The sequence below is a fragment of the Astatotilapia calliptera genome, chromosome 4, assembly GCF_900246225.1.
Source record: "Astatotilapia calliptera chromosome 4, fAstCal1.2, whole genome shotgun sequence".
Classification (NCBI taxonomy): domain Eukaryota; kingdom Metazoa; phylum Chordata; class Actinopteri; order Cichliformes; family Cichlidae; genus Astatotilapia; species Astatotilapia calliptera.
The window spans coordinates 9,234,633-9,305,736 of record NC_039305.1 but is presented as its reverse complement, the minus strand read 5'-3'; the positions used below and the strand labels follow the sequence as shown (position 1 = coordinate 9,305,736).

General features: G+C 38.8%; 4 protein-coding genes across 10 annotated transcripts; 1 reads left to right on the top strand and 3 right to left on the bottom strand.

The window, feature by feature from the left end:
* Nucleotides 1-4,174: 4,174 nt before the first annotated feature.
* On the bottom strand, nt 4,175-23,437 carry ints1 (integrator complex subunit 1). Of its 4 annotated transcripts, none has more exons than XM_026164460.1 (48): nt 23,296-23,437; nt 22,819-22,936; nt 22,426-22,716; nt 22,114-22,310; nt 21,835-21,972; nt 21,592-21,751; nt 21,402-21,507; nt 21,034-21,220; nt 20,708-20,853; nt 20,476-20,617; nt 20,211-20,387; nt 20,019-20,127; nt 19,815-19,935; nt 19,651-19,728; nt 19,393-19,550; nt 19,033-19,132; nt 18,852-18,943; nt 18,696-18,756; nt 18,413-18,610; nt 18,076-18,205; nt 17,036-17,215; nt 16,722-16,871; nt 16,453-16,632; nt 16,260-16,364; nt 15,983-16,150; nt 15,307-15,418; nt 15,067-15,225; nt 14,829-14,975; nt 14,613-14,711; nt 12,347-12,471; nt 11,889-12,143; nt 11,624-11,783; nt 11,409-11,540; nt 11,027-11,195; nt 10,338-10,464; nt 10,117-10,232; nt 9,925-10,012; nt 9,581-9,831; nt 7,985-8,114; nt 7,354-7,487; nt 7,032-7,224; nt 6,783-6,907; nt 6,573-6,682; nt 6,246-6,359; nt 6,070-6,140; nt 5,889-5,980; nt 5,576-5,685; nt 4,175-5,098 (listed from the first exon to the last, which is right to left on the bottom strand). In XM_026164460.1, the coding sequence occupies exons 2-48, from the start codon at nt 22,871-22,873 to the stop codon at nt 4,983-4,985; spliced, it is 6,564 nt and encodes a 2,187-aa protein (XP_026020245.1). In that variant the 5' UTR covers nt 22,874-22,936; nt 23,296-23,437; the 3' UTR covers nt 4,175-4,982. The 4 variants fall into 4 exon arrangements, with proteins under 4 accessions (XP_026020245.1, XP_026020247.1, XP_026020248.1 ...); XM_026164462.1 differs by having other exon boundaries at nt 19,033-19,129; XM_026164463.1 differs by having other exon boundaries at nt 22,426-22,701.
* A 5,748-nt stretch (nt 23,438-29,185) lies between these two features.
* Nucleotides 29,186-38,009, top strand: mafk (v-maf avian musculoaponeurotic fibrosarcoma oncogene homolog K). Of its 2 annotated transcripts, XM_026164459.1 has the most exons (4): nt 29,186-29,380; nt 29,746-29,747; nt 35,244-35,320; nt 35,400-38,009. In XM_026164459.1, the coding sequence occupies exons 1-4, from the start codon at nt 29,211-29,213 to the stop codon at nt 35,835-35,837; spliced, it is 687 nt and encodes a 228-aa protein (XP_026020244.1). In that variant the 5' UTR covers nt 29,186-29,210; the 3' UTR covers nt 35,838-38,009. The 2 variants fall into 2 exon arrangements, with proteins under 2 accessions (XP_026020244.1, XP_026020243.1); XM_026164458.1 differs by lacking the exon at nt 29,746-29,747 and having other exon boundaries at nt 29,320-29,380.
* Nucleotides 38,010-39,922: 1,913 nt separating this feature from the next.
* Nucleotides 39,923-60,758, bottom strand: tmem184a (transmembrane protein 184a). Of its 3 annotated transcripts, XM_026164455.1 has the most exons (10): nt 60,449-60,758; nt 60,285-60,357; nt 59,875-60,081; nt 51,890-52,055; nt 49,267-49,357; nt 47,568-47,643; nt 44,529-44,620; nt 43,136-43,305; nt 42,848-43,045; nt 39,923-41,376 (listed from the first exon to the last, which is right to left on the bottom strand). In XM_026164455.1, exons 3-10 carry the CDS (start codon nt 60,079-60,081, stop codon nt 41,147-41,149), a joined length of 1,230 nt encoding a protein of 409 aa, XP_026020240.1. In that variant the 5' UTR covers nt 60,285-60,357; nt 60,449-60,758; the 3' UTR covers nt 39,923-41,146. The 3 variants fall into 3 exon arrangements, with proteins under 3 accessions (XP_026020240.1, XP_026020239.1, XP_026020241.1); XM_026164454.1 differs by having other exon boundaries at nt 60,285-60,758; XM_026164456.1 differs by lacking the exons at nt 60,285-60,357; nt 60,449-60,758 and having other exon boundaries at nt 60,009-60,077.
* A 1,835-nt stretch (nt 60,759-62,593) lies between these two features.
* On the bottom strand, nt 62,594-66,543 carry psmg3 (proteasome (prosome, macropain) assembly chaperone 3). Its single transcript, XM_026163664.1, has 3 exons — nt 66,349-66,543; nt 65,263-65,485; nt 62,594-64,641 (listed from the first exon to the last, which is right to left on the bottom strand). Exons 2-3 carry the CDS (start codon nt 65,473-65,475, stop codon nt 64,489-64,491), a joined length of 366 nt encoding a protein of 121 aa, XP_026019449.1. The 5' UTR covers nt 65,476-65,485; nt 66,349-66,543; the 3' UTR covers nt 62,594-64,488.
* Between the last annotated feature and the right edge of the window lie 4,561 nt (nt 66,544-71,104).

The window sequence follows — 71,104 nt, the reverse complement described above, 5'->3', positions numbered from 1 at the left end:
AAGCAGTGTGTGAAAACTACAGTACAACTCATGAGTCAACAGTTTACAAAAGCACTTCTGGCAGCAACAACGTTAAGTAATTATTTCGTGTATGACCGAATCGGTCTCTTGCATCATTGTCAACTCTCATTTACAGCGATGCTTGAGTTCATAAAGATACGTGGGCACTCACAGCTCTTTTAAGTTCCCACCAAAGCAGTTCAATCCACCCAATTTGGTACAAAAGTCATCTATTGGACAGACAGCCTCAAATTTCACTCTAGAATACTTTAGTATACAGAGGAGTTGTGTTCATGACCCCTCCACCACCGTGCTTGACAGCTGGATTGAGGTGTTTGTGCTGATTTGCTTAAAGTGCTTCTTTAAGATCATTGCTAATATACCACCCCCTTAGCATTGTGTTAACATACACCTAAATGTTCCATATCTGCAAAATCCTGCTTTTATAGAAGTGCTCACACTTGCTAATGGTCAATTAATCTCTTGCAATTGATTATCAGCACCTGGCTGCTACTTACCTTCCAATGGAACCAGTTTTCAGATACGTCTTCTGCAGTTTGACCTAATGTTTGCCAAATACATAATGACACATTGTAATAAGACTTGTTTTGTTGTTCACCTGGAGTTGTACTTATCTAATTTTAAGACCTGTTAAGAACTAGATAACCTTTCATTATGTCCTGATATGTAAACCCTTAGAACTGGCAGAAGGTGCATCTCCTTTTTACCATGACTTTATCACTTTCGGGTTGAGATGGCAAACATTTTATCAAACAGCTGCTTTTCAGTAGATCCAGTTAAAAATAAGCATAAGGGAAGTCTGAATTGAATATCCAGATTCCTGATAAATCTTTGTCTATAATTAATGCTCTTGAATTAGTCAGTTTTGGTCACCTACAACTCCTCCAAGAAAATACTTAAAGTGTCTATAGCAAGCACATCAGGAAGTTGCAGAGTGAGTCTGTCTGCAATTTGTTTTTTCTTTAACTTTGTAACCTAAAACAGCTTCTGGCCGCAGCCAAAAACAACATTACAAGAGCTGCGTGACACAGGAGCTGATAATTATCTGTAGGTTCAGTTTTCAAGTATATAAATATTAGTGGGGGAAAATAATAATCTCAATACCTCCAAACAAACCTATGTATAAAATAACCTACTGAAGACATGATAACTCTATTTAAAGCTATTAACAAGACTTTTTTACTGATGAAACTTTTTATATCTTTAAATTTGTTGCACAAAAAAAACACTTTCACTAAGCTGAAATTTAAATTAAATCACTCAGGCTATTTACCCACTTTTTTCCTTGACAGACATGGCTGAAGTGGATTAACTGTCACGCTCTGCCCTCGTTGTCATAAGATACCATCTGCTCTAATAGAGATCGTGAACACTGTGCATTATTATTTTTTCTGATCCACTCCAGTGGCACTTTAGCTCATAAAACAAGAGTTCTGCCAAATGTCATGCGAAGATGGATGATTATCGTCAGCTCCACTGTCATGGGAATTTATCTATCTGGTGTAATTTGCAGGCTGGAACAGCAATGAGCACAGATTCAATATTTAATGAAAGTATAAGTGAAGCTTAAGGGTTGTCACTTATGCCTCTGCTGTTAATGACGTGTCACATTATCATACTTATCTGATTGGGTCAATTTTAACTGCAATTACTAGCCTCATTTCTTTTTAATTCATTAAAAATGTTGGATCATTTCAGTTGTCCACCTCTGCAAACACATTGGGAATGTATTGTAATGTATTCTCTAGCTTCTATATATTTTAGTGTCAACTGTCAGCACAAACTTAAGTCTAAAATCTATTAATGGGAGCTTGGATTTGTATAATTCAATCAACACACCTAAAACATTTTAGTTTAGAGGGGAGAAAAAGTATGATGACTGAGGAAGCCCCCATGGTTGGTGCCTCACTCTCGCTGGTAACAGTATCCCACAGCGAACTGGTTGATTGTTTTAGTCCTGGATCACTGGCCATGGGATAAACCTGAGAGCCCAGCCTGCTTTTCATGTCAAAACCTTCAAGGGAAAGCGGCCACAATCCAAAAGCAATCACACTTGAGACATCAAAGTGCCAGGGAGAAGAGAGGCGAGAGACGGTCCACATTTTTTCCATGCAAGCCAAGTGCAACTCAAGCGTGGAGTAAAAGGAGATGATCTAAGACGAGGGTGCCATTGAGAGGAAGACGGAGAGCAGACAGATGTGCATGGGCAGGTAGTGGCACATCAGGGCCCCTCCTGCAGCTGAGAGAAAGACCAAAAGGCCTCCAGTGGTCGGCATTCCTGCTTGCCGCTCATTTACTGTCCACTTTGACATGGACGGGGAAAATCGGTGATTTTTCCAACACTTGCATGGTTGGTGCTGGAAGAAATATTAAGACTGTGTATTCAAATTAAAGTGATCTTACATTGAGCAAACCAATTATAGCATTCAAATTGTATAGTACCAAACAATTACAGCAAAATGTTCTGTAAAAATGAAAACTCCAAGCACTCGTTATGCACAAGTGACTGCTGTTAAAAAAAGAAAAGTGTACCGCAGGTTGAGATGGAGCTGAAATGTTTTAACCACAACTTAAACCGTTTGGTAGATTAGTCCACCCCCACCCCCACCAAGGTCACGGCCTTAACACAAGAGTGTGTGTTTTGGGGGCTGGAGACCATATGAGAAGCCTCGGTGTTGGAGCTGCAAATAACCAGGGAGAAATCTGAAATGTGATAAGGAGCACCAACAAGTTGACGTTCACGGCATTAAATAAGAATAACATTTACTTTTATTCTGAACTCTTTACCCTTAAATCAGCAGTTAAAGCCGGTGCCAAAATACATTTAGTGCATAATTACTTTCTGCAGTAGATTTGGTTTTTTGAAAGGATTCTTTATTTTACCATGAAGCAAAATGTTAACTGTGATCACGCAAACATTTAGCTCTCTGCAGCTGCCTTTGAGTGGATCTGGATTGGTATGATGAATAAAGACAGAGGTTGTTAACTTGTCAGTGGTCCATCAGGCTATTCAGCAATAGGCTTGGCCCCCCGCTCTCCCTCCCACCACTTCCTCGTTCGCTGTCACTCATCTCTGTTCCGCCTCACTGCTGTCCAGCCAATGGGATGCTGGCGCCGGACCAAGAGCCCAAGCTGCTTGGACTTGTGTAGTCTGTTGACTGATAACCATAAACAGAATTTTTGGCGAGTTACAGGACACCTTACAGGTGCAATTAACATATCACACAGCAAGTATGGTGCACGATATATATTTTCAAAACGTTTAAAATTTGAATTATGAACATCATTGTTGTCACAAGTCACCCTGTGACAGTCCCCCAATACGTTTTTATAGCACTTTGTCCAACAGTTTTGTTATTGTTGTTTTTTTTTTATAAGAAAAAACACATTATTTTGATCTGAAGAAAACCTGCTTCCAGCTGCCAGGCCCATATATCTCAATGGGTGACTGAACATTTCTGAATGACAGATTCCACTGACCCACCAGTGTGGGCATGTCTTACCATCACTGATGATCCTCAACCGTGCTGCGACTGCATCTCCACGTCCTCCTATGTAACAAAACACCAGGAGCACTCTACGTTGTAAAACGGCCTACCCACATCACATCTTCAAAGAAGCCTTTGGTCTGTGTGATTGAACAATTACCACCATGGTTAATTTACCATAAATGTGGACGTCCACTTTGCTAGTTTACCGGCATGCCTGCACATTGTTTAACTTATCCCTTTGACTCCATCAAGAGGTTTCCAGATGAAGTCACTGGCACTGGGCAAAACAACTCACACTTTCATGGCAAAATGGTTTCCATCACAGCATGTGCATCACGCCTTTAATTTGTCTGTTACACCCCAGTGAAGAGCAAGCGTACATGTGACAGCTGTTTCCAGTTTTATCAGGATCCAAGAAATATTGGAATGAAATGAATCCTTACAGCATGAATTTTTCCTCAGTTCAATCTTTTTTTTGAGGTGCTAAAATATTATTTTGAAAGCTAATAATGGGTTCTTGTGAAATTTCTGTTGCTACATTTTGAACTTTAAACTGCTTTCCATATTAAGTTCCATCAAAGTGTCTCCACTGAGCTTCCAAACTACTGAAATATTACACTCCTCACATCCTGTCAGGTTGAGTTGAATGAAAAATAAAAAAGTGGCATTTTCCAAAAGTTATTTTATTAAGTTCACAATAAGGTTGCTTCCAAATGGTGCGCAGGTTTGAAAGGAATTCACAGCACTGTTTAAACAGTTACACTTTTTCGTTTCTTAGTTTTAATGATTCACAAGCTCTTCGAACATTTTAATAACTAGTTAATAAATGAAAGCTCTTCTTGAAACCAACTAATACAGTCAAGAAAATAAGTTAAACTCTTAATTTCAAATTCTGGAAATTCAAAAATTCAAAGAAGGACTTCATTTTCAAAACTATTAAAAGTGTGAAGCCAAAAAACCCTTTTTTTTTTTTCATGAAGCGTTGAAATAGTGCATCTGTAAATAATTTAATAACTTCAGAAATGCAAAAGTTTCTCTCCAAATTACACCCCAAATTATGAAATATGAATTCCTATATTATATTTATTTTTCATTATCTTCTGTTGAGAATTTCTTCAACGTTATCCGCTCTGCTGTCTCCAACTAATATTCCTATATAATAATATGACCTTTTGATGTTCCATTTAACTTTATTGTTGAAGTAATCGAACCAAGTTAAATAATCCATATCTATTCAAATGTAGCACAGTAATACCTGTTCCATTATTACAATTACGCTGATTTTACCATTTTAATTATATTATTTTCATTTTATTCAATGGGATTTTTTATGCATTTCTTGAAGTTAATAAATTATCCTGAAATTACTGAAATGAACTTAAGGGATTGAAAAAACATAATATCAAGGTGTGGAACGCAAAGAATGACTGACAGCATTTTTAGTCAGACGTGGAGTCAAACACTTTATCGTTAGGTTGTTGCTTCCATGTGAAGGACTTTCATGGACTCTGAGATCATTGAACTGGTGTCGATTTGTCCGTAGATACCCACCAAAAACGCCTTGTAGAGCAAGATGTCTGCATGTTCTGGAGAGGGAGGGGGGAAAAGAGAACACGGCATCATTCAGCTACAAATGTGCGACAAAGACCTTTGTTAACCTAAGACCCAAACTCTTCCACGGCATGCATTTTTAATTTCTCTTTGATATTTGGGCATATTGGGGCCCGATGAATGTAAAAACAAAGAATTACCTTTTTTTTTTTTTTTTTTTACCTTATTTTTGTTTTTATAAAAAATGAGAGCCACATATGAGGATATTCGTTTAAAATTTTGATAGAACAGTAGCAGTATGATGTCCTCGTAAATGGTTATCAGGCCCTTGTGGAGTAAAATTGAGTATTTTGGTCTAAATAACTCAAAATGCGATGTCCACATATGTGGACGCCAAGTCCTAGGAGGTTAAATCACTTAAAATATTTAAAAATACACAATTTACAAAATGTTTAATATGTGGTTCGTTTGACCAGAATACCAGCGCAGGACTCACAGAAGTGTCTTCTTACCTTGACAGAGAAGCACATATTCCGGAAGATTCCTTAAAGCAGTCTGCACCACGTCAAAGTTGCCACTACCCATGCAATACATGAAAGTTGGCAGGAAGTCTGTTGCCAGGCTACAACACAAGAAACACACACTCTTATGTAAGCAATCAGAAATTATATAAATATATGAACTAAAGAACAATGACAGATAGAGATCAACATATTTTTTCATGACTATTGGCCTTTTTCCTCCTCTCAGTTATTGCCACACATTTTCTTTTGCTATCAGCATGTTTTCCTTTGAGTGGTTTGTCCTGAAATGCTTTGAACCTACCATGGATTATTCTGAATGCAGCGTAGGGCGAGACTGAAGGCCATGTTCCGACACAACTCCTCAGGCGAAGTCATGAGCCTCTGCAGATCATTCTACCAACAGAAACACAAGGTGGTGATTGACGTGTTTCACACTGAGACACTGCACTTGACCTTTTTTGTGTCCATTTTCTGTGACTCACAATGAAGTACTGTATGATCTCTGGGCTCCTCCTTGACTTCTCATCCACCTCTGTCAACACCTCCAACACATCTATAGCAGTTAAGGGGGAGAGAAAAAAATGAGTGTATTACTCACTATAGGTATTAAAACACTACATTACTCAGTATGTTGTAGGACATAGAGGAGAGAAGTTACCCTCGACTGCCTCTCCCTTTGACATCTTTTTCAAGTACATTGTCATGTCTGCAGCGCTCAGTAAAAATGAGGCCGATATGTTGACTAAGGGCAGAGAACCTGCAGCCAAGTCGTCTGGTAAAGAGAAAAAAAATGAGATTAAAGAATTCACGCTTTTGTGGAAACCACAGTTTGCATAGAGAAATTACAAAAGATGCTCTCAAAGTGTATCACTGAAAACGTAGCAATGTATTCAGATAAACAGTATGCCAGCAGGCACAAGGTGATCACTTGTAGCTTTAGTGTAATTACACATGAGGATCAAATGTGGACAACAGCAACTCTTACCATCTCTCTCTTCTGTAGATACCTCTGCAGAAGAGCTTTTTACAGGCAAAGTGAGTCCAGCTAGGAGAGATTTCAGCTGGACCAAATCTGGATTTTCTGCACACAAACTCCTGAAACGAGAACAGAAAAATTTGCCAAGTCTTTCTGCAGACTTTTTTTTAAGGTGTTTACCCATCAGGAATGCTTTCTAAAGTTACTGCTGCCACTTACTGTAAGATGTCAGAGTGCTTCTGTAGATAAGGAATGGCTGCTGCTCCGTCGTGTGTAATGTACTTCTGTGTAAACTGAAGAAACTTGTTAATGAAGACCAACGGCGAACGTGTCCTCTGGAAATTCTACAAGGCAAGAGAGAGGCACAAACATAAAAAAGACACTATTAAAATCTTATTTGTAGCTCCTTTTGGTAGGATCCCGATACTAAATCCCCTAAAGAAGATTTGGAAACGTGGAGCTACCCACCTGAAGGACCTTCATAAAAGACAGAAGGCAGTCTTGAAGCGCCCTCTGGTGATCACTGTGGAAAACAAGTGGCTGCAGAAGCTCCAGAATAGCGAGTACATTGCTGAAGAATGTCATGTGGTTTTGCTGGCGAAACTCCTGCATGTTTAGGTGCATGCGACCGTGTAGGAGGCCTGCAATCATGGGCAGGTGTCTGGAAGGTCAAAAGAAACAAAAGCGCATCAGTAATCAGCTTAAACACAACACACACATCTATAGTGGTGGATAATTTACAAGCTCATGCAACAAAAAACGGCATCATAGTTTAGTCTTTCTTTTTCACCTGAGTAACAGTACAGGGTGCGATACAGCCAACTTCCTGCAAGCGAGGTTGGCATCAGACACGCGGCTCTCGGCAGACTTTGAGTCTCCTATATCAGCAAGCAGTGTGACCAGGCGATGCACCAGGACATCAAGCTGAGAAACATAACATTTGGCAGTAAGTGGTATGTAGTAGTGAAATTGTGATTTTAAGAATTCAGAAAACATTATTTATTAGGTAGACAGAGACAAAATATTTTACAAAAACACAATTCAGCATTATGAGAACTTTTAGTGGGGACATCAGAGATGGTTTAACCATTAAGCAAAGCTGCAAGTTACGATGTGTGACCCGTTTCTAATACACAACATCATGATATTGCTATAACTAATTGTAGCACTGAATAAAGGGAAATAAGAATAATTACATTTAAAGACACAATCAAATCACTCAATTACTTGTATTTAGTAAGAACTATACCATTCAGTCTACAGTAACATCTTGTTGCAAAGCTGGATCATTATTGGATCCTGGCATGTTGATGTTGTTTATACTTATAGTCCACCTTTACGTCGTTGGATACAAAAAAATACACGAGGAGCCTACACAAGATTAGGCAAGAAGTTCTATAACAGAGGGAAGACATCTTTACCTTGCAGCTGCTGCCATCTGCTGCCCCGCCGCTGCTGAACGTGCTTTCAGGCAGGGCAACGTGCTGGATGACCTCAGGGAAGTGCAGATAGATCTGTAGCAGCAGGTTCTGGCACCTCTTACTCATTGCACTGAAAGCCAAAATAAACAAAACACTAAGTATGCTATATGTTATGGTTCCACCATGAAAAGTTTCTTTGGGAGGCGGGGGGAAGACACCATTAATGCATTATTGGCTTAGAACAGTTCAGTTGTCCATCCTAAAGCTCCAAACTTAGCGAGAAAATAATCAAGAGTTTAATCCCTCATGTTATGGAGTTGTGTCACTTGGACCTTTTTATTTGACAGTAAATGGACGCTTACTTTTTGTGCAGTCACAGAACACTTGTCACAGCTTTTCTGCTCAAGCGAGCAAGAGTCCCACTGACTTTATAATGTAACTTTTATCAAATTCACCCAAACTAATCTTTTTGCAAGTGATTATACACCGAGCTGACGTGACACCAGTTTAAGGAACACGATATAGTAGTTCCCTATTATTTATGTCTGTAGGCAACAACAATTAACATATATTAACACAAGCTATTGACATGAATAGCTTGATGCAATTCAGAGGTATTCACCTTCGAGTCAATGCAGTTTTATAAAATCCTCTTACTTGCTAAGGCTCTTGTCAGGCTCAAATGATGCACTTCTACTAAATGAGCAGTTTATTACAGCTATGCATTAAGCAAATCAGAGCGACCTTGACCAAGAGTAAAACATCGGCTCACTGTTCAATAGTTTCTGTGTAATTGGAATAAACACCAGCTTATCTGTCAGCAAGCTCTCGCAAGAAGAATGCTTAACATACAATCAAGTATTTACTCGACACAAGGCCGAAACCCTCTACTTTCAACATGTTTTTATCCCGCCATATTTTCACTAGCAACCATTTCACCAAACAGCTTAACTGCACTTAAATTACTGTAATTCTGAAGCTAATTTTCCTTGACCTTGGCCAAAGTTTCCTCATTAAAGTGGTTTAATAACCAGAGACATATTCATGAAAGGAGGGTTTGCCTCCACAAAGAGTTGCACCCTGATCTCTGACAGCTAAGTCAGTGCAGGAATTCACAACACAGGCAAGTTTAGAGCTTCAGCCTTAATCCTCTTGCCTTCATTATAATACACTGAGCTTTTAAAGAGATCACAGTACAGACGACTTCTGCTGGTTTTAATTTCACACCAATAGACCTAATTATCAAGTTTTCCCTGGTCCACAGCATTGTGGCTGACAGAGGAAGTCTGAAAAGTTTATCTGCACTGAGAAGGAAAATCTGGTGCGATTTACCCCAAGTTTATCAGCACAGCATAAGAAGGAAAAAATGACTTTCAGTATTGGGGCCAATTAGTGTGATCAATACAATGTGTCACAATAAGATTAATTGACTACTATGGTAAAATATCCACAACTAAATGCAATAAACATATGTGTTACCAACTAAGAATGGATAAAGAAAAAATCAATCTGAAAAAAAAAAAACCCAAAAAGATGAAGAAACAGAGGAGGCGTTGCCGATAAATACAGCAAATTTTTAAATAATATAAACCTTACCTGTCCTCCCATTTTTTTGAGCAGTTGATGAGGTACTCTGATACTTTCTTGATGTCTTCTAAATTTCCATTACAGTACGAGTGAAGGAGGGGCAGTCTGGATTGGATGAGGGAGCAGGGGGCCTGGTCCACACTGTTTTTGTCATCCTGGAGTGTGTCGTGGCTGTTAAGCTCTGATTCTGACAATATCAGGTCCATCAGGCTAATGAGCTCCTCTGAACTGAGCCGGAGAACAAACTTTTCGGTTTTCTTCTAAAAAGACCAAAAGGAGAGCACCAGTCACCAACATCAGCAGAAAAGAAATAAGAAAAAAAAGGTGGTAACTATGAAAGCTTTTGATCCTACTTGAGGGATCTTCTGGTCACGTCCTTGCCAGATACGAGGAATGTGGCTGCACGCCCACAAGAAATCCAGAGCAGAGGATGGGTCCAGTCTAATAAAAGCAGCAAAGTGAAATTTTGAATTCTCTACACATAGGATAATCCTCAATAAAACCTCAAGACTGTGGCAGACAAAGGTTGTGATAAAACTACATACTTGTAGTCTCTGCGCTTGCTGAGAAGAGCACTGATACACTGCAGCAGAGTGGACCAGTTTGACTGATGTGTAAGCAAGGCCAAAAGATAAGGTCTGTAAGCTGGGGTCCCTCGTGCCTGAAACAGATAAACAGTAAGAAAGGATGCATCGCTAATGCCAAGCAAACACCTTCTCTGGTGTGATAAGCCAAGAACACTATCTGCACACAAGCCTTATCTTACCTTGTTGAGGGCAAACAGCAGCTTCTGTTGAAGGTCTGGACACACTGAAGTAACCTCAGGGTCAAGACGCTCCAGCCAATCAACCAGAAGCCCAGAGCTAAGTCCTGACTTTGTCACCTCTGAGCCACTGCCAAAGATCAAACCAAAGGATTAGTTTATACAAATGTAACTCAGCATCTGTTAACTACTAACAGGAGAGCTAAGGCACATCAATAATAATATTTAGTGTTAACAAAGTTGTACTGGTCAATTAGAAACAACAAACCAATTTTGAAGTTGTTACATGGAACCTGTCTTTGTCACCTTTAATTATCATTTTAGCCTCAATAATGACAACAAAGCTTTTAGAGCTACATCCCTTTTCTGACAATTTACAGAGAGCATCCAATAGTGCTATTACTCCCTCTACTTGTACTCCTATCAGAAAATATATAACACAGTAAGCAACTTCTCAGTGGCAGAACTGATTACAGATGTCTTTGATGTCCATAGCACGTGCATCTGAAAAGCCACCACAAAGCTGAAAAGCTAATTCAATGTTAAAATCCAAATGGAGTTTAAAGTATAAGGCCACAGGCAGCAGGCGCTGTTCTGCTATTTGTCCCAGGCAGGCATGTTTGCCATCTAGTCCTGTCAAATATAAATGTTTCTTGCATGACTTGTGAGGGAAATAGAATTGTAGCGCTCACTTATTAGAATCCACTTCCTTTTTCACAGCTCGCTCCTCGCTTTCCTGAAGGAGCAAAGAAATCACCATAGCAACAGAGCCCGCTGTCCCATTCTGTGTACCAACAGTCATCAGCAGAGACAGTAGCTCCTCCAAATATGGCGACTTCACCTCCATCAGCCCTTGTAGCACTGAAAAATATTAATAAGTAGTGTATTTATCATAAACTTTGGACCACCTTTATATTGTTTAAACACAATAAATGGGAGTATGGGAGTGATAGTTCCTAATTCAAGCTGCTGTTTCTATCTATCTATCTATCTATCTATCTATCTATCTATCTATCTATCTATCTATCTATCTATCTATCTATCTCCTAAACAATCCAGTGACTTCATTATTACCTTTGCCAACAAGTTCAGGTTCTGCATTACATTTCTCTCCAGTTTTCAGCATTGCTATGATGGCTCTCAGTGGAACTTCAGTATCTCTGCGATATGCCAACGCCTCAGCCAGGTGAAGGAAACCTGTACGTACTACAAAGCAGAGAAACACATTACTCGCAGTTTATAGAAAATGAATAAAGCAGCATCTGCAAAGAAATTACTGGCATACTCACCATCACTGAGCCTGTGCTTGTGAGAGTTCTGTCCAGCAAAAGATCTGAGCAGAGTCTTTAGTGGTCCTGCCTCTACAGTTGGGTTGTCTAACCAGATTAACATCTCAACAATGACTTTGAGAAACAGTGATGAGAAAGCAATGTCCTGGGAAACGAGACGCTGCAAAGAACATGCAGAAAGCAAAAGATGGGAATACTGTATTTAGAAGCTTTATAAAAATACATAGAAATATGAACTGACTCTGCTTGTGTATGTGTGTTCCACCTGATAGAGATGAAGCTGGCGCATAAGAGGGCAGGACAGAGAGTGACTCCGATGCATTGATATTACTATTGGCCCTGCATGAGCAGAAGCGAGCAAGGCTGCAATGGCCTGCAGGAGTCGAAATGCCAAACCACCCTGCTGAATCTGGCCCTGCTTAGCTCGCATTAACTCTTTAGCTAAGGCCTGTTGGAGGGCCAGGGAGACCTGACTGGGAGGAGGGCCATGCCAGCGGGGGTCCACTTTCAAGGGGAAAATCTATAAAGATTAAGAGAAAAAAAAAAGTAGGAGAAGTTACCCAACATCAGTCTCAAAAGAAACAAACTACTTTTTATTTGGATTTAAAACTCAAATAAATAATAAAATTCAGCCCAAAGGAAATTGTAACTTGCCTACTAAGTGAGCTAATAGTTTAAATAATGCCAGAAAGAGTGGAGAAATAAATGGCCAGTACATCCTACCTGAAGCAACATGCCAGTGAGATCATCGTCAGGCCCGACTACAGGAAGCTGAGTGGCTGCTCTCATCTTCACAGAGCTGTGAGGAGTTTCCACTGTAACTTTGGCCTTACTTGTTTCAGATGAATCTGCCGGGAACAGTGCAATAAGAACATTAAATAATGTTGAAAATGCAATAAATTCTGAGGTGTAACTTTGCAATCTACTTCAAATTAAAGCCCAGGGCCGTGTACTGTTAGAAATCAAAGCATAATATGTGGATAAACATTTAATCTATCCAGTGATTTTAATGTTTACTTAAATGTTTTCAGTGTTGGGGAGTAACGGAATACATGTACCGCCGTTACGTATTTAGAATACAAAATATGAGTAACTGTATTCCGTTACAGTTACCGTTTAAAAAGGTGGTATTCAGAATACAGTTACTTTGTTGAAATAAATGGATTACACTGCGGTACTTTCCTGTTTCATTTTGTCGCGGGTCAGGACTGTTTGGGTTTTGTTTGACAGCTACGATCTGTTGTTCCAGGCGGCAGCGTTACGGTTGCCATGGTTACAGGGCGACGCTCTCTCTCTCTGCGACTGTGTGTTTCCTGGGTGAGAGAGCGCCTTTTCGTTGTTGTTGTTGTTGTGCTAAGCTAACAGGCAGAATGCTACAAGCATAGCTCTAAAGAATGTAGCATCATGTTCAGTGTAGTCCGTGCTGCAGGGAGAATGGACTGCCATATACGTTATGTGTCTGTGAGCGCTAGGAGGGAGAAAAAGGGGAGTGGAAAGGTACGAGCAGTCATCGAGCAAAAACGGGAGCTGGAAGCATGTAAATATAATAATAACCACTGCAGCCAAGAAGAGTGCCTGACGAGCCCAGTTGTAAGTAAGCTATTAAGACTCGACTGTACACTGTGTTCGTGTTTTCCTCCGAAAACAACAAGTTCCGTTGGAGCAGCCTTTCAACGCCTCTCTCTGTCTGTCGCAAGAAAAGTTGACCCACACAACAAAGTAGAGCTATTTTTCGGCTACCAGCCGACAGGGACCCCGCCGTATTATGCTGGGCTTACACTGTGCGATTTTTTCAGTCGCGCGATTCAGCTCCTGCTCAAACTGTACGATTGACTCGCAGGGGTTAGAAGTTCATAGGTCACGATGCAGGGTCTCACACTATACGGCCCGATGCTCTGATGCGACCTGAGTGCTCACACTGTGCGTCCATAAAAATGAAGGTTATAACAGAAATTCTGTCGCTCGCTCTCCCTCTCCATCTTTCACTCACACAGACACACCACCACCATCAACTTTGCTAAATTGCTAATGAAAAACATTGGTCAGGCAGCTGTGATTGAGCAGCAATGTCGATCCAACTATTTTCACGGTTGTTGTGGTCGTGATAATTTTGTGAGGCCACATCGAAAGGGCTCGGATGGTTCTACAGGTTGTGCCTCCATCGCTTGTGTCCAGATCACACGCTGCACTGCCGTGCTACGCCGTCTTTTTCGCTGACATTTGTGTTTGCGCGTGCGCAGTGTGGCAAACTGCGGTGACACCCTCACGACCAAGCGATTGATGATCGGGAGCTGGTCGTGAGGTGTCAATCGCTTCTCGTTACCCCACGTATACTACACGATGCACGACGCACGATGAAGGCCAAAATTGGGCCGATCGCCAAAACGATCGCACGACTCAAAAATCGGCTCAAAATGGGCCAAAAATCGCACAGTGTGAGCCCAGCATTAGTCAGAGGTCCCTTTACTACAGTTCGGAGTCGCGGACCTTCAGTAATAGCAATAAATCACACAGCAATAGTACATTCACGTTGTTGTAAAAAGCATGATAATATTGTAGCGGGTCAGGGCTGTTCGGGGTTCTGCTTGTACAGTTATGTTTTGTGTATGTTGCCATGGTGACGGGTGACGCCCTCTCGCTGCGACGGTGTGTCCTTTCGGGGTCAGAGGGCGCCCTATGTGTGTTGTGGTTGCCGCGCTGAGCAGTTAGCTAGTGGCAGTGTGTTCTTCTGCAAATGTAATAAACGGCTGTGCTCCCTGGCTAGCTCACGGGAAGCAAGACCAAACGATACCTCCGTCTCCTCCTTGTCTGAACTCGCCACAATATATTAAGTAATCCAAAGTATTCAGAATACGTTACTGTCATTGAGTAACGTAACGGAATAGGTTACAGAATACATTTTGGGGCATGTATTCTGTATTCTGTAATGGAATACATTTTAAAAGTAACCTTCCCAACACTGAATGTTTTACAGGATAAAGACACTGACCTCTGTGTGGAGGAAGAGAGGAACTGAGTAAAGAATGGAAAGTATGCCCCCCAGTGGCCCCTCGCTCATGCTGCACTTCAACCAAATGGGCCATGTAGTCTGTGACAGAGGATATACACAGTAAGATCAATGTTAAACAATTTTAAAAAATCCCCCAAAAAGTAAAAAAACAAAAACAAAAAAACAGGTAGAACACAGAAGAAAAGAAAATCTTACGCTTGTCCATGATGTTTTGCTCTAAAGCCTGTGGATCATGGGACACAGCCTGATCCAAGTACTGCAAAAGTTTACTCATACTGGAGACTGGAATCCCAAAAGATTGAACAAAAAGCAGCAGCTGCTGAGCCTCGAGGTCTTGTAAAGCTGATAAAAGGGTACACACACATTCATTAAAAAGTAAAAAATGAATTATTTGATGAAAAACAAAGATTTTTATCCACATGACAAGTTGTACCTGCATCGACCAGTCGTGAGACCTCAGAACGAATCATCCTCAATTTCAACCAATCGGGAAGCAGCAGGGCTTCCTCTGAGGTGTCAACCAGGAAGGCAGTGGGTAGAGGTTTCTTGTCAGGAAACCAAATGTCCAAAAGCATGTGGAAATCACTCTCTCCTGTAATGATACACAGTGCTAAACTTGTTCTTACAGCCCTTTAGCAGTGCTGACAATGTACTTTAAAGCAAACAGGGCTACCTTTGGGTGGTCCCAGAGTTAGCAAGATAACAATAGCATGGACTACAAGAATGTGCATTGTAGCAGTCTCCCCTGTAGTCCAGCGTAGAAACACCTGGTCTTGAGATTCTGACTGTAAAACACAAAATAAAGCATGAAGTTACAAAATAAATGCATCTTTCCCTGGTGTATGTCCCCAGTTTAAGAACAGAAATTACTCTTCGATTTAGAATGACTCTCAGGTGGAAGTTCAATATTTTCTGTACTTGGCTATTCAGTACTAGAATTTTTTTTTTCTTTAACTCAAAACTGTTCAATGAAAACAGAAAAATTATTAGTTTACAAGGCCTAAAATCTTAACATTTATTTAAAAGAGGAGCTATTTTAAAAATTTCTGTTAACTTTCTTATCACTTAACTAGACTAGCTTTGCTAGGTTTAAAATAACCCTTATTTATCTTAAATGCAGCATTGGGCAGTTTTATCTCCCTTTAAGACCACCCTCCCTTAAAGAAGGAGGGTGGAGTCTAAAGCCTGAGCTTTTGGATCACAGGGATTACTTTTAGACAATTATTTGAAATCTTTAATAGAGAATCCAACATTGTAACAGTAGTTATATGACTAAAAATGAGGAAAAGTTTAAATTGCTGTGGGCTAGTGAGAAGATCAAGAGAGCAGCATTCATCGCCAGTGCTCACCCAGCTGTAAAGATCCTCGCCCTCCTTGGTCTTCCTCATCCTCTTAATATACGTAGAGAAGATGGAGAGGAAAGCATAGAGCACAGCATCAGACTCAGGTCTGCTGGAGTGTTTGGAAAAGAGGTTGTTCATGATGGTTGAACGCTCGACGATGAGCCGGGCAATGTCCTGCAGAGAGCAAAAGGGAGACCAGACCCATGTCAGCGCTGCTCATTGACAAAAAGAACAGTTTAAAATAAAGTGACATGTGGAAACTCAAGCAACTCGCTGTGATTACCAAAGCCAGGTCATTATGAGAAGCCTGCTCCTCCACTGGTGCATGCTGGGATAGATAGATGAGATAGGCACTGATCGTCTGTGGATCTGTCTCCATGTGAATGGCCTTTAGAAAGTTAACAGACATCAAAACTCTTATTAATCTTCATTAAAGTTTTACACTTATTTCCAGTCCACTGTTGAGAAAAACTGACCTGCTGCAGGGCAGTGGATGTCATGCCCCTGACACTGTCAAACAAAGGGAGCTTGGGGAGGTCCTGTAGCAGCCACTGGTAACCTGGCAAGAGCTCAGCATCTGCAGAGTCTTCTTCCATGGGCTGGTCTCGCTCCTCCCCATCTTTCAGGCCTCCTTCAGTCAGCACCAAAGACAAACCCTGCACACAAATATGCAATGTATATTTTAAATAATGATTTACGTACAACACAACACCATGAAACATTTTTCATCCTTTCAGGACGGTACCTTCATGGCTAAGACTCTTGATGCCACTTGAGAAGAGCTGAGACGGCGCAGGAAGTAATCCAGTACTTCACATGTTGTCTGCTCATCAGCCTTGGGACCTAACAAAAGATCCTGGAGGCGCCCAAGTAATTGCCTCTGCTTTTGTTGTCTCTGACAGGAATAAAGATTAGAAATCATAGGATTAGTCATTAAGTCTTATTTTGTACCCAGATGCAAATTTCTATTATCAAGCACATGTATACATTTTGTATGGAGGGTATGAATTTGGGATGAAGCCGTGTAATTAAGAAATAATGTTAAACTAATTAAAATACTTGTCTCTTCTTGGCTTTCTGCTCTTTGCTTTCTCCTTCTTCATCATCGTCTATGAGCAAGCTGTCATCTGCAGCATCGTGAAGAAGGAATTCACACAGGCATTGCACTGGGAGCACATCCAAGGATCCCTCACTGGACTGGACCAAATCAGCCAACCATGGCATGGACTGAGAAGAAGCCTGTAAGGGATTGAAAATATACATTTTAACACTGACATTACAACAGCAACACAATTTATATTTTCTTCCAAGTCAGTCCCATTCAACCAATCAGTCTGGATGTGAGAGGTAGGGTACACCCAGAACAGTTTGCAGGGGTTACACAAAGAGAGAGACAACCACTCACACTAACAACTTAGAAACACCAAGTAAAGTACAAGTACATGCACTTCTGGGGAGAATCCACACAGGTACAGGGATAAATATGTAAACTCTACTCAGAAAGGCCAAAGACAGCAAGAGGATTTGAACCCAGAAGCAATGGTACTAACAACAACTCAACCATGCTAAAGCTTACAGCACTCATGTGGTTTCCCATTCAAATACAAACCAGGTCAAACCCTGCTTAGCTCTTGAGATCAGATGAGAATCGGGCACACTCAGGGTGGTACAGCCTAAGCCCCAAGCCAAGCTAATATAGCTAATATGCACATCATATGTTTGTTGAGGCATAATCTAATCTTTTATATCTAATATAATTATAATCTAATATTACATGTTCTTGGAAACATTAGATAAGTACTGAAGTCAATATAATACAACAATGACCAGGTCATTTTGGACATTTTAAAACGATATGTTCCATGTAATGCCTTGAATTTGGTCATTGTTTGGCAATTACTGAAGATGAGTTTGAAAAAAATTTCAGTCGCAACAGACAAAACTCACTGATTAATAACATAAACTACTGCTCTTTTTCAGTACTGTGGCTGAACTGTCGGGACTACAACAAAAAAAACTGAAAAGGGGGAAAAAAACGGGTTATTTTATGGAGATGGGGGGGGTGCAGAGTTTGGGAGAGTTATTGAAATGGTCATTACCTGTCTCTGGATGATGTTGAGAAGAAAGTCGGGGTTGCGACTGCGGCAAAGGAGGTGACCGAGACGCAGAGACTGGTTGAGACTTTTAACCTGCTCCTGGACCTGAGGGGGAGGTCTACGAGGAGGTCCCCTAAACACAAACACCAGCTATGATTCTGACCAGCAAATAAAAGCTAAGATTATTTGTTATGACTTCATTCACATTGTGATGCAAAGATATTAAGCTTATATAATTTTTTTCAGTAAAATAGGGGATTTCAAATGTCCTAATATATGAGCAAAAATGTTTCATTCTAGTATGGGTGTCCACTCTCAAATAACTGTCTTGGTATCTTACTGTGGGTCCAGACTGGTAAGCTGAGACAAGAGCAAGCTGTTGCTCTCCGTGATGGTCTGTTTGGTTGAAGCTGCAGCCAAGTGGCTCTCAAAGGCTAAAATCTCTTGTTTCTCTCTCTGGGAGATCTGTAACTCTCTGTTGATCATCTCTGTTTTTGTGTCCTCATCCGCAATGGTACAAGGAGGGTATGTATAGTTACTATAAAACCACAGAGACAAAAGTGTTAGCCAATCAGAATTATTACATTTAAATAATTTAACTGTTACTGATAACCTTTACTTACTTTGTCATAACCATCTCCATAAGCATTTTTAGGGTGGGATATCCATCCCAGGCAGCCAAACCTAAAAGAAAAAAAGATATCAGACACCATATCTGTCAACAGATACCTATAACAATTTATCTTATATGAAGATGTATGTAAATATGACTGCTGTACCTATCTTCTGAGGGTTAAATGCAGCCACAACAAGCAACAATAGCCATGCCTTCCAATAGAGTGTGGATATTGCCAAATTTGGTGGTTGGTACCTTAAACAAGAGTAGTCATTTGTTACTTAAGTCTGTAAACAGTATGACCTATATGTGTTCTTAAAAGCCATTAAGGATAAGTGACATACCCAGCAGGCAGTTGAATGTTCTCTGGGTGGTGGTATGTACACAGATTCAGAACAGCATCAATGAGCTGGATCCTCTCCACTCTCAGGACCTCGAGATCTGCTTAACAAGAAACAGGCAGACAACTCAGCAGCACGCATCGTGCCAAGAAAACTATAACAATGAAAATAGTCTTTCCTTTGTTACTAACATTACTTAGCAGACGTAAAAAACATAAAAGTTGCCCCTTGAAATATTTATGGCAGCTCATTAAAGAGAGGCACAAGTGTTTAACAAATCTACAAACATTCGACTAGAGTTTATCATAAATAACTTTAACAGCAGTCATAAACATTTACAACCAAAATGGATCTTCCACAAACCATCTGACTGAACTCCGGCAGCTCTCTTAACCAGGTGATCAGCAAGCTCCATTGCGTCTGCCGGGCCCAGAGGCAAATCACGTGACAGCCCGATCACCAGAATACGCATCAGAGTGTCCTCCAAAAGAGGAACTTCAGAACAAAGGCGAAGGAAGAAACTGAGGAATGAAAAGAAAAGGTCCATAAAGTTACAGAAGCTAAAAAAAATTAAGAAATAACAAAAAGCAAATTATGTGCAACTATTTCAGGGTTGCTCACTTTCTGTCGCTCTCCGGAGGCCAGTTGTCCCACTTGTAATATGTCTCAGGCTGCTCTGTGAAAAGCACTTTGTGAAGGCTGCAGACATGAAGCAGATAAATGATTTATAAAGCAGCAAAAATATTTCCACGTGGACAATCGACACATCTGCTACGGATACTGACCAGTGAACGTAGTCTTTTGCACCAAGTTTGCTGATGGTAGGAACAACAGTGTGAAGCCACCACACAGCATCTCTCTGGATGGCAGCAATCTGATTCTGAAAGGACCTCAGGACCTCAAGATCTGAAACAAACCAGACACATGTTTAACCCAAGCCAAGTCGAGCTACTTTAAATACAGCAGAAGGACAAATAGACAGAACGCACTCTTCTTCTCTCCTTTGTCCCATGCAATGCCTGCTTCCTTGACCTGAGCGGTGATGCCCAACATCATAGAAACAGTGAGTAAATCTGTCACCTGGATGACAAATCGCTCCTATGGGAGAAATAACCAAGTTTAAATGCATGAACGAAACAGCTTCAACAAAGTAGGCCTGCTGAATTTTCATATCCACTGACTTTAAACTCCATGTCAACATAGCTGGCCTCTTTTCTCTCCTGCATCAAACCAAAGCAAAAGGACTGAAAGTTGATCTCATGCTTAGTCTGTTTGATGATTTCTCTGAGCAAAGCTCTTGAGGCACGAAGGTAATCATCTTTATTGGTTAACAGGTCCTGGAACACCATTGCCAAGAACTGCCGAGACAAAGATAAAATTAAATGCAGAGTTTATTAAAAAATAATTTCATTTCTGTTGAAATTTTTCCAAACGATCTAGTTTTACCTTTGGAGCTTGCTCTGGGCTGTGCTGCAGCACTGTATGGAGGACTTGCATGTTGTTGGGATTCCGGGCATTGGACAGCTCATTAAAGATGACGAGCTTCACCATAGTTCCCAGGTTGTCTCTGTGTGCATTTAGTAGCTCCCTGCAAAGATATACCCAAAGCTCCGGTTAGTGCGAATTACTGACTGTGATGACAAAATAGATGTGTGACAATAAGAACAACTTTACAGACCTGACACACAGCATGTAATGATTAAGAAGAACTTTGGGTTTGAGTCGGATCTTGATCAGGTTGGAGATAACCTCCATGTCATCTGCTCCGTGGGTGTTGCAGTTCATGCACAAAGACATCAGGAGGTCCTGAGCTGGGCGAGTCAACTGCAACCACAGAAAAACGTAAGCTAATGCTTAGTCGCCTACTTTTAATGTATTGCAATAGCTGTATCTTTAGAGGCCACATTTCACCTTTTATTTACACAAATCCTGCAACATATTATTAGTACAACTATATAACACTATGGATTTATTTAACACAGCTGTCAGTATCAAGGGTTTCACCTTTGGGTTCTGGAGCCACATCTCCAGCCTTTGCACCGCCATGAGTCTTGCCTCTTTGTAGCCACATGTGGCTGTGAGCAGACGCAACAGATTTCGGGACACATTGTCCATCGGCTGCCTGCGGTTCAACTGATCCCTGAGGACATCAAGCACATAGTCCTCCACACTCTCTGCAAGTTCGTCATACCTACAGGTTTCCAGTGAATAAGAACAATAAACACAAAATGATCAAGGAGCTCAGTGCATTGTTTCAATCATTTTTCATTGTTCAATTGTGAAAATTTAACCGCGTTACCTATATATGCTGTAAATCTGAACACACAGACTGTACGCTATGGCCGTCACATTTATGTTGGTAGCTTTCATACCTTGGCATAACCTGCCCTTCATCCTCAGGGCTGAGTTTCTCCTCAGCTATCAGCAACTCAGTCTGGCTGTCATCCTCATCTGGGGTTGATGGATGAGGGCTGCTACCTAAAGATCAAAAGCAGCATGACCAATCAGCACTTGTTTCTGACATCAGTAGTCCTGACTTACAGAAACCTGAATGTACCATACCTGCACTCAGATCTCCAGCAGAGCGGCCCGTATCAGCCTGGAGCAGCATACTCTTTGGGGGCATTTTTGTTCCAAAAGCAGTCTGAATGTTGTCAACAAAATTCTTACAGTGAGAGCTGTCCACCCAGATTCTTTCACCCAGAGAGTCCTCAATGTAAACCTGAAAGTATATGTCAGAAGGACAAATTATAAGAAGAGCTCATGCATGACAGAAATGTGTTTGAATTTTGTGGGTGTTCTCACTTTGACAAATATCTCTGGCCAGTTCTCATCCTCCTCGTATGCTGCCATCAGCAGATTGCATGCCAGAACAGAGACCAGGCTGTTGCCTTTTGCTTTAAAGTTGATAGAAGCATCCCTACGCAGGAGGCTGCACAAGGCCTAGTGACACAAGTGTAACACATGGAAAGTAACAAAGATTTTGTCAAATCAGTGAGGTTCACTTGGCGAAATATTGCAATGCTGATATACATTATTCATCTGTGTATATGTACTGAAGAATAACTGTGTTAAAATAATTACCTCAATAATTCCCTCAGTTGCAAAAACATTGGGCTTGATTTTGGCCAGAAACATGAGGCTAAGGTAGAGTGTGATGTCGGGCTTGGCTCTGTTCATCTTGAGCTGTTTCACTGCTCCACACAGCAATCCCTCAATGCGATCGTCATTTCCTTCTGATTCAGCAGCTTCAATCTCGTCCAACAGCACTGCTGGAGAAACTGCCACAGAGAAACATATTTTTTTACTTTCCTTGTCAGTTGTCACCTGAAGATTTTCTGACATTCCTATCTCAAATTTTACAACACTTCAGAAATGCACAGGCTTCAAAGTTACCTTCAATAGGTACTACTGATGGCTCCTTTATTGAGGGCGATATAGCCCTCTTGTCCACTGCAGCAACATCAGCGAGACGTCCAAGGGCACTGACAGGAGGGGTGGTGGATAGTTTGGGCCGCTTAGTTAGGTTGGCTAGCCCTGATGAGGATGGCAGAGTGGAGGAAGTCTCTCTCTTGCGGTCAGCAGGTAAATTTGTAGAGGTTGCCTTCAGGAGGACAGCAGGGGCTTTTGGCTCTCCTCCCTGGCTCTTAGAGCCCAGAGCAATAAAATCTCCTGTAGGGGGATGGCCTGCAAAAATGCAGATGTTACAATTTTAGTTTCTCGTGCCTAGGTGCTATTCAACATGGAACACACAGCTAAGATTGGATTTGGTTGCACAAGTAGTCCGACCTGATGGTTTCGCTGCACTGGGGCGCCTAAGAGTTGTAGGCTTTGGACGATTCATATTTACTGGTAGGCACAATTACAATCAAAGTAGAGCGGGAGACATGTATGTCATATGTGTAGCCTGTGTAAAACAAAACAATAAATAAACACGAGGTTAGTAACAACAGAAAAGTTAAAAACCAGTAATAAATAGCAGTTTAAATCGCTCTAAATCTCTACAGCTAGTAAATCAAAGCATAAGAAGACTAGCAAGAAGGATGCGTTCAATGCCGCTTAGCACTATAAAGGTTATTAATTACATGTTTACAACACACAAGACAAAAAATGCTAGGCTAACAACGAAAACTATGGCTAGTATGACTACTAGCACGACGTTAAACGTTAACACTGACAACTAACAGGCGTTAGGTTTCATTTAATTTAAATCAACCGTAATTCGTTTAATTAATATGCTCAATAAAAGTCATACTGATATGATACCTGGACGATATACTTCACACAAAAAAGTCATTCACCGCCTCAAAGCTATCAGACACACAGAGCCGTGGTGGCTTCTTTTTCTCGACTGAAATTACTCGATAATACCAACAAGTAACAAGTAACAAGCGCCACCAAGCGCCAGGGAGGATCATGTACATCTACTTTGAGCGTCACCTCCGTATACGAACTTGCTCTCTTCTGTCAACTTTTTATTATTAAGGCATTTCCAATCAGTTCAAAGTAAAATAGTTCGTCGTATCCTTAAATGTCTATGCAGCAAACATTTGTGTGTAATTACTTTTACAGATTAAAATGGTTAACTCTTCCAATCATGGTGGTATTTTTATCTTTAACCCTCATCTGTAATATTTACGACAGAACTGCGCCATCACAGTTTTATGATTTTATTCCCCAGCTTCAGTACCAGTAGACGTGGTTTACAATATGTAAAAAAAGTTAAAAATCTAATAATAAAAACTATATATGTTTAGCCAGTTTTATTTGCGGGGAAAAACTTATCATTTAATCACATCTGCCTTGGTAGACATGACAAATCTTCTCCTATAACTTTGTTTAAAACTTTGTAACAAGTTTTTTTTAACCGGAAGTCGTATTATGTCATTGTTCCTGTAAGCTGACGAGCCAGCGGTGATCGTCAGAGGGCGTCCTTATACAAAATAACGACATTATAGATTCATAATACATAACTGTTTCCATTTACTGTTGATATAGCATAGATAATGTGTGTATAATGCTGTCACAGTACTATCTATGCTAATGTAATACACGTTAAAGGAAACGTGCTGTACACCACAGGGTTTGCACCATCACAGCAGACGAACGTGTATATTTGTGTGTACTGTCATTGGTCAATACTTAATTTAAAACATCTTCCGGTCACCTCCAAAATAAAAAAAACTTTTTTTTTTCTTTTTTTTCTTTTTTTTTTAAGCGAAGTAATTACGCGATATTACCAATTGGGGGCGCTAAAGATTCACACATTTTTCTTCTCCCTTTAGTGTTAATAACATGAAAATAAAAATAAACAAGAATGTGTTGATAAAAATGTTTTTGTATCAAAATTACTGATGTTAACATCAGTAATTTTGTGAAAAATAAATATGTGTTAATTGAAATAGTTTATGGTAAAATTAAGTTGAAATCAGTGTCACATAAAGAGACAGAAATAATATTTTACTACTCTCTACAGTATTTAAGTATATTTATATTTAAATATGTCACTTTTTTCAATAGAATCTCCAAAATCTTTTTCTATTGGAGAAAAATATGAGAATAACACCAATGTTTTATACTTTGACTCAGCTTTTTGATTAGGTCTTTTTCTAAAATCCCAAGTGAAAGATGAAGAAATGGCCAGCAGATGTCATCACTCTAACTTTATCAAATGCTGCAAAACCGTGAATCATTTTAAGCATAGTTACTGGCATTTGCTTAATGGGTTTCAGTCAGTGCCTTGCAAAGCTTTTTCATCATCACTTGTGCCAGAGTCTGCAGATATTTTGCCATCTCATAATCATAGTCATCATTATTTCTGCACACTGTTCCTCACTACAGCTTTAGACTGGTCGAGCTTGAAAAAAATACCCCTCTTCTTTCCCATTTAACCTTCATTTTTTAGTCTCCTTTGTGTTCCCTTGTGAAGTCGGAGGACAAAAAGGCAAGCATTGCATTTGAACTGTGAGTTTTAAGCGCTTTATTCTGAATTAAGAGACAAGATAGCTCTCATCACTTCATTTGATTCACATCATGCGTTTAATTACTTTCATCCTTTGTGAAAATTAATTGAAAAAAATTAAACCCAAGCAAAACTTTGGCTGCTTTTAAGCTTAATAAAAGAACTGCATTTCGCTTTCAAAAACACCGCAGCCAAAGGTCTGGAATGAGATGCAGGTCAATCAGCTATTCTACTAAAATATGAAGATTAAATATTCTTCTGTGGAGGGATGCAGGTGCTTTTTTGCCCCCTTTAGCAGAAATGACCTTTTTTAAGAGTTTTTACATAATTGCTTACTATCTGGCACTGGCTGGTTGAAATTTTTTAACCACTCCTCTATGCAAAATTCCTTCAGTTGCCAGATGACCTTAGGCAGGAGGGTTTTCAAACAGCAGTTCCTCTATCAAATCCTTTTTGAACTCTGGGCTTTAAGGACATTCAATCACCTTACAGTTCTTCCTTTTGAGTTATTCCAGGGTGGACTGAAGGTTAATTATTGCCTTGTTGAAATGTCCCTTTCTGATTCACTTTTCAGACAGGTAGCCTCATATTATATTCCAATAATCTTAGTTATGATGCAGAATTTATAGTTCAATAAATGATCGCCCAGTCCCCCAAGAGAAGGGAGGCAACCCCAGACCTTCCCATTTCTGTCAGTTCTTCTTCTACTAAGCTCCCGGTATGACAAACATGTCTACTGTTACTTTAACCAAAAAGCTCTGCCTCTGATTTGTCTAGACAGAACAAATTATTCTAGAACTCCCAGCCTCAGCCTGTTGGCAAAATGTATTTTACTCTTAAATTTTTTGCTTCGAACATCAAAGTATTTTCCCTGCCACATCTTCAATACAGGGAACCATCTCTTTCTGATTGTCTAAACCTTTGCCTTGACAGTAACACTTGCATGAGCTACCAGCAGCTCCTCTAGTTAAAACTAGGGGTTTTGTCACTCTTGGGTTGGATTTGCTTTGGCAGCCGGTTCAGTAAAAACTGGCAGCCATCTAAAATCTACAGTTTTTACTGAGAGTGGAATCGTGGCTGCAAAAAATAATTAAAAAAAAATCTCTTGCTATATTCTTCTGGAGGTCTTAGAGAAAACTTAAGATTGTGGCATGATGATTTCAAAGAGAAGCAGCAAACTCTAGATCGGTTTAATTAAGACAGGCTCCACTTGTCACTTTGCAAGCGGAGGCTTATTTTATGCTAACAGTGACTAAACTTTTCTGAATATAAAGAATTAACAGTGTTCATTTTAAATGTGTTAATCTTCACTTCTTTTTTTTTTTAAATTTACAGCTATCAGTAGCTTTAGGGGAAAAAAATGAGAGCATCAAAGTGTTACACTTTATAATGCCCATATTTAGTCCCGCCCATAGTCAGCAGCAGTGAACTGTTCATTCCTTAAGCATTGCTCAGCTGTGACAGGACTAAAAAAGAGAAATAACTCTGTCCTTCTCTCTGCTCTCTTGCTGTCTGCAAATCCCCAAACTCACTTTTTTGCCATTTAAAGCGTAAAAGAGAATCTTGGTATTAGACTTTAAACAGTCCACCAGTGTTTGCTCCAGCTAGTACTGCCATCACTACCACTGTAACCTCACCATGTTCATTTCCATGCTGCTCTAAGCTGCCAGCTGGTTACGTAAAGTGTTTTCATATGAAACACATTTTGGTGAAGTCAGTGGAATGTTCAGTAAATGCTCCAAATTAAATCTTGTGTCACATGTGAAGTCTACAAATGTACAAAAAAAAAAGCTGTTTTTTAGCTTTCGAAATTACGTACAGCTCAGACTGTGCCAGAGCTGGCTGTCTAATATGTCAGGTATTTTCAGCAAATGCCTGGACATTGTGGAAGGATCTAGTTGGGAGGAAAACAGGATTATTATTATTTTTAATGCAGTGTGAGTTAATTGGCTGTGAGTTTAAAGTATCCTATAAATATCTTAAAACCATTCTTCTGCTAACAAATCATTTGGAGTATTTGGAAGAAAAGGAATGCTCCCCTTACAACAGTGGGCCTCTTTGTACCAGATCAGATTTCTTAGGAGTTCAGAAGTCTGAGTCAGAAAGAACCCAGATTAGTGAGTCAATGTTACTTCCTGTAATTCAAAACTGCCCGCAAGAACCCAGACCCCACAGCACGTCGATCTGACAAAAACCCCGGCAAGTCTGCCGCACATGGTTTTGCTGTTTTTGTTTTGTTTCACACGTCGGGTGTATTTCAGGTCATCCGCATACACTGCTGCCAGATGGACAGTAACAGAGGGTTATGCCATTGACTGAGCAGCTGGATGTCTGACTGGTGCAGAATATTCGCGGTGGTCCTGCAGAGACTCTCCAGTTTGATCTCTTTCTTTTCTCTGTCTGCACATTCTCTAGAAAACAAGCAATGCACCACACTTTTGTATTTACATTTTCTGCATTGTATCCCATCATCTTATTTCACTTAATATGTGATCCTGATTTACTCAAGCTCATCTTTAATACAGTCCAATAACAGTTATTCTAATAACTCATTTGTGTCTCATCTCATCTATAATCTGTGATGTGATGCAAGTAACCTGTACACAAAGAAGGTTACTCATTTGGTTTATTTGCTTTTTACTCGAAGCAGGTTCCAGCATAGATGAAAGTACGGAGCCAACCATCCTTAGTAAACAATTGATTCCATATGTGATTCGGGGGAAAAGGTTGAACTGTTGAGTCATTTGCCATAAATGATGACATTCATTTTAAATCTATCCCAGTCTGCTTGTCTGGCATAAAGCCAGAGTACCAAAAAAAAAAAATGTTCTAAGGAATTAGTCAGTTTTTCTGTAAGCAAGCTTTTGTGAATCGTATAAAGGACTACTCCTCTCTGACTCAGAATTGTCAGTGTCCAATGTTTTTGTCAAGTGCTTTGGAAAAACTGTAAATGTTAAACCATCCACCCACCAGAGAGAAGTCTGCACAGAAAGATCTCAGCGCACTGAATCGCCCAGCCAGAAGCCAACTCAGCATTTCTTCTTTATTTACTAATAAACTACAACTCATTCTTTATCTAAAGGTCACGCTTTTGTCATGGATCGGACATTGTGTCTGTGTGCCGCTCTGTTTCCTCATTCGCCTCACCACTTGCTAAAGATAGCACCATTAAACATCATGGAACAAAAAATGATTCAATAATGAAGCTGCTTTTGGCCTAAAATGGTCAAAGAAAAAAAAAGCTTCCCTGACGTCCTGACAGCATGTCCATGCTCAGATTTTGAAGAGATGTATGGTAAATGCACAATAACAGCTCAAGAGAGTATTTAACTGTTTGATATTCGTCATAGGTAGCCATAAACCAATAAATAACCACAAATGGCTGAGTATGCACTTTAATAAAACCAACCAAAATCTACATATTTGGATGGCTTTGGATCCAGATGTTCACTTCCCCATGGTTTTACTGCACTGTACAGCAAAAAAAAAAAAGAAAAAGAAAAGAAAAGTTTTCAGCAATTTCAGCTGCCCAGCTCAAAGTGTTTTCTAGTGTCAGCACACTGCATCTGACTATAACAGGCACCATAGTTCAAGTCAAAGCTGAGATCTTCTAATACCATATAGCTGCAGAGGAAAAGCCATACAAGTAGAGGCCATAAAAGGCTACTGACTTAACATATTTACATTCAGTACTTAATTACCCAGAATAACCTGTGACGCTATTGGCAGTAGTGCAGTCAAAATAAGAGAAATCCTGGGACTGCTGAGCTACTACACCACATACTTTCCTCAGGAATGGAATGCTGCTGCTGCTCCTCAAGTCTGAGGGAGGAGGTCGCTGTTTTCCCTCACTCAAAGGTATTTTTTGAATACCTTGTAGTGGAGAGCTGACTCAAAAATATAGGAGTAGGAGGAGAAGAAGGAGGAGGGGGTGGTGAACATACTTAGAGAGCAACAGGTTTATGACTTCCTTTAGAAATCTGAAGTTTTTCTTGGCTAATGCTGGCAACGTGAGCTGACTTTGTGCAGATTAGTTTTGTAAAGTAAGCAAAAGCAGTCGCCAGCAGTATCTGTCTTCTATTTATGGCCTCCCCCAGGCCTCCCCCCCCCTCCCCACCCCACCTCCCCAGACTGACGTCAGCACAAAGTTATTTTCATGAATGGAGGGGGCGGTCACGAGGAATCGGTGACGTGAGTGCTTGCGGAAGCAGAGCGTGGAATGTTGGTACATTGTTGTTGTTTTGTAGTTAATTTAGTACGAGGATACGCCGCTGCCCGTCTGTGCTGGACGCTTTTTACCAAGTTTGTCAACTTGCTTCACCGGTTGTCGAGGAAACATACTTTGACAGTTTTACACACTCCGGTCCACAGATATCTGAGTCCACAGAGGTGAGGATGTATTTTTTTTAAATTATTTATTTTTTTCGGGAAGATGTTTTGACATTCCTTTCTAAATTACTCGAGTTCTCACGGTGACATAGTGGCGCACGCAAACAGGCTTGTGTTGTGCATCCTCTTCGTAGGATAAGTTTTGATCCCAGTTATGAAAGCTCATGTTGATTTCGTAGATTTGTTTCTTTCGGGCGGACACGTGTTGTGCTGGAGATACATAATACAGTGCTTCAAAAGTGGCGCAGACCTCCGAGCAGTCGCATATAGGAAGTTAGAAATTGTATGAAAATATGTAAAAGGGGGAAACAAACGTGTGTTTTGTCGCTTTCCTGCGATTTGAAATAGTTCTTTGAAAATAACAGCGGTGATTATGACACTGACTGAATGCGGTCCCTTTAAAAAAAATTATAGCTAATAATTTTTATAAACTGTATAACGAGCGAGGAGACGTTTTCGACCAGCATTGTGGGAGGGAAGAAAAATAAGACGATAAAAATCACACTATTTCTTCGCACTTCTCATTAAAAGTAAAGCTAAAGTTACAGAATGTGTTACAAAATATGTTTATATACTATTACTAAGCATGCCTGAACCTCTAAGGTTTTAGATTATAACTTTTTCTAGAACGAAAAAAACCCAAACCCCAAAATTGCATTCCCCCCCATGTGTGTTTATTTATAGCATTTCTGTGACTTGAATGAGATTTTCGGAAAATGGAAGTGAAATAAACTTCCTCACTTTCCTATTGAAACAAATCCATGTACAACATTTTTCACATCCTCCTTAATTTTCGCGCTCTTCCCCAGCTCATGGCAGCGAGGTTGATAGCGGGTGCTATAATGCAGAATACCAGCCTGCTTTTGACATTGAAATCGACACGTGGTCTGCATTTTTAGACATGTGGGACAAAGGGCACGATGTGGAGTGGAGGTAGACCACCGGGGTTGACTAGCCTACAAGAAACAGCAGAAGGAACCCATATTTCCACAAACGATGAATCACTTTAGAGACTTTATCTCATCGCTGTGTTTAGCTATAATTCCTGCTCTGCATAACTCTTAATGAATTGGGTAAAGATAAGAAAACCTTGAATTACAATGACTAATTGAATTTTTGACCATGGCTCTAAAATAGCTCACAATGATCTTCTTTGCAGTCTTGTATGTCCACCTTTCAGTTTGCCCTTTGCCATTTACTTAAAAACTTGTGATTAATATATGGAAAATATTTGTCTGAGTAACTTGTTCCGCTTAGATGGTCACAGGTTGATGTCTTGAGGGGGGGCTTTATGATTCACTGTTGTTTCTGGTGGGTGCACACTGACTTTCAGTCTGAAGCAGTAGGAGCAGGGTGTGCTCCTGTCATGAGGTTAACATGTGGTTCAATCACCAAAGTGATGATATCTTTTTTGGATGGAGAAGTTACAGCAGCTGACTCATCATACCAGTATGGGACAGTGGGAGGGGGGGGGGGGAGAGAGAAATTCCCCTGAAGATGCAGCATATGGTCAAATTGTCTTCCCTTTGTTTCTCATTTTGCCGGACAGTGGTGATGGATGAAAGCAGTGCAGAATGCGAGACCGTTTTTGTGGTGGAGTATTGTGAAAGTGAAATGTTTGTGGTTAGCAATGCTATGACTCACACAGAACACGTTGGCTGTGATGTGTTTTGCTCCTCTTACTGGAAAAAAGATGTCAAGTTTTGATTACTGACTGTGGAAGCCAGTGATTTTTATTTGCAGCCGAACATGCCAACCAGAGTGGACACAGACAATAAGAGGTGACTGTTTGAACAGGTCTGCCTTGCATCTGTCAAATGTGACTCCCTGGCAGTTATATAGCATTTGAGATTGTTCCCTCTGCCACTGGCAGCGACTTGTATCAAGTCATTTCTGTCAGAAAGACTGGATCTCAAACCACTGCTTTCACCTCATTATGGTCAGAGGTGTGGCAAGTGTCAGAGGTACTCCTGTAATTATATTGCCGGATTGTGTTGCTGGGAATTCTCTGTTGATTCCTGATGGAGCTGGATGCAACTCTTGATTCTGTTGTGATTCAAACTCAAATCAAATAATTCGAAACGTTTGCTCAACCTATCTGTCCTGAAAGAACATTATCGAAATCTTTAGGACTATTATTAGCAGTGACTGAATATTAATATGTCTTCTTTTATTCACTAATTATTAGTTATAATTAAAAAAAGGACCGATGTGTCCACTTTTCATTCTTTACATCGTTCTGAAAACCAGTGTCGATGACTGGGAGAATATCTTCTCACAGATATTCGGTGAGATCTCCTCCCTTTCCGCAAGAAGGTTCCGCTGGTCATGCCAACCATTTCTGAGGTTCTCTGTACTTTTCCTTCCTCTCCCTGAAACAACGGGATTTTCCAGGAAATGTCAGATCAGGAGGGTGTGATTCCCTGCTGCTGGTTGTCGCTTTTACCAGTAAACAGCATGACTCACTGCTCAGCTATGCTCTCCATTTCCTTCACATAATATCCCACCAAATGTGCTGCGCTGGAGAAAGAGCAGAGTGCTGCGTGCCTCAGTCTGTGAAGAAATCTCTCCACCCCCCTCCCCTTAGAAAAGTGCAAGAAATGCAAGCGCTTTCTCATGAAGACTAAAGTTGAATGTCAAGGGCAGCATTAAGTCTGCTTTGCGCTGAACCCCCTCCCCAACCTGCACAAAAAGAGAAGAAAAACAAAGAATCCAGACAAGCCAGCTCTGCATTTATTAGTGAAGTGTGAGCGCATAAGTCTTTGATACGCTGTTTATTTTAGGGGAAGGCTGGGCCCCACAGTTACCTGCTGTAACTGAACAGCAGCCATGAACTTGACCCGATCCCTGACTTCAAAAACAGTAAGCTATACTTTAACCACGAGGTATCGGTGAAGGAAAGGTACATACATTTATTTAACTGGCTTGGTCTCAGATGTGGAGCAAGGTTACAATGGATTTCTTGTCCCACAATTGTTTGCCTAGAGATGATTCTTTTTAAAATCACTGTTTTCTTGCTTCTGCTCTGGTTTACTTGCTTTTGAACTAGTTAAAAATATTCATAACATGCATCTGTACATCTTCAAAGAACACAGCAGGCAACATTGTGCTTTTTGCTCAAATCCCCCAGCAAACAAGCAGAGCCGTGAAATGTTTGTGCTTATAGTGGATAGACAGTGGAGCATTTACTCCAGTGAGTACTTATTTGGTTATCAGTCGTCAGAGGGGTGTCGTTAGGAATAAAACAGTATTGCTTGTTGTATATCAAAATGAGGGAAAGTGAATTTTTAAAAAAAATGAAGCACTTTGTTTACAATTTGTCCCTCAAAGGAACACAACAATAAGAAAGAAAGACTCCTGACTTCCACACGTAAGCATGCGCAGGCTGTTTTCCATTTATTTGGCCAAGTGACAGATGTGCGATACTTCAAAATTCCAGACATTTTGTGAAATTTGCAGCCATTGTTTTACAAGTGGGTTTGTCTCCACTCCACCCCCGTAGCTGAGCGCATTGCAGGATATATTCAGACTGCATGTTCCCTCTTCAGCGAAGGTTCGCCTGTGTGCATGTGAGGGTTTGCACATGTGTGTTCGCTCAGGAATGTGGTTTTGTTCTTTACCCGCCAACTGTGGCTTTTCTTTGAGGTAGCCTATTTTCCCAGACTCCTTTCCTTACTGTTATGAAGAAAAAAAAAAGCCTAACGTAAGTTGTTTTCTTGACTATAGTGAGAGGACGTGTTTTGTCTGTCTTCTCTGTGTGGTTGCTGGGGTTTGTTTTGTTCTCTGAGGAAACTTTGGTGTCTTAATCAAGAAAGCCGTGTCCCTGTGCAAGTTGCAAAAACATAAGCACATGCCGTAAGAATTTCAGGCAAACAATCTGGCATACTGGTTCAGACTGGGGACCTCTTGTATAAAGATCAGAGAGGCCCCAGTCCGCTTTTCCATGATTTTTTCAAGGAACATACCCAGGGACCCCCCTCTGACGCAATACCACTTAAATTAGACCGTTTAGGGCCAGCTTGCTTTTGAGGAATGTTTTATTTTAGTTCATCATCTTTATTTGATGCCTCTAAAATCTCAGTTATGTAATTCTTTGCAGCATGTTTTGCAGATAAATAAAGGACATCAGCGAGCACACCAGATGTTCCTTAAATCTCTAAACCGAAGTTTGTGTGGATTCTGTTTGTAGCTGTTCGCTCATTACACACATTTGCCATGTATTTATTTTCCAAGTTAGGATTCTGACTTGATTTTCTATTTCAGGACAATGACTTAGTAATGTTTAAAAAACAAGAAGAAGAAAAAAGCATTTGTTTTTCTAAGTTTTCACTGCACTACTGGTCTGAGTTAGAATCCCCTAGAGGCCCTGTATTAACAGAAATATATATATCACACAATGAACAGTCACACCCACAGTATTTTCTTCCACGAATGCTTCAGCTAATAGGTCTGAAGAGAATATTTCCCCTCTTACTGAGGGTATCACTTATCGCATTGCTCCCTTTAAATTGTTTAGTTGGCAGAAATTTGTGTCAGCACTGCGGGCTAAATATATCCACGAGCGTTAAATAAGGGCATAGGGCAGCTCAGGAAAGCCCAATGAGAGGATCCAACCACAGAGAGACGGCACTAAATCGATAGACTACATTGTCTCCCAGCAAAAATACATCAGTGACTATAAAGGAAACTATTTCTCTGTGACACTCTATCTTTAGGAATTTTCCACATGCTGCCCTGTAAAGTTCAGCAGAACTATAAATGTTATACTGATGTGATGATTTGCTTTGATGAGGAGGCAGAATCCTGTAGACTGCTGCTCTGTAAATCCAGAGAGGTCAGATCAGAAGATAAATGATGGATTTAAGAGGAGAATTGAGGATTTTTGTACACAGGTTGCCTTGAAGTTAGCAGCACAAGTTAGTGCTGTTCTTTTTTTCTTTTGGTCTGTACTATGTATGGGCTGTGTTGCGGTTATGAATGAGACTTGTTTACCCTTTTGGTGACCATGTGACTCACACTCCCACGCCCATTTGCAGGGCGTTTCCATGGTATCTGTTGAGCATGGAACAGTGCACTCGTAGTCAAGCTGGTCTGTAGGTCTTGAAATGGAGCCTTTGGGGGATGTGTGCCTCTCACAGGATCGCAGCTCAGCGCTCTTGCTTTTTTTGGCCATGGCAGCAGTCTGGAAAGCATGTGGCTCACTGTAATGAGTACAGAGAGGCTTTTCTAAATACTGCCCTGGCAAAATCACTGAGGCAGAGAGCTTAAATGCAAAGTTCTGTGACGAGCAGGAGAGAGGTTGCCTGTTTCTAATTTTGCCTGGTCTAGTGAACTACATTGTCACGGCCCTCTTTTTAATATGTAAAGACAGACAAGCAACAGTGCTGACAATTAATAGAGTCATGCTGCCATCTGCTGGTATTTATGTCACTAACAAACAAACATGAGCACTGACATATGATGTAACCCTGGGATGTGACGTCTGTGCAGTAAACTTCTCGAGTATCACCACTGGGGGTGTCATTTCTGCTTATCTGTCATATCTGAAATGTCAAATAACATGCAAGTAAAAAATATCAGTATCTCATTTTTAAAATATAGTGCTTGAACTAAAATGCACTGTTTAAAATTCCTGTATGTTAACGCACTCTGCAGCAGAAGTAACCCGAGTAGTATAAACTAATGATATGTGCAAAGTAACACATGCTGTCCAGTCATTCTAGTAGAATAACTTCACTACCTCAATTGCTTCTAAATTGCCAACATAAGTAGCTGAGTAAATCTGCTTAATTGTAATTACTTTCGTCCATCAATAATATGTTCTGTTTCACTTACTTGAGGTCGTATGTTTTTTACTTTTCAGTGTCTTCTGTGAGATTCTGGTCATTTGTCTTCATGCAGGGAATGACGACTACTTTTAAGACGAGCAAAGCTTTAAAGGTAAGCATGAGAAGTTTGAAAAATGTTTTAGTGATTCACGCCTGCACACAGTTCTTCATGCACTGCTCGTGTCTTGCAGGTCAAGAAGGAGGTGGGTGAGAATGCCCCTGTGCTCAGCGATGATGAGTTGGTTGCCATGTCTGTGCGGGAGCTCAATCAGCACCTGCGTGGGCTCACCAAGGAGGATGTTGTGCGATTGAAGCAGCGACGGCGGACCCTGAAAAACCGCGGCTATGCCGCGAGCTGCCGCATCAAACGTGTTACCCAAAAGGAGGAGCTGGAGAGACAAAAGACCGAGCTGCAGCAGGAGGTGGACAAGCTGGCCCGTGAGAATGCCAGCATGAGATTGGAGTTGGATGCACTGCGAGCCAAGTATGAGGCTTTGCAGTGTTTCGCACGGACTGTGACCAGAGGGCCTCTCTCACCAGGCAAAGTTGCACCTACCAGCGTCATCACCATCATCAAATCTACCAGCCAAAACAACTCCAGCCCATCTGCTTTCTCAACACCTTCCTAGTGTTGACAGGACTGGGCTCTCCTTTGCCTGCCTGGTCCTTCCTATTTCTGACCTGGTCTAAACCTACTCATCCCACACTGAGACGAGGCTCGGTAGTTAGACTGAGGGGTGGCCGGGGTGGCAAGCTCTATGTGATGTTATGCTGCATTCACAATTCTGTCTCCCTCTTTTTGTCTCTTTTACACAATCTACATTGTCTGTGCACTGTGCAAACCCCCTTCCTGACAACCAGCACCGGCAGGTTATCGGGCCTCTGTGACCCTACCTCCATGACTAATAGCAGAGATTTGCTTTTACTCAAATTTCAAGTATTTGACACGCCTTAATGTGGCAGCACATGGTCTGGGACACCTCTCATACTTTATGATGTAAAGAATAAAATACGAGAGGTTTAAAGTAACGCATATGAGACAGTATGGATACTTTTAAAGTCTTTGCCAAATCACATTTTCTTTGTATAAATATTAATGAGCCTGTGTCTGTTGCCTTGAACAGTTCTACATGTGATCTATGCAATATCTCACATGTATTTTAACACAGAGGTGATATCTTTCCACTGTGAGGTCAAATGGACACTTCTTCAAGGCCACAGTTATCAGATGCCTTTGAAAGCTAGCCAAACGCGGCACCGGAAACTTATATGCTTAGCACTTTTAGGAGGTGCTAAGCAGTAAAGTCACTTGACTAAGTGTTTGAGTAACATGAAAACTTATGTAGAAATGGTTCTGAGGGATCTTTGCATTATACTGTTGACAACTGACCAATGTTTAGCTAAAAAGCTATACTAGTCTTTTAACCATGATACCTATATAAGTAACTTATTTAGAAAGCAATACCAGTACAGTTCAGAGAAGTTTGAATGATGCAGCTAAAAGTGATCTAATCTGGCAGTTTTGAAGAAACACCTTAAATTTATATTTGGAAAGAGTTAAAATCACCCATTACGATAGAATTTGTCTTTGTCGGACTGGACTGTGTTTCCTTGTACAATATTCTGAAAAGTGCCATTTGTGCCTTCATTCCTCCTACTGGCAACTGAGAAAAGACATGTCTGAGTACCGTCAGATTTCAGAAGGGGTTCCGATCTCTCTTGTCAACTACATTCTAGTTGACAGATAGCTGAAAAGTACTGTTATGTTATGTTGTCAAAGACAGTGTAGGCAGTTGGAGCTGTTGCATGTGATTGCATTTGTGTGTGGCCCCTTGACTCAGAAGTTTCTTGATATATATTGTAGAAAATTTTTTAAATTCTGTTTAAATGGTAAACTTGGTCAGACTAAATTGCAAAACTGGAAAGTGATTAAGGAACATGCGTTTGACAATGGTGTCTTTCATCAAATAGCACTTAGAGAAGACTGTTAAGATACAGTGAGCAGAAAAAAAAAAAAAATCACAGGGCCACTTGTTTAAAGAAGGAAGTTACGCTTGCATTTCTGCAGTTACTGGAGCTTAACTAGGTGAAAACACAATGTGGTCGGACCACTTACAGGAAAGTTGTGCCGAATGTAACTAATGATAGTGAACTACTACTATCTGCTGAGGCACTTACTGAGTGGTGTTTAATCTCTTTTCTTTGTATGCAACTCTTGGTAGGTAATCCATATTGGATATAATAATAAGAGCAGACCTTTTAAGTATGATGCAATTCAAGTTGCTTACTGTATATTACAGACTAGAGACGGCAAAGCTCCCACCGCTTCTGTTGTCCCTTAGATTGAGAACTCCGTCCAAATAGAAATCATTCCTAATACTGGGTCACAAGAAGTGCTGCTGCCGGTGTTGGTATTTCCGAAACAGTAACCAGCTACTTTTCTTTTGACACGCTCTTCTACAAGAGAACTCCTGACGCCCGTCTCTAGAAACTGTGGTGTCAAGATAACTAAATGCAGTAAAGGCCTTGCTCTCATTGTACATTTTGTAATACCGTATTTAAATATGAAATTCACTTGAAATCGAGCTGTTCTTACCGAGAATCCATTCCCAATTTGGAGTGAAGTCAATAGATTGTTCATGTCAGGATTTTCTCTTGGCTAAGAGGACATGACTGTTCTTCCCCTGTTCCATAGCTGCAAAGAACAGTATGGGGAACTTTGCTGCTGTACAACCTGCTGTGATTTATAAGCAGGGGCATTGCTGTGTTCTTACTCTCATTTTGTATTTTTCATTTGGTTTGTGTCAATACAGCCCATATTCTTTTTTTCCTGATACTTAGTTTTATAAGCATATACATTATATAAATATACATTATATAGTACATATTTTTCTATATTTATGTCTTTTACTATGCTGGGAGTGGTGTGATTATGTAATCGGTCTTTGAAGTCTAATTATATGAATGCTGAACTTTTCTCTTAAAAAGAAAAAAAAAGGAAAAAAAAATAGTATTCAAATTTACAACGAGAGAACTGTTTTCGTAACTTAAGTTTTGTGAGTATTTATGGCCCAAGAATAGTTCTTCTCAGCATATTCACAATGTATCTAATGCACGACTTGGACAGTAACTAGGGTTACATGCAGGCTGCAGATGACCTTCTGTAGAAGCTATCATATTTTGTCATGTCAAATTTGATCATTTCGAGTGCAACACGAAACACTGCCTAATATCAAAAGTGCCTAATTTCAACCAAGTGTTTAGTTTGCAAAATAGGCTTTTGGGCAGCGTTAACTGAGGAATTATTAAGAATATTGCAAATAGAATATGAGGAAAATTTGCTCTTAAAACAGATCAACCTGCATGCAAACCTAGTCCGCCCCTGCAGCCACTAAACCTGGTATACTTTTCTAAATATGTCAAGCCAGAAATTTCAGTGACTGCAATGCTTTTGTAACTGCTTAACAAAAAACAAAACAAAAAGAACCCCAAAGCTCTTTTACGACTGTTCACCCAGGCCTCTTACAGATAAGGAATGTGTCAAGCCTTGGACAAATGAGTACATATTACCTGTTTACATAACTTATTTCTTGAGCACATTCACCTAAAAGGCTTTGTGGCTAAAAGCATTTTCTGCATAGCATTACAGTGACCTCTTGTGGTTTAGTTTCCAAGCAAAACTAAGCTACATCAGGGTTTCTTTAATTTTAGCACTTATTACTGTATTTGAGTCTGAGGTGAATACTTTTTTATGAGCACACCTAAATAATAATTACCTGGAAAAAAAAAAAAAACAGTTTCAAATTTTAAAGTATATATTTATGTACAGTGCCTAAATAAGGACAAACCTTCCTCTGGGTGAATTAAGTTCTACATTTCAGTATGACCTAGCAGAGAGTTTATTCATGCTCTTTTCTTAAGCTACCCAAAAAAGTCTAGTAGACACACAAGTTTAAAGAAGGTTAAAGATGTAGATACATTAATGTAGACATGTTTATAGGGGAAAATAAAAAAAACCCTCCTGCCATGGGTGAATACAAACCTTGGTTTGATCAGCTTTCTTTCTACATCGAAGTAAACCGCAGTTAATACCAAGGAGCAGTAATAGAACAGATCTTTTTTTAAATCTTTCATACAATAATTATAGCAAATGCATGTACAGAAATGTGCATGCTTGTATGTCTTGAGTAAGCGTTCGAGGTGATCAGCCGTCTTTGATTAAATAAGCTTCAACACACAAGCTTTGCCAGTCCTACAAGCTATAGTATTTAACTTTAGCCATGTAGAAAGTCAGTTTTAATATTGTAAGAGTGGAGCATGTGTACAGATTAGGTGTGGCTAAAATTATGGATGAAATACATTGAATGTTAGTTTAACAGCAGCAACTTCTGCGTTTGTGAGTTTGAGATAAATGTCTCGAGGCTTAGAGTGACTGTCAAATAGCAGTAAAAAGGCAGCATAAATTGAGTATGTACCATTCATGACTTGTCATTACTCTGCTCATATATTTTATATTTATTTCAATGATTTGTGTAATTTTATTAAAAAGAAAAAACACCTAAATTATTTTTTACATTCATTTACATGTTTTCTTAATGAACTACCCTCATGTACAAATAAAATCTATGTTGTTTCTGCTCTTATTTAATGTGTGGTAAATTTATTCCTATAAATAAGGGTCACTGAGTCTTTTTTCTCATTAAAACAAAAAACATGTGAGTTAGAGAAGGAAACCTCTTATTTTATTTGGCTGATTAAGAAACAAGAATAAAACAATTTTGAATGTTTTTATACCCAAATGTAAATTAATTTCTGCTTTCCCAGAAAGACAGGCATTATTGGCACAAGAGGGTATAAAAATTCACAAGCATTTGTTAGCCTCTGTTTTAAAACAACTCTCATGTTTGCTGAAGGGGGAAAAAAAGAAATGAGCAAAAGTCTTTTTCTCCTAGCACAGGTTTTGGTTTTATCTAGGCCTGAGATACACACAATAAATATTATTAGGATCTTTAAAATTATACTCCAAACAGAACATATCATATCGAACTAATCAAATTCTGTACAGATTTCACAATCCCTGGAACATGGAATCATAATGTAAATAGTGATGTCCACATGTCAGCCTAAAAAAAACAAAATAAAGCGCCACTAAAAGTACAACGCTGCAGGAACTGTGAAAAACGAATCTAGTAAACTGCTGTCTAGTTGCACTGAGTTTCACTCTTTAGCACACTGAGGAAATTAATGAGAATAATGTAACTCCCACACTGTAGGAGGCAGGTTTATCCAGTTTATCCCTGCTACGGTAGACACAAAGCATTGTGAAGTGCCTGCTCCAAAACTAATGTGTCTTTGAACAAATCCTTCCATTTGTCAGGAAACCGTGCTGAGGAATGCTCAGCAAATACTTCAAACAAGCAGATGCGGGAAACGGTCCATGAAGTGCCACTCCCAGCCATCGCTGGCTTCCCTGCTTCCCACCTGGAGTCACACATTAATCATCTCCTCTTTGAAGCTGACACGAATCAGAGAGAGCACACTTCAGACGGCCAGAGCGCGAGCAGTGACATAATGACAGAATCAGCATCGGCGACACAGCTGAAAATCCAGCAGCTTGATTTAAATAAAACACAGCGCTCCAGTCTTCTCTGATAGAGTGAAGGCGACATGTCGTTTTCATGCAATTATTACTGCTGATATGAACCCAGATCAGATATCTGGCTATTAAGCTATTCATTTTAATACGTAATCCATCATGTGGTCAAATTAGCAATGAAACAGGACAGAAGTAGGAAGCTCATCTGAAATACTGGGAAACTGAAAATTAAACACCTGGGTTCAATCCAGCTTTATGCACTATAAGATAAAGCTGTTCCTCCAGGGGGTCAGCAACAGGGGTGGGAAGGGCACAAACACCTGGATCTTGCTGGAAAAATGCCTAGTACTCATCATCAGATGTAATCAGCATGATTTTGTCAGACTTGCGGGAGCTCTTGTTGCCTGTGGCCACTTTTCCATTTGTGGTGGGCAGGGTCACCTCCTGTGTGGATTGCTGGGTGTACTGCTGATAGGCTGGAGAGAAGTTGTGGATGGCATCCTGCACCATGTCTCCCGGGTTTATCGTTTCCTTCAGACCACTGGAAATGCTCTGCATTGGTGGGAGAATTTCTGTAGAAAAGCAGGAACGAGGACAGGGGCACATTAACGATCAGACAAAATGAGACTGCAATATAATTGCTTTAAAAATTTCACAAAAGTGATCAATTTGGCCATCTGAATGCAAATAAATGTGAAGGAAGTGAACATTTTTTTTTTTTTTTTTAAATAACGGCATAATACTTTATTAAATCACTGAAAATTTAAAAAGGAGTAGAGTTTTCATGTACTGACAATAATGTCTATCAAAACGTCCCAATTGCAATGCTAGCAATTGGTCACAAAAAGTAATTTCATGTCTTAAAAAACAACAACAAACTAATAAACCCTTAATAATGAATTCCAGTTATTGGTGGGATCCAGTTTTAATAATTTGTTAGTACTTCTAAATGTTCAAAACATCCAAAAATCTGCTAATCTGTGCAATCAACATTGTGTGATCATTGTATTGATTTCATTGTAGAGACAAAATGGTTTTTGATCTGGTTAAGTGACCAAAAATAGGGCTTGTCGCCATCAAGTGACTAAATATTTAATTTGTACTGTCTGTTTATTGTAAGACAACAATAAAAAATAAAAAAGGGGGTGGGGGGCTGGTAAAAAAAAAACAGATTTTGGTTTCAGGGTCACTGGCTCAGGCTTACGAAGGTGTGCAACGAGAAGCGTAAGGTGTGGTAGTTAGGCATGGCTGACCAAGGTTTGGTGAAACTGTAAACCAGGGGGGGTGTGGCAACTTCTGAAATAACATATATCAACACCCGAGGAAATATGAATGTTATTGTCCCAAAGTTCAGCTGTATTCTTGAACGGGGTGACTTAAAACTAATCTAATAATGAGGTACTCTATAGAGAAACACTGTTCTATCCAAGTGGACCACATTTCAATTCTGAATTCAAAGAAGTTTAAATGAAACTATGCCTTTTCATCAGCATTTCCAGAAATTGTGTATAGTACGGATTTTAAGGAATGTAGGATTTCCTATATCAGGAAACATTGCAAAATGGCAGAAGACACATCTTTTAGCTTCTATTTGCAATTTTCTTGCAAGCAGCATCGCTCACTTCATCCTTTTTAAAGTACAGTGCCTTTCCCCTCATTTTCCTCTGGTTTGCTCAAAGGCAAATTTTCTCTAACTTATTAGTCAAATTATATGCTCAGCAACTCCAACAGTCACATAGTTCATGTTTGCACTAGATTTAACTCAAGTGCAAATGTGTAAATCTATAGCTACACATTTCAGTTTCTATATCGCTTAAATCAGAGGTATTGTGACTCCTCCAAGTTGCTGGTCTAAAGAGGTACAGGGCAATTCAATTACTTTTACTTCCCAGGCTTTCAGGCCAGTGTCACTCCTTATTCTCTAGGGAAGAAGGGCAATTAGCCTGGGAAGACGTCAACAGATTTTCAAGGCGAGGACAAGAGGTAACAATCAATTGTTTGTTGTTTGTTTCCTCTGTTCTCTGTAAAAACGACATCCCTCACCTGGCACTTCATTTTTTTTCTCCTGGTAGACAGTGCAGGTGAAGGCGTATCTGAGGGCAATGGCAGCAAAGAACATCTCAATGCAGATGATAAAGTTCTGCCAGCCCGCCGCCACAGTACCGGCGCCAACCTCGTGTCCGTCGATGAAAAGTGCATTGGGAATGACGCCACAGCGCTCCAGGATGGCGAGGACCATTCCTTCAAAAAGACAACATTTTTAAATCAATTTATATAATTCTATAGGCTGGCAAAGAAAAGAAAAAAAGGGGACACGCACACTGAGCTTACCTTGCCAGAAGGATAAGAAGATGACGGATTTAATTGTGAGAAACTTGAGCACCGGTTCGTACGGTCTGAGCAGGTCACTTGTTGCGAAGAAGAAAAGGAATAGAGCGTAGAGGGCCAGGCTGACTGAAATATTGTAGATGATTGTGATATACAGGTATCCTCCATTCACACTGCATGAAAAGAAAGTTGGAAGAACGGCATAGTAAATTTGCAAACATATATAGGATTTCTTTTGATAGTGTCTACTTATTTGGGTTTTGACTTCTTCAGCTCTTCAAGCTGACTGAGAAGAAGTGGCTTAAATTTGAGGACATTTCAGCCATATCGCATCTTTTTGTCCTCTTCTTTGAACAAGAGGTTAAGACTTTTATATATACACAGCCTTCTTATTTTTAGGATGCATCCAGTAAACAGACATTTTTGATTGTCAGCCTGCCTTTTTACCCTTTTTGCATTCTAGAGAGCCTCTCTGAGGATTCAGCTGTGACTACACTAATTACTCCCATGCAGTATACCGTGCACGGTTGGCTGAAAGCGTATAAGTAAACAATCTGTGAATCATTATAGCCTTACTGCAGAGCCTAAAGAAAGATGTGAAGAAAGACACTTATTTCTGACTGCCATTTTTCCTGTTGAAGTATATGAAGAAATAATAACTTTAAACTTCTAAAAAGTGGGCGATGATATAAAGCTGATTGGATACTTCTATAAAAAGCCCTCATTGAACTCTGTGCTTCGTTGTGAAACAAGTGTTGTCACAGCTGAATCTTCAGAGAGAGACGGTGAATCAAGAGGCACAGAAGAGCACCTGAAAATAAGTCGGGCAGAATTTACGGCCTGCAGATTTTATAGCTTTTGATTATATGCTAAAGCTAATTTTATTGAATATATCACACTCTCCTTGTTCTGTTAAAAACCTTATTGGCACATGTGAAGCACTAAAGTATGCTGTAATTAAATCTTTCTGTCTGCAATTTATCCCCAGCTTTTGACAGACAAAGTAAAAATGTGAAATGAAGCAATGCTTCTCCTCCAAGCATAACAGGAAAAGAATGAAGGGCTTTCATTTCAAAACACTACATTTCAGGGAAAGTTGCAAAAAGCAATAACTTCACATTATCAACAATGCCAATGAAGCTGTGAGTGTGGCTACACATGTGACACAACTGGGACAAACGCAGCAGGGCACATGTGAAGTTTCTATCCATCAGTTTCAGCTTAAAATAAATACTTTTAATTCAACTATTTTCATCATGCCAGCTGTGAAGAGGTGATATAATTATCTCTATTTGCAAATTGTTCCCATGCACATAAACAGCAAACAAGCCTTCTGGCTATCATGAGGAAGCATATGATACATGGAGAAGGAAATGCAAAGAGAGGTGGTGCTCACTTAAAATCTCCATCGTGATATTTGCCAAAGGCCTGCAGGATGATGGTGATGACTGCCATGATGGGTTTGACAACACAGAACTGGAGAGTCGCCTGAAGAAGAAATTGTAATTCAGAATGAGACATCAAGAAACTATGAAGGAGGATGTGAGAATCTGTTTGCACATCTGACAGACAAAAACAGTCTGTTATATCCCCAATCCCTTTAATGTCGTCACCAGCCATTTTCCCACCTCACAAGGTATGATTTTTTACATTATATGTCGTATACACCAATTCAGTTATTGTTTGTATTTAGTACAGCTAATAAATGTATGAGCTTACACAATTGAAGAAAAAAAGAAAGGAAAAAAACAAACAAAACACAATTCCATCTCCTGACATGGTAATAAACAGGTTAAAAGACAAATAACCGTTTTATGGTTTTATGAGGGGTTATGCACTGAACCATTTTTTGGCTATGAGAAACAACTTCCTGGGATCTCTTCTGGTTGCTGGGCAATTGCTCAAAGGTAAGAAACTGTCCTGCAGCATCGTCCCATAAAACAACAAATTGTTTTTAAACATCAGTTTCTGTGCAGAGTTATCATATCCAGTCTTTGAACTACGCTAACTGCTCTTAAATCAAGCTGACAGATGCTCTCAGCAACAAAACAAGCAGGCATATTTCATACAACAAATCATTGCTGTAATTATTAAAAGACTTAAAACACCTTATCATTGTAAAATATTATTTATTTAACCTACAGGATACATGTTTTAATGCTGATCTGGATGGAAGGTGGATGAAACAACAAAGTAGGCAGCGAATTGAGACCTGCATGCATGCATGCATCCCAAGAGTGACAGGTGCTCTCTGTGTTGTGTATTGAAGCCAGAACTAACCAATTTGAAAGAGGTTGCTCTAAACTCCCATCACTGCTGCTACACTTGAAAGCAACAGACCAGGTCTTTTCAACTTGAGGGATTTCCAGTGACGATGGTCAGCTTGGCAAAACGGCATCGATAATCGTTTAGAACACCGATTTACTTTGAAGCTCAAGTACCAGCAGTTTTCACTTACCGTACGCCTATTCGAGTGCAAGCTTGTCACCCCGAATATCCCCAAAGCAAGTCATTTGCATGATACTTCCTGCCATGCTTAAAATTGAAAACAAAATACACGGCCATAGTTTGCAGTGGATTAACAGTCAACCATGGTTTCTGGTTCAAATTAATTCAGTCCAAGCAATCCACAGTCTTCATACACTTAAATACTAATCTCAGATACATGTGAGAGTGCACTGCATGATACATATGTAAGAGGACACTGTAATTCTGCATGTTTTTTCATCTTGACTAACAACTAGTCAGTGAGTCTCTTTGCTGTTTGGTGTTAACCATGTAGATTTCACACTACACACTAGAAGTGCGATAAGAAACAATCAAAACAGTAAAGCTGAGGACACAAAAATATTGTGAAGCTCTTCAAAGCCCTGGAAAGCTGAAGATGTATGTTATTCCTCTGCCAAGGAGCTGAGATGGAGGTATGTTTTCAGAGCTTTTCGTTTGTCTGTCAGCAGGATTACACAAAAAACTACTAAACTGAGTTTCATGAAACTTGGTTGAGAAGAGGACAGTGGGCAAAAGAAGAATCTTTCATTTTACAAACAGATCCAGACATTTCAAATTCTAAAACAAGGCATAAGCTTTGGTGAAGGATTCGCTCACAGAGGGCGACTTCATGTCAGCCTAATTCAACTTGTGATTACAAATTTGCACATTTGATAGAATATTAAGTACAGCAACCTATTAAAATGATCAAACTACAACACTTTGCGGTCATACCATGTTTTACTGCACCTTATTTGTTTATTTGGAAGCAAAACAGCCACAATTCACATCCACGGGATTTCACTTGTGCTCAGTTTCAAGAAAAATGATTCCCCAAAGCATCCGACAATGAGATAAATGACTTAAAACTGAAATGTCATCGAACAGTTTAGGATGTAAGAGCAGCTTATCCTCTAACCTTATCTTCAAGAAACACCATGACTCCAGGCTGCTTTTTCATATCACTATTTCATTTGTTAAGCCCCCTTATAATCACAAACTGACGCGTTCTCAAAATGTGCGAAGAATTTTAATGCTCGTTACACCCGTGAATGTAGATCGAGGCCTATCAGATGTCACGTTCTTCCAGTTTAAGTACTTTCTTGTAAAGAAACTCACAGAGAACAGTGTTTTCTTATTCTGAACCACAGCTTTGTGTGATCGATATGAAGTGCTTCAGTGATTTAGTTCAAATATATTAATATGTATGGCAGCCACTTAAGCTTGTTTGGAGCAACTGTCAATGACTTTGCTTTGGTTTACATAAGCAAAACAGAATTTAATCAGTTGTAAGGTGCTAGATTTATAGAAAGCTTAGTATTAAGCCCTTTCTCTAGGCCTACGTTTCACTGATACACAACAAATTACAAAAAAAATACTGGAGTATCTGGATCTATCTTCTTCTTGTCTTGTCTTAATTACCCCCTCGTAGAGAATTATCTTGTTTATAGCTTTACCTCAAAGAAATTGCAAGATTTTCCTTTTAAAACATTTCATGGAGGACTTCTGCCAGGGCACAATGAGTGTTTATCACTTGCTTCTTATTAAAAAATGTTCATTTTATGCATTTTCTTTTGAAGACAGTTCTAATATCCATCAGTGTTAGACTGGAAGCTTGTGCAGCATCCCAAGACACTGGGATGAAGCACTGCGCTGACAGCTCATATCATCGCTCTGTGTTTATTATCAAACTGCTTTCACCTGGCCTCGATTGCTTTTGTTTTCCTTTTTGTAACCAATGGATGTTATCCTCTGAAAAAACACAGAGCCAATTATAACAGCTGTCATTTTTAAGCAGTCTGAAGACTTGAAGTGAATAATAACTCGCAGTGAAGGGTTTTCGTTTTCTTTTTTTTGGATGTATTCTTGTTTTCACTTCGTGCGAGTTTATTTCAGAGGCCCGAAGGAGAGTGTTTAGAGCAGAGATAAAAGCATGATTGAAGCTTACCTGTTTGCAGAATCTCAAAAAGCCAATGGAGTAGCTCATTCCAACGAGGCAGCAGGTACCATACAGACAACTTGATCTGTCAAGTCAACAGAACATGAGGAGTTTTTAAGTTGTGTCAATACTGAAATGTCTGATAACAAAATCAAGCAAAGTACACAAAAGATATTTTTCAAACAAAAACTTAAGACATCAATTTGTTCAAGCTTTTGTGGAGATTTTACATTTTATCTGGCTATATTTTAGATTACTGTGAACTGAGTATATTTGGGCTTTGGATCATTGGTTTGACAGAAAAACACATTAGAAGGTATCACCTGGATCATGAGGATCTATACATATCTATATCTACCTATATAGGTATATATCTTTTTTATTTTTAATATTTTTATTTTTAATTTTTCAACTGTTTAACTCAAATATCTAAATCAACCAATGACGTTGCAGCAATCCAATGCATTTAGGCATGTAGACAAGCACAGGATAACCTGTTTAAATTCATCTTCTCTTCTCCATTCAATCATTAGAATGTAAAGAGTAGTGCTTTAAGAGAATTTGAGCTTGGCATGGTTGTTGGTAACAGCAGCTGGACTGAATATTTCAAAAATCGCCCATCTCCTGAGATTTTCCTGCATCTCTACGATTTACAGAGACTGGTCCAAAAACGAAAATATCCAATAAATGTCAATTCTCTGGGTGAAAATGTCTTGTTGATGCCAGGTGAAATGGCCCAACTGCCTGAAGTTGAAAAAGGCAACAACAACTCAAACAGCCACTTGTTAAAACCAAGATATGCATAAGGCTATCTCTGAACGCACAGCACATGTAACCTTGAGGAAGATGGGCTACTGCTGGAAAAGAACACACCGGGTGCCACTGCTGTCAGAGGAGAGCATGAAACAAAGATGCAATTTCACCAGAATTGGAAGATGAGAACTGGTCTGATGAATCTTAGTTCCTACCTTTCGGACGGTAGGGGTGTTGGTGAAAACAACATGAAAGCACCGATTCAACCTGCTTGTATCAATGTTTCAAACTGGTGGTGGTGGTGTAATGGTATTGGGGATTTTTTCTCGGCAGACTTTGGGCCCATTGGAACCAAACTAAAGATCGTTTAAATGTCATACCTTATCTGAGTATTGTTGCTGACAATGTTTTCCTTTTATAGCATGGTCAGCAACCATTTATAGCTTTATATGCAGTGTGTCCATATTCTGATGGCTGCTTCTGATAATGTCACAAAGCTCAAATCAGAGTTTCCATTGAATTCCTAAAGGGTGAATGATCCTTAAACAAGATAAGCATTATACATCTTGTCTCCACCAGCTCTGTCAAGAAATACCATCATTTAACAGAGATCAGATTAGAGTCTGAACACACTCGAGAAACTGGCCCAGACTAGCTGCCCTATGGCTGAGTCAGCCATAAACACAGCTTATGAAGACTGGGTAAAAGCAGAGAGATAAAGAGAAGCCTCACCTATGAACAACACAGCAGTTTATTGGTAGCACTTTCACTGTGCTGTTCAAACAAAATGCTAATTCAAGAGTAGAAAACGCACTTTGGACCTTTTGGGATCATAAAAAACAACTATAGTTGGTTCCAGGTGAACTAATGTATTTATTACTCCTAGGTCAACGTAATCATTAACACTAAAAAGCTTTCCATCATGTACATGTAACATAGAACTGAGTGCACTCACTGTATAGGCTTCCCTCGGATCTCTGACATGATTGCACTCTCTCCTCTCAAATACTCAAAGGACAGGCTCAGGAAATTGTAAATGACAAAAGCTGTAACAAAAAAGGAAGAGTTATTTGTCTTTTTACCAAATTTCAAACACATTTCACTGAATAATTTAAACTGTAGGATAATTTTCCATCACCTTTAAGTTTAACTTCACCAAAAAGGTCAAATCATTTTAGAGGAAAAAACTTTCACATGATAAAAAATAATTAGTCCTACATTTTATAACAATAAATGTTTTAGTCCTTACATTAAGAAGCTTCTAAGGGTTCTGTGTCTCGGAAATCCCTTCCTAATCCTTTGTTGCTATTTAAAGAGGGATTAATGAAGCTAATGCAGATGGTGTCCAGTCAAGAGAAGGTTCATTATGTTTTAGCCGTAGCCGCTGGTGGTATTCCAGTCTTCCTGCTTCCTGATGCACCGCACTATCAATCAGCCACAAAATTGGCCTGCAAACTGGAAACTAATCGCTTGAATAATGCATTTCCTATTTTTCTTCTTTCTCAAATTACTTGTAATCCATTTTGCATATGATTCACCTTTGCCACCGGTGAAGTGCTTTAGTCTCAAAACTTCAATTCATAATTATACAGTGGGGCAAAAAAGTATTTAGTCAGCCACCGATTGTGCAAGTTCCCCCACCTAAAATGATGACAGAGGTCAGTAATTTGCACCAGAGGTACACTTCAACTGTGAGAGACAGAATGTGAAAAAAAAAAAAAATCCATGAATCCACATGGTAGGATTTGTAAAGAATTTATTCGTAAATCAGGGTGGAAAATAAGTATTTGGTCAATAACAAAAATACAACTCAATACTTTGTAACATAACCTTTGTTGGCAATAACAGAGGTCAAACGTTTACTATAGGTCTTTACCAGGTTTGCACACACAGTAGCTGGTATTTTGGCCCATTCCTCCATGCAGATCTTCTCGAGAGCAGTGATGTTTTGGGGCTGTCGCCGAGCAACACGGACTTTCAACTCCCGCCACAGATTTTCTATGGGGTTGAGGTCTGGAGACTGGCTAGGCCACTCCAGGACTTTCAAATGCTTCTTACGGAGCCACTCCTTTGTTGCCCGGGTGGTGTGTTTTGGATCATTGTCATGTTGGAAGACCCAGCCTCGTTTCATCTTCAAAGTTCTCACTTATGGAAGGAGGTTTTGGCTCAAAATCTCACGATACATGGCCCCATTCATTCTGTCCTTAACACGGATCAGTCGTCCTGTCCCCTTGGCAGAAAAACAGCCCCATAGCATGATGTTTCCACCCCCATGCTTCACAGTAGGTATGGTGTTCTTGGGATGCAACTCAGTATTCTTCTTCCTCCAAACACGACGAGTTGAGTTTATACCAAAAAGTTCTACTTTGGTTTCATCTGACCACATGACATTCTCCCAATCCTCTGCTGTATCATCCATGTGCTCTCTGGCAAACTTCAGACGGGCTTGGACATGCACTGGCTTCAGCAGCGGAACACGTCTGGCACTGCGGGATTTGATTCCCTGCCGTTGTAGTGTGTTACTGATGGTGACCTTTGTTACTTTGGCCCCAGCTCTCTGCAGGTCATTCACCAGATCCCCCCGTGTGGTTCTGGGATCTTTGCTCACCGTTCTCATGATCATTTTGACCCCACGGGATGAGATCTTGCGTGGAGCCCCAGATCGAGGGAGATTATCAGTGGTCTTGTATGTCTTCCATTTTCTGATGATTGCTCCCACAGTTGATTTTTTCACACTAAGCTGCTTGCCTATTGTAGATTCACTCTTCGCAGTCTGATGCACGTCTACAATACTTTTCCTGGTGTCCTTCGAAAGCTCTTTGGTCTTGGCCATGGCGGAGTTTGGAGTCTGACTGTTTGAGGCTGTGGACAGGTGTCTTTTATACAGATGATGAGTTCAAACAGGTGCCATTCATACAGGTAACGAGTGGGGGACAGAAAAGCTTCTTACAGAAGACATTACAGGTCTGTGAGAGCCAGAGATTTTCCTTGTTTGAGGTGACCAAATACTTATTTTCCACCCTAATTTACGAATAAATTCTTTACAAATCCTACCATGTGAATTCATGGATTTTTTTTTCACATTCTGTGTCTCACAGTTGAAGTGTACCTCTGGTGCAAATTACTGACCTCTGTCATCATTTTAAGTGGGGGAACTTGCACAATCGGTGGCTGACTAAATACTTTTTTGCCCCACTGTAGGTACACTGTAGAAAGCGGCTACTCTACCTAACTGCCACCTAGAGAACAGGGTTTACCGTAAATTAGATTTGCATATTGAAAGTTGCTGCAGGATTTTCAATATCAAACCAAAATAAATTACCTTTCCTGAAAGACAGAAACACTGCAAACCAGGGAACAAAACAAATTCACCAAAAAAAATTCAAGTCACCCTAGAAATGTAACACCTGAAATAATGAGGTCTATGCACATGAGAACAACGACTGCTGTGAAAAACTAGTCTGGCTACTTCCTTGTGTTTCTACTCCTGGCAGCCATATAAAACAAAGGCATGGAAGTAACAATGACTGCCCATGAAGAACACCATCACCCACAGTACTGGTTCTTGTGATACTTACCTTCATAGCAGTCTCGGACAGAATCAAAGTAGACATAGTACTGGTTGTTGCTGATGAAAAGAAGGCTGAGCCAAGAATCAAAGGCATAAACTGGCACAATAAACAGGATGCGGATGATGTAGCGCTGCTCATTTGGGACGGTGTAGGATCTAAGGTGTGTATAGATCTGCAATGAAAACATAGTTAAAGCATAGGAGAACAATTAGGAAACAAATAGCCCTTTTATTGCCAAGCATGAATACAGAACCACAAAAAAGGGTTATGAATACAATAACTTCTATAACTATAGAAGTGATGTCTGCCTACATGTGAAAATTGGTTCAGACCTGCCTTTATTGTTCAACGAAAAACTGGTTATAAGGAGTATTACAACCTCAACTTGAAAATAATTGTTTTTTTTTTTAATTCATTATTTATGAAGTGTCAAAATGACTTGTTACCTGGCCAAAGAAAACACATATTTACATTCATATGAATCAAATACAAAGTAGAAAACCATCTATCTTTCTATGTAAATCAAGAACAGAATATGCAGTTTGACATTTATTCCTTTTCACCTTTTGAATTGACTGATAAATTCTTTAACAATTTGTTAACTCTAAATTTAACTTTAAGTTAAAAATATATCAATTGTAATGAAGATGCTGGCCAAAAAGAGCTTTTGTATATACTGAATCCATCATTTAAATACTAATAGAACACTAGAAAGTGTGCAGACAACTACGCTAATGACATCCACATAAGGAGTGAGGAGTTGGCAAACCTAGAGTACAAAACAGAGACGAACAAACCACTTGCTACTCACAAACATCTGTTGATATTTATTAGAATAGTCACTAGACTTAGCATAAACATGAAAAGGGTTAAGGATTTACAACAGGGTTGTTATTAAGTGGAGATGATTTATTGGTATGATTTAGATCATTCAAAACACCAAGTTTTATATGTTAAATGTCAGTATGTTATTAGCTTAAAATCAATATGTTTATGTATATCAGTAGCAGAGATGAAGATCATATCACATTTTATGACCAGGTATTTCAAGAGTCAATTCAGCCTCCATAAGGCTTAGATTTTTTTAATCACTGCATACTGATAATAAACTTAATAAAACTGTAACTCACCATTGTTTAATGTCTTTGGACTTTGAAGTTTTTACTTTATGGTTACTTATCAAGCTTTTCAGCTTATCAGACATCTGTAGTGGAGAATGGTAACATAGGGGTGATAACTAATTCATTTTTTTTCTGTAATATACTTACATATCTATATTATTGCTAATATATATTGTAATTTATGTATATCATGGCTAAAGCACTTCTGGATGGATGCAAACTGCATTTCGTTGCCCTGTACCTGTGACATGTGCAATGACAATAAAGTTGAATTCTATTCTATTCTAATTCTATTTTTCTACAGAGAAGAAACAATATAAACCACAAGAGTGTAAACACTAAAATGCCAGGCTCCCAGGAGCAACCATGTCACCATTTTCTTTTTAATCTGGATGGTATTCCTCGCCACATTGTATCTTGCCCTGACTGTTCTGTCTGCCACAATGAAATACTAGAAGCATGTTGTGTAAAATAAAGAGAAATTACCCAACACCCATTTTAATGACCTCCCCAAACAAAGTTACTGACCACACCTTACATTGTACAGCTCTTAACACTATGATCGGTAACTGGACTTGATTTCAATTGAATTATATTTAAAATGGGATGTAGTGTATCTGGCAACACACACATATCACATGGCAGACAACTCAGCTGTAGTTTTTAGACTTTATATAAAAATCATCACTTGACAGGATAGTTTTACAATCATGTAAAACAGTCATGTTCAAAGCACCTACTTAAAATGAAGTATGGATAATAAAGTTAAGAAAGTGACTGGGTTTTACTATGTGTTTATGTTATGAAAAAATGTTAAGTGTAATTGTTCCTTTTGATGCTCTAAAGGTGACGTAATGCAATGCCACCACGGAAGTACTGTCTAGTACCATCAAGATTAAGAAATCCACAGCAAAATGCTGCAACATAAAGCAGTTGGGAAATATGGTGGTGGTTATATCCCAACTGTTTGTATCACTGAAATTTAAATTGATACAGTCTTGTCAAACTTATAATCATAGGAGCAATTGAACACAACAAAACCCAATGTTTATACTTATATCAGATTAAAACGAGTCTGTTTTGTATAAGAAAAACTTGTTCACAGGTTCTGTGGTAATATAATGATAACGCCTTTAATAAGCAGCTAAACAATGGCTGTTAGTACTAATATATAGTAGTGAGAAAAAGTCCCCCCCCCCCCTCCCTTTCTGATTGTTTATTTTTTTGCTTGTTATCACATTTAAATGTTTTAGATCATCAAACAAATTTAAATATTAGACAAAGATTAAAAAAGGTAAACACAAAATACACTTTCTAAATCAAGGCATTTATTATTAAGGTGGAAAAAAAAAATCCAACCCTATATGGCCATAGAAAAAGGGATTGCCCTCTGAACCTAATAACTGGTTTGACCACCCTCAGCAGCAACAACTGTTTGATGAGTCTTTGACAACACTGCAGAGGAATTTTGACCTACTCATGTTTTTAATTCTGGTATGACGTTCCTTTTCTGAAATGCCGCGTTACTTTCCGCCAGATGTAATAGGATAAACCTTCCAAAAGATGTAAACCTTTGTCAGTGAACAGAATATTTTCCCAAAATCTCTGGGATCATCCATTTGTTTTTTGGCAGATGTGAGATGAGCCTGCACATTCTTTTTGTTCAGCAGTGGTTATATCCTTGGAGTTCTCCAATGGATGCCATTTTTGCCCATTCTCTTATTTGTTGTTGAATCATGAACTCTGACCTTAACTGAGACATGTGAAGCCTGCGGTTCTTTCATGCTGTTCTGGGTTATTCTGTGACCTCCTGGATGAGCTGTCAATGTGCTCTTGGAGCAATTTTAGTAGGCTGGTCATTTCTGGGAAGGTTCATCACTGTTCCAAGTTTTCTCCATTTGTGGATAATGGCTCTCACCATGGTTCACTGGAGTTCCAAAGCCGTAGAAATTGCTTTGTAACCCTTTACAGACTGATAGATGTCAGTGACTTTGTTTCTCAGGTTTTTCTTTAGATCACAGCATGATGTGTTGCTTTTGAGATCTTTTAGCCTGCTCAACTTTGCCAGAAAGGTTTTATTCAATGATTTCTTGTTTTTACAGTCTTCCAGTAATCAGGCCTGAGTGTGTTTAGTGAAAATGAACTCAGTTTTCCATAAAATGTGGTTAATCACAGTAAATTCACAATTTAACATAAGCGCAATGACATATTTCACACAGGACCAGGTAGGTTTGGATAACTTTTCTCCCTTAATCAGTGAAATCATCATTTAAACACTGCATTGTGTATTTATTCAGGCCATCTTTGTGTAAAATAAAATTTGTTTAATGATCTGAAACATTTAAGTGTGACACATATGCAAAACACTAGGAAATCAGGAAGGGGCAAACACTTTATCACGCAACTGTAACTTCAGTAACTGCGATGTAAAGGTTCTTGATTTTCAATTAACATATTTTTTTTCAATATCTTGTAACTAGAAAAAGTCTATCTAAAGCCATTTTAATTTACAAGCACTTGTAGTGCCATTTTCAAAGTTACTTTTTACCTAGACAACAGTAAAAACACAAAATGCCCAACTAACCTTACAATTACTGTAATTAATTACCAACAATTTGAAGCAAAAAGGGTTCTCTTGCTTAAATGTATTATTTAAACATCCAAAAAGTGTCTAAAGACGTATAATAACACCCAAATTAGCATATTGGAGTGAGGAGCTTGCAAAGTTGGAGTCTAATCAATGAAACAAAATTGTAGGTGTGCATTGGAGCTAAAGAAGGAAAAAAAAAGCCACAAGCAAAGCAAACCATTTGCTACACAGCATCCATTGATATTTCTTGGTCAAAACAGTTACTAAACTTATGAGCATCAACTATATTTACATAAAAAAAACAAGAGTTAAAATTTACTAATGAGCCCAGTTAGAGAGGTTGTCACTAGGTGGAGACCATTTAGTACTGCGGGTACTCTACCTAGAAGTGAGTTCTGGGCTACAAAACCACAAGTACGTGGTTTTTAGCGGCTATTGAAAATCATGTCACATTTTATGACCAGCTAATTCCATAGGGCTCCCATACTTCTTGTCAGAAGTCATGTATACTGATAACAAACTTAATAAAACTGTAACTCACTTTTTGAAAATGTCTTAAAAAAGGAAGTTAGTGATGTGTAAGTGTCAACTTTAAGCTTATCAGACACTCTTATACCGATAATAACTAATGTTCCTTTTGTTTCTATAGAACAGACAAGACATATCACAAAGAGTGAACACAGACATATCAAACTCCTGAGTGCAACCATGTCATCTTTTTCTTTTTAATCTGTATGGTGTTATTTCTTGCGGCACTTTATCTTGTCGCGACTCTTCTGACTGCCACAATGGAATACAAAAGGACAGAGGCATGTTGTCTAGAATAAAGAAAGATAATCCACCCTCCCAAACCCTCCCAGAACATTCCTGCTACTAGATTACTAACCACACCTTACATTGAGGAGCTCCAACTTAAGTATATGTTCGCTATCTGGACTTTGTTTTAACAAACTGGTAAAAAGTCTTAACTTATTATTTTTACACACATGTGCATACACATACATACACACACAGTTGCCTCTATAAACATGGTTGACGACACGTAAACTAACACATGCACCATATGGCAGACAATTCAGCTATCATTCTTATCAGTGACCTTTAGCTTTTAGACAAAGCTTTACATAAACAAGGAACAATTATTACACCAGTGAGTCACATTTATTGATTACTACTGTTAATATGGTTAAGAAAGGGATTGGCATTTTCCAGTCTGCTCTTAAATAAATAAAATGGAAATAAAACACATATCTGTTAGATAAGTAGTGGAAAGTCTGAGGAAGGTTCTTCCTTTCAGAGCTCTTGGGTAATGCAACGCTAATACGTAACCACAGTGGCTAAGACTGTCAAGATTAACAAATCGACAGTAAAACTGTTGGGAAATATGGAAGAGTTATATCTGTAGTAGTGTCTCTTCAGCTAAAAAATAAAATTTCACTGAAAAATTAGTCAAATTATCTCCTCAGTATTGCTATACTATTGCTGAAAATGGATGCAGTCAAGCACAAAGACCTCTTAAAGTAGAGTGATTATTAAAGAATAAAGAGAGACGACATTTTCTGGTAATAACTCAAGATTCATTCTTCATAAAATGACAATTTGAAGAAGAAAAAAGGACTAGCAGTTTAAATTTCCTCAGTAAACGCAGACACTTATGACTCATCAGTCAGCTACCTCTATATGAGAGGTAATCCAATTAATCCCACCAAGCTCAAGTCAATTTAGCCTAAAAATAAAAACATCATTATTTCAACTCTGACCATACCGCCTCCAATATTTGTATGATTATTTTTGTGGTTATTTCTGGATTGGCTGTAGCTCATTAGGTGGAGTGGAAGGGTGATGGTTTATTCCCCCAACTCCCCCAGTCTGCATGCCAAATATCCTTGGGCAAGGCACTAACCACAAGTTGTTCTCTGATGCATCCATCGGAATATGAATATACAGTATGTGAATGTTAGCTAGAAAGCACTTAAAGGATAGAAAGTGCTTCTGTGAATGGTTGAATGTTGTATAAAGTGCTTTGAGTGCTCTGGGAGAGTAGAAAGGCACTATATAAGAATTAATCCATTTAGTCCATTATTTTTGATCTTTTTAAATTGTTAACTGAATAGCTTCAATTTAAAAGGTTACTAAAGACTTTAAAACAAACATTGTTGAACATTAGAAAAGCTGTGATGAGATTTTTTTAATATAATTTTGGGGTATCTTATCAAGACAAATTGACAAATCCAGTCACTCAAAAAAATAACTGCCACATTAACTGATACAGAAAATAATTACAACTTCACCTTAGACAAGCACACAACTAGTCTGTGGATCACAGAACTTTCTCTACATTAAATGAACTCTAACCTTGTGTAGAGCATAAAAAAGAAATCCTTCAGATATATCATTTTCAGTCATTTTTGTCACAAATTTATGCAAAGCCAAAAAGATGAGTGCTTTGACTGGTGACGGCACTGGTGTTTGTGACAACCCTTCAGTGTACGTGGTAATGGGTGTGTTTAAAAGCATTTTGCAGCGCTGTAGGAAATTGAGAAAATTATTACCAATTTAATTTTTTTTTTTCACATGAATGCAAAAAAATGGCATGAATGGATCTAAAAATCTCACTTATAGCACTTTACTCAGCACATCCCCATTTCAGCCTACACATTAAAGGCTGATTACTGTGAAAACGGTGGCCATCATTTCACATATAGTGAAGCAGACTGTAGAATGATGCCCTAAATTTGCTTTAAAACACAGAAATATATATCCTTTCTGACTCCGCAGGCAAATCGTAGTTGTGTGATGAAAAATGGCTTCAGCCCACAGTATGGATAAGGGAAAAATGAATACACAAATAAACTAGAACAGGACTGAATCTAAAGTATACATGGTAGCTAAAGGAGAATGCCTCCTGGAACACACAATACAGTCATAAAACATGACATAAATTCAGTCTGATGTTCTTAATCCCAAATGCTTCACGTTTCAAAGGGACCAATAAGCCCACCATACACACACAAACTTCACAGATTGCTACTCCAAAATGCACTGGAAACATTATAGCAGAGGATCTAAGGTCATCGTCAATATGTGTTTAGTATTCAGAATGTGAGTTTAAGAGTCTATAGCAATCCTCTGGAGCGGAGTCAGATGAAACACCACTAGCATTGCAACACTCCTCCTGCAGACCGTTTTATTCCCTCCCGTGCTACACAAAGGATGTCGGTTACAAGCCAGCATCCTCCCTGTGGAACACTTGTTGTTTATTTGTTCAATTAAGATGTCTTGCTGGCAAGTGTTTGGCCAAACATGTACTATATTAAAAAGATAGAAAACCAATTGGCTCGATACTGTGTCACAAATCCCTAAACACAGATTGCTTTTGGATCACTGATTGCAACATTTTAATGCTCTCTATGTCGCAAACTTATTTATCTAAATAAATAACGTGTCTTTCATTCATCACACTACATAATATAAATATGACACTGTATACATTTAGTCCAATGATTCTGGATGGGTGCATAATCAGTATTTAGGCTATAAGATCAGTGAACATGAGCACAAAATCCTCTTCCTTTATAATGTGGAATATGTTATTTTAAAAAAATCAGTTGGTTTCCCTGCTGATGGTGCACAGCACTCTTTAGCATTCACTATGAGTGAAAAAAAAACATAATGATCAGCTATCATCTCAGCACAGCGGGCACATCAACCACACATGCGGAAACACTTCTTTGCAGCAGTGATAAAATGGTTTCTGGGTAAAGGTAGTCTGTTGTGAGCCACTCATTCATCGTGGCCATGTTCTTACCCATACAGAGAGGGCTCACTGTGCATTCATTGTCCTGTAATAAGCTTGGGTATTTTTGTCAGTTTTAATCTAGTAGTCAACAACAACTAAAAAGTAAAACAACGCTCACACTCACAACAAGTGAGGAAGTCCAACCAAGTTAGGGACTAAATTACTTGCTTGCATGGGAATAAAGTAATACCTTTAAATTAGATAAGAAAGTGCCAGGGTGAGAACCAAAACAAATAAACAGTAAAAGCAGGGACAGTGAAGTCAGTGCACTAATAAGCCTTTAGGAATAGAATAATTTGTTTCTGTCCTCTGGACAGGGAAGTGCAGCACATCTGTTTCTGTTACACTAAAATGGTGAGCTGAACTCTTTATGCATTTGCATCTTTGAGCGTGTGATGCTTTGTAATGCAGTGATTTTAGTTCTTTTCACGTATTTACAGTGATTTACATGAAAGCCTTTTGTGAAATGGTGCATACTCACCTGGTGACAAGTTATTAGCAAGGCAGACCAGACGAATATCCCTGAAAGGACCTGGGCAGCCACTGTGTTTAAAAACATCCCATTCTGTATGATTGCTCCATTGCCTGATACAATAATGGTCATGTTGGACATGCCTGATTTTGAAGCATCCAGGGCAGACGAATTATTTTCGGTTAATGAAGCCATGTCTTCCGAAGAAAGGTTCATCTGAAACAGAAAGAAAACACGCCAAGTCGGTTTAGTTTTTTTTTACAGTGAGCACACGGCCCCTCTGTGTTTGACTGAGTGACTGTATGCTGCCCATTAGGCACAAGACAAAAAAGGCAATAGTGTTTGCTAAACGGACACAAGAAGTGCCATTTTTAAAGAAAAGAGATGAATGTGGTTCAAATGATCTTATCGACTCGTACCTTCTTTACAGTCAACAAAGAGATCTCCTTGTCCCGGAGAGGGCGGAAGTAGCTTTATCGCGTTTAGAAGTCACTGTCCACGAGCCAAAATTACACGACGAGCTTTAAGGGTGAAATATATTTTCAGAACAGCTAAACGTGACAATTTAGGCCCATTTACTAACCGCTCGTTGACTTCATCCGCGACGCAGTCAACAAACTAGACTTCCTTGTTTGAGGCAGGTGTCTCGCAGAGGTCGAAGTCCACACAGTCGGAGAGCATAAAAAATGCTTCTATAGAGTATACAAATGTTGCGATAGAACCCGAATTTACTGCGAGATGCCACGAAATAACAAATAAAATTATAAACAGCAGAGATTTGAACGTATCCTCGAGTGGCGACTCTGGGAAGCGGCACAAATCAACAGGTTTACAGGTGGAAGGTTCACGTGACCTGGACTTGACGCCTGTCGTCATCACGTTACTTCAGTGACAGAAAGTGCGGCACATTTCCGCTCACAGGTGCGCTTACACCTGAGGCTAGAGGCAGAGGTTCGCATAGAGTTCAGTGGTTACGTCAAAGGCACATCAGGATCACCCATCGTCATCATCTGTGACACAGCCAAGGATATGCACCCAGACCCCAAGAATTATTGGTGAACTGGATGATTGCACCGACTGTAGCAGCATTTGCCGGCCTCCTCTCATATTATATACATCATGTATAACAAGACCACTGACTGTTGCTGCAAGATCACATAGACGGTGGCAGGACTTTCTTTAAAGGAGCCTGGACCAACAAACTCAGTGACACCTTGGTGCTGGTTTTGTATAATTAGACAAACATCATCTTATTCTTTACGTTGTCATATTATTGTAAAGTTTTTGTTATTGACTTTCCGTTTCTATGGGCTCTGCCTTCTGCCCTGTTTATGGGGAAAAATCTAAGATAAGATTCAAAGATGAGATGTATTCTCTGATGGATTTAGATGAATGCTCAAGTGCACTTAAGCTCTACTAGCCTCTCATCAATGAGCAGCGCCCCTATGCAAAGTTACATGAAACAACAGGAAATTGGATAAACGCAGTGCTTTATTATGTTCTATTTCTAGTTCTACATTATTCATGTCTTTAGATGTTTTATTTAATGATGATGCTTTGACAAAAGTTGATAAATTTATAGTTACTTCTTGTCTTCTCTTCAAGGCAGACCCTATAGGAGGAATTTGAGGAAGGTTACTTGGCTATGAAGATAATAAAATATGTAAAATATGACCTGGCCTCATTAAGGGAACATCGGGTTATATGACAAAAAGTGCTATTCAGTACCTGTTCATACTATTTTTATGAACTCACAACTTGTGACTGAATATTTAAAAAATGTTGTCTTTGTCTTTTCCTAATAAGTTTTCCTTGACGTTAGTATAAAGAATCATGAGGGCAATAAAAGCTGTGAAAGAAAATAACGCCCAGTGCTCCAAAAATGCTTGTGCTTTATTTTACTTGATAATGTGACAGCGGACATTGTTGATGTGACTCATTTAAACTATGTTGGCTGGAATAAAAGTGAATAACAGTGAAAAATATCATTAATTAAAAAAATAAAACCAAAAAAAACGTAACAGGAAAGAATTCAGTTGCTGCTTTGTTTTCAATCTTATACTAACTTTAGTTAATTTATGAATATATTTTGAAACTGCAACAAGTTGTTTAACCCACAGGCAAACTATGACCACAGCACTTTAGTAAAATCGGGTGGTAATGATGTTGTTGCCCTGTGAGAAGCACTTTGTAACGTTGATTTAGAAAACTGTCTTGCTATACAAAGATAATTAGCTATAATAAAATGATCAAAGTGAAGAGGGCTGTAGTGTATCTCAATTTGCATTATGGCGTTGCTGAGAAAATGCTAATAATACTTACCCTTAACAAGTGCAAGAGTTAAAATTGATCATCTCTTTAAATGGAAAGCAACCATTTTTATTTAAGTTCATTTCTTTTCTAAATTCCAGCCTTGGTAATCAAGTGATATTATATCACCTTTATTTATTTCAGACAAGATAAGTCCCTATTATTATAAAAGGGAAAAAAATAACAAAAGTACTTTTGTTATATTTATACTGACTGCAGACCTATGAAACAGAACAGTGAGATTACATGGGTTGGGTTTTCTCAGATGGGCTTTTTGTGGTCAGTTTTTATGTCGACAATGCAGTTTCAGTATTTCAGTTTATTTAAATCATATTTTTTGAGGCAAGTTCTTATTGAACGTGAATGAAAACAAAAACATTAGAAAGGCACAAATTGTTTGATTTAGGAGAAACACAAGGAATTCATCACGTTTTAATTTAATACACCATTGAAATGTCTGCTTAATCTTTTGTAAACATGAGAAAGATATTCTTTTGTAAAGCAAGAGCCTGGAATATGCTCAACTCAGAAAACAGGTAGTTAAAAGTTTTCTTCCATGAAGAAGGTTAAAAATATAAGATGGCATTCCTTTTAGTTTCATTTGATGCACTTACAAATTCACACACTCAGGCACTACTGCTGTGCGAACTGGTTATGTAATGCTAGTCTGTGAGGGTTTTAGTTTCATGTCTTAGGATGAAATTTGGATTAAGATACTAACATTGAAAATTGGACATAAATATGCAAATTGCTTTAATAAATAAGGTGCATTTATATTTTTGCTACATTGATTTCAACAGAACATGTAAACATTACATTCTTGAAATGTATATTCTGAGTTATAGATTATATACATTTATGTTTTAGGATAATTCAGTATTTTTGTAATTTTCTCTCTCTATGCCACCACAGTTTTGTCCCATTCCCATTTCAATCAAACAATCAAGATATGATAGAAGTAGCAGGATGAATTGTGAAACGTATAGAGTTATACTCTGCTCAGATCCAGCCAAATGCTGCAAAACTGATCAGACAGTGCTTCACAGTACAAATGGATAATGACCCAAAGAATACTGCAAAAGCAAACTAAGAGTTTTTCAAGGCAAAGTCATGGGATATTCAGCGTGCAAGCCAGTCACCTGATCTCAACCCCATGGAGCATGCTGTTGCACTACTGAAGACAAAACTGAATGCAAAAAGGCAGTAACTGAATGTAGCTAAAAGTCTGGAAGAGCATCTCAAGGTGAGAAACATTTGGTAATGTCCGTGGGTTCAATACTTCAGTCAGTCACTAACTGCATTTTAAGCCTCTGAAAGTGGGAGAGGCACTTTTATCCAAGGCCTAACTCCTAAATAGTTGCAAATCAAAAAGACAGAAAACCAATTGCAAATCATTTCGTAAAACCACTTGAATTAAAGTTGACAGTCTGCACTTCAATCACAATTTCACTGCTTGACTTAAAATGCCCTGTGGGAGTGAAGCGAAAAAAAAAGTGTCAGTTTCCAAATATTTATGGACTTGACTATACAACTTCACAAATGTAACAAAAATGTAGTATTTGTATATTACTGTCAGAAAATAAAATAATTTTTAGATGGCTATAATAAAATAATCTTTTAAGAAAGCTGGTCATTTTTCTCTGAAATTAAATGAATATTTCAGGGGTTTGGTCTATAGGTCCAGGATAAGACATCTAAAGGCTTTTCTTACTCCCATCTTACATTTAAACCAAAAAAATTGACCAAGCAAAACAAAATTGAGCATATTAATTACATTTAATGCATATAAAAGTTAGCTATTGTTCTAATATCAAAGCTCAAGTAGTGAGATGTTATAGAAACAAATGAATAACAAAATGTACTTGACAAAACCAAGGCTCTTATCTTAACCAAGCTCATATGCATCTTTAAATACAAATGAATCATATGTTCTATAAAAGGCTTTTTTTCACAAAAGTACAAAGTTCTGAGGATGATGACAAAAATAATCCAGAGTGTTAATAATGAAAAAAATATACAGCGATGACATCATTTTGCAAACCATCACTTAGCACACTTTGAGCTTTTGAAAGGAAAACAACATGCAGAAAATCTTTCTTTTTAACAAACAGTTAATTATGCGTTTCATAAATTATGTTTTGTGGAAGACAATCTGCTCTGCACATTTATGTCTTGGAGACATAATTGTTTTAATCAGATTAATTTTTGGAGGAGTTTCATTTTAAAAAAGATGCAGAGATAAAACGTGACAGTGTATCCAGACGAGCTGTATTTTACGCCGCCTACAGGCTTCATGTCCGTTTTAATTACTTCCTACCAGACTTGACAACTTTTGATCATCTCTTTAATTTGTTTTATTGCATCTATGGAGGAATCCTTCAGTGCCAGTCCCAGCAAGACAGGCCGGTTGCCAGATTCCTGCGACACGAACATTGCCAGGTTTTTGGCACAGACATGTGTCAGAGGCTGGAAAGAGAAAAATCAGGCATTAGATTATCACCAAAGCATTATTTGTTCAGTTCGCTTAAATCACACACATTATGACTACAGCTAATTCATTTGTTGAGGTTCCCCTGCAGGGAAATCATACAACACACTTTAATTTTCTGTGTCATGACTGTAAACTTCAAAACGCACAGAAAGCCTGTGTAATGACCTCTATGTACTTTCTCACTCGATCTAAAACAGTTGTTCACTTTACAAGAAACAAGCATTGCAAGTATCACCATTTAAAATGGTTAGAGGAGCAAAAATAACAAAAAAAGTATTCATAAGCAAGTAAACTTTGTATTAATCCAATAAGACACTGATACTACTTCTCCTGCAATGTGTGACTGTGAGAAAATGACATGCTCATGCAGAGATGAAATAGGTTTTCTTGAGTAAATCTTAACAGACCACTGAGCTTCAGGCCTGCACACATCTAATTTCGCCACAATCCGCCTGAGCAGTCCAGAATCAATCTCATTTGCCCTTTAACGGCATGAAATGAGATACCCTGTGTTGCAACAAGTCTGCCTGATGTCCCGTGAACAAGTTTGCATCACACTGACACGATATTTGTGTGAACAATTTCAGCCAGTGTACCTCATCTTTGCCCAGCAGTACTTTTGTAGAGAACGTTGGGGTGCTTAGATCATTAGATCTGGAGTCGGGTGTGACAGAGATCAATGTCCCAATTTTGCCATACTGAGTGAGAACTACAAATATGTAATTACTGAACTCTGTACAGACGACTTCTGTTGGAATTCCATTGACTTCTCTCTGAGCTTGTTTCGATCTGATGACAGACTCAGACATTTTGTTAACCCTGCACAGAAAAAAAAAAGACAAAAATATGTACATGGAGTTTACAATGCAAGAGTATTTGCAGATTTTTAAAAATTTTAAACACAATATTTTAAATATTAATTATCTGCCACATGTTGTGGACAGGTTTAGTTTCCCACAGCAAAATATACATCTGGAACTTTATACACCATGCAACTATGCTTACAATGACTATCACAATTTCTGTAGACCTAAGATAAATTCTTCAAATTGCATTTTCTATTACACCTAGAGTTTATTATCTCATATGAAAATTAAACCGGCCCTTTCGCTAAAAAATCATACCACTATTCAAGTATAATAATAGGTACACATTAATGCTGCTAATCATGTCATAAAATAATCTACCAAAATGTTTCACTCATGTATTTATTCGGTGTGAACTCTGGAGTTCTTCTAGGTTTGTGCAAGTGCAAATCCCTCTCCAGTCAGCTTCAGGTATTCTTGATTACTAAAGGGCTTGCTATGTGTTGCATCCTCCCTGTTGTTTTTGTGTGCATGCTCGTTTTTAAACTGCACATCTGGTGGTTTCAAACCAGAGCTACAGGCGCAATATTATCTCATTTATTAGTAAATGACATTTTCAAACTAATAAGCTATCAGACTTTTCAGATACAATGCTGCACTAAGTACAGTTAGAAAAAGCTTGCTTTGAAGAATTATGCCCTTACTAAAAAAAACCGCATTCAATCACTTGGATCACAAATTGACTATATGTGTTATTTTCCTACCCTGTCGTCATCAACTCCCCACAAGGGATGCTGCATGCTCAGAGGCTAACGTTAGCTACACAGCTAGTCTGAGCTTAGACAGTGTATTAACCGATGGAATAAAAATACATACGTTTTGCCCCGTCTGTGAACAAATTCCTCGCCCTGTGTCTTCAGCTGCCCACAGTTAAAACTTTACTTTTCACAGAATCGCCTCACTTTAACTCAACTTCAGCCGTGCTCTGTCATTCAGCCTCCACCGTGAAAACAAACCGAAACGAACGTGCCTCGTTGTGTTGAGCGCGAGTACTCTGCGTGATGACGTTTTGACGTCACGCTCATTCCACCTCAGGACAAAGCGAGCAAGGAAGAAACGCTCGCGGTCAGGTTGAATGCAAAATAGATTTGTATATAAGCAACGTTATTATAGTTAACTAAAATTAAACTAAAAACCAAAAAAACATGTGAAAAAATTATTTTGGTTAACTAAAAAAATATTTCGGTTTTTGATAAGAAAAAAAGATACAAGTAAAAACTAACTAAAAATTCAAAAACTAACTAAAATAAAATTAAAAATTAAAAATCTTGCCTTCGACACATGCCCTCCATACAATAATATTCAAAAACACTAAAACTAACATTGACACTAATAAAAACTAAAATAAAAACTAAGCATTTTTAAAAAATAAAAGCTTAACTGAAATAAGAAAATCCGCTTGGCAAACCAAAACAAAATAAAAATACATACTAATTAGAAAACGGAAAACTATAATAACTGCATATAAGTCAGCATAAAGTGCAAAGAACCTTGATTCAAATTCATTTTATGTGTGGTTCAAACTATTTGTTGTTGTGAAATAAGTAGCTAATTTTTAGAGAGCAAACATATGACAATTACAAGCATCAGGAATAGGCTATATTAAAAGCTTCGTGAAGTTGCACCTGCTGTGACTATGTCTAACATCATGATAAAGTTTTTTTTAATACAGACTTTTTCTATAAAAATATTAATAAGTATACTTTTTCCATAGTTATTGGTTTTCCAAGTGTACAGCTGTTATGGTCAATATGATTCATTTTGAAAGTCCTGCAAAAATATATGTTTAAGCAAAATGGGTAGCTGCAGCAAAGTAAATATACATCTCACAATGAAAGTTGTTATCAGCCCTCTTGTTTCTGGTTTGGTTTAGGAGAACAGTCTCCTTTTAGAAAGATTTGCAGGTTACCTTTTCATGCCCTTGGCATTGCTCTCACAAAACAGTTCCTTAGAAAATCCTCACAAACATGTTGTGGACAAGGGAAGTTTAGTTTCCCACAGACTTGAGGAATTAAAACACTTAATGCGTAAAGAGATCTTTGAGTTTTATTTTTCTCATACATTAAATATTCAAAGTTCTGGCATTGTTCACTTTGCATTATTATACTGAGAATGATTTAGCCAACTTTCATAAAGTATTATCAAAAGGGAATTTGTTTGAGCTTAAATTAAATCGGATCCCCTGGCCTGGTACATTTCAATCAATATTAGCCAACAGAAAGAGCTTTTCCAAAGCAAGCAATCACAGAAGCAGGATGTTTTTAATTAACTGTCAATGGAGCTTTAAAGAAGCAGATAAAGTTACGCCTTTTATTTTTCAGTTTATTTAATTATTTACTTTTGCTGTGGGTTTCGTTAAAATGTGATTTCACACTACTGGCTGAACAGTCCCTTTGTTTGATGAGGAGGCTGTAAAAGTCCATGGCACTATAACAGGAGATGAAAACAACAGATAGGGATGGACATTACAGTGTAATAAGTGGTATTTGCACTTCATCATTTTCTTTGTGCCTGACAGACAGTAATAAAAAAAATAGCTAACACACATGAGATGAAAACCACCTGCAAATGTATTGCCTCGACATTTAACGTATTCTAGTATTTGTGTGTAGGCCATGCAAGTACTGTTAAGTCGGCCCTTTACATTTAGACTACAGATTGGCCAACCAAGGCAGTCAGATTTGCTAATACAGCTAAAGGAGATACAGGCAGATGAGAAATTTTCACTGTTGGCAAAAATGCTTGCATGACTTTTTTTTTTCAAGTGGATGTGAGGCTTGACTGAAGTTTGTGAGTGCTGCATCAGGCTGATTCGAAAGGAGCCATCCCTATGAACATGACACATTCACAATGTCAAATAGAACAGGCTCAGCAGAATTGCTATGCACTCTGAGTAGGCAGCATTAGCTATGAAATTGGTTGGACCGCTCCCTATACTCCCTGACTGACCATCTGTGTCCTTGACTGATGATTCTGATCTAAACAAAATTGTAATGCAAATATCAATATATAGTATTTCTACATTAATGTATAGAATAAGCTGATCCTTTCTTTTGAATTTGGGTGAGTTAAAAATCACTGTTTTATTTCCACAACATGAATAGAAGGCTTAGAGTTTTACACTTTGTGAGCCTTCAAGTGCACGAGTAGCAAATGGGCACAAGGTTTGGGAAAATTGTGAACATTCCTGTTGGAATAAATAAACATGTCCTTGTTGAAAATTGATAGAGCTACTTTCATAGCTGATTCAAAAGGATAAAGCTGCTTACAAACACAGCTTTCAGCTTTTTAATATCCAGGGAGTACACTATTTTATTTTTACAGATAAATAAAAGATGACAGATGATAAGAAAATAAGACAATTCACGTTAAAGAAATAAAAGGAAGAAAGAAACAGAAATACTAGGATAAGGCATGTTGTATGTACCAGTCATGGTGGGCAGTCTTAACATTTGACTTATGCGATCTTTTAATTTTTGTGTTGTAAGCACATTCTGGGCATCATAAGAAGAAGCAGGTTTTTCATTCTCAACTTGAAAATGGAGACCATATTTTTTTCTTCAAAGTTCTTCAAAGTTGAAGTCATTTTTTCAAAATGTGCATGAGCTGTTAGCAACTTAAGCTTTATGGTAATGTGAATCCTGTGCAAGACTTTAAAATGAATTTGTTGAATATTTGTGTTGCACAAAATGGAAAAACTATTATTTATATAGATTGCCCATTGATGTCTAATTATTCACTATTTAGGTCTGATGCCCATTTATTTGAAGAGAGCACACTTTTCCTAATAAAGGACGCAGAGCTTAAAACTATGGATATCAGTTTTGTACTTTGGAGTTTCTTTCAGCTGTATATAAATCGTGTAAAGCTACACTTTCAAGTTGTTCTTACATTCAAGATCAACACACAAAACAGAGATCTGTGCTAGCTACATGGCCCCTTCACTGAAGGTTCTCATAAAAGTTTTTTCATCCTTTAATTTTGTCTGTCTTTGTCTTCATCTGAGTTACATCAGTAATATTTCTTCAATCTTTAATCAGTTTGAATATGTCCTCAGGGTCCTTGTTATTTTAATTGCCAACAATTATGACATGAAAGGACAGGCATGTGTTGCCAAGCTGTTTCAAAAATCTTGCCTGCTGTGTTTTTTTTCCACATCACGGATTTTGACTTCAGATCTCTACATGTAAGAGTCCAAAGAAGCAAAGAAAAAACAGTGGTTTCAACAGGTTTTTGGGATATGGTTTAATGACAGCAAATGTCACTAAGACTTTGAAATGAGTGCGTGTCCGTGTATTATTAAATAGCAAATTACTAAAGGCATTGCTGTAAATAATGAGTTTTAGAGACAATAACGTCTATAGTGGTTTTTCCTGGGATTCAAGGGCTCTTGCTGTTTCCAGGTAAATTGAGAAACCATATAGTCATGTGCACCTGTAGCTCAGGTGGAAGAGCAGGTTGTCTACTAATCACAAGGTCGGTAGTTCAATCCCTCTCTTCTCCAGTTTTCCATAATCCGTGGGCAAGGTAATTACCCCTTTTATAATAAGATTCATGTAAAGACAGCAACATGTGTTTTTGTAATCAATGCTTTGTATTCTTCTCTTCATCTATTTTTATATTTGCTGCTTTTGCCCATGATGTCACTAAAAGTAGCCTTGCACCTGCACTGAATGAATATGCTCTGGAGCGATGCTTTGGAGGTCCTTGAAAGCAAAGCTTTTTGATTTCGAATCACATAAGTGAGGACATTTTATTTTAGTTTCTAGCTGTGTAAATAGATTTGCTCTCAAAAGGAAAAGGGAAGTCTGACCATGGTACATTTCTGGAAGAGTTACTGATACTTAAGTGTTCTCAGTTTTATAAACACATCCCATCCTTCTGTCTGTATGAGTAGTCAAGCGTTTACTCTGTATCACACACAGACGGTCTGTGTCAAAATGTCAACCCATGTAAAAAATATCTTATTTTGCTGAACGAAGCCACGGCTGTTCCATCACTTCATTTTGATGTTCTGTTTCATTAGATTTGTCTCATCAAATGTCTTCTGAATACACTGAATGCATATAAAGCTGAATATGTTTCTTTTTACACCCTTTTTTGAATAATAACTACCTTAATATTTAGTCATCAGTACTGACAAACATTTTCCTCAAATCTAAAAAGATGAGCAGCAAAGAGCCAAGCCTTCACACCTTAGTGTGAGTTACAAACACACCCATCCTGTATGTATAAACTTCTACATAAAACCACTCATAAACAACACATACCCTAACAAAAAAACACAAGTCGTGAACCTCAAACAGGCCTTTAAAGGTTTATTCCAAAGTGAAAACCAGCCTGAACCTCACTCACAAACTCTATAAGTTAAACTCAGTAGGCTAGCCATAAAAGTATACATGCGCGCGCACACACACACACACACACACACACACACACACACACACACACACACACACACACACACACACACACACACACACACACACACACACACACAATTATTACCCTGGTGGCCACTAGAGTGCTGTGCTGTATTACAGATAGAACTCAAAAGAGTCTTTATCATGAC

Coding starts and splice junctions, on each gene's coding strand:
- tmem184a (XM_026164454.1), bottom strand. CDS start 60,081: ATGAACCTTTCTTCGGAAGACATGGCTTCATTAACCGAAAATAATTCG. Junction 49,358..51,889: donor TGTCCGAGACTGCTATGAAG/GTAAGTATCACA, acceptor TTTTTGTTACAG/CTTTTGTCATTTACAATTTC. Junction 43,306..44,528: donor TATCACGATGGAGATTTTAA/GTGAGCACCACC, acceptor CTTTTCATGCAG/TGTGAATGGAGGATACCTGT.
- psmg3 (XM_026163664.1), bottom strand. CDS start 65,475: ATGTCTGAGTCTGTCATCAGATCGAAACAAGCTCAGAGAGAAGTCAAT. Junction 64,642..65,262: donor TACTGCTGGGCAAAGATGAG/GTACACTGGCTG, acceptor TTCTCTTTCCAG/CCTCTGACACATGTCTGTGC.
- ints1 (XM_026164460.1), bottom strand. CDS start 22,873: ATGAATCGTCCAAAGCCTACAACTCTTAGGCGCCCCAGTGCAGCGAAA. Junction 21,508..21,591: donor TGCTGGAGATCTGAGTGCAG/GTATGGTACATT, acceptor TTTGATCTTTAG/GTAGCAGCCCTCATCCATCA. Junction 6,141..6,245: donor AAAGGGAGAGGCAGTCGAGG/GTAACTTCTCTC, acceptor TAACTGCTATAG/ATGTGTTGGAGGTGTTGACA.
- mafk (XM_026164459.1), top strand. CDS start 29,211: ATGTTGGTACATTGTTGTTGTTTTGTAGTTAATTTAGTACGAGGATAC. Junction 35,321..35,399: donor AGACGAGCAAAGCTTTAAAG/GTAAGCATGAGA, acceptor CGTGTCTTGCAG/GTCAAGAAGGAGGTGGGTGA.